This window comes from Eschrichtius robustus, chromosome 21 (genome assembly GCF_028021215.1).
Source record: "Eschrichtius robustus isolate mEscRob2 chromosome 21, mEscRob2.pri, whole genome shotgun sequence".
Lineage (NCBI taxonomy): Eukaryota > Metazoa > Chordata > Mammalia > Artiodactyla > Eschrichtiidae > Eschrichtius > Eschrichtius robustus.
The window spans coordinates 16,009,439-16,081,527 of NC_090844.1; the positions used below are offsets into that span (position 1 = coordinate 16,009,439).

Consider the following 72,089-nt stretch of genomic DNA (forward strand, 5'->3'; position numbering starts at 1 on the left):
TACCTTTCCAAAGAATATCTTGCATTCTATGGGGTGAAAAGAGACAAAATTACTAGCGGGTATTTGAGCCAAGCCTTTTGTGAATTGTGCTCATGAAAAGTATTTTCTCTTATAATAATGAAACTCAATTTCCATGTAATTTCTTCAGCCTCATGGTACTAATTCTCAGATACCAAATTTCGACACTGAATAGGAAAAGTCAGGAAAATGCTTGAAATCATTGTTATATTCCCAAGGGAAATAATCTTCTATACCTCAAATTCACAATGCTCCACATTCAAATTCTGCCCATTTGCTTTCTATCCTAGGGCTGGCAGGAATTGAGCCTGCTGCCCCGCGTCCTCCGCCCGGGCTTCCTGCAGCCACGGAGACAGGCGTAGCCTCGTTGTGGGGCGGGGCGGGGGGGGCGGGCTCTGGGGGTCCCTGCCCTGGGAGGGTCCACCTGTGGGAAGGGTGGGCTTTGTTCCCCGAAGAGGGGCCTGCTGAGCCCTGGGTGGCAGGGCGGGGGTATATCTGGGACACCCTGGGCCCCAGCCAGCCCTGTGGTGACCCACTCAGGCCTTGGGCAGATGCAGGAAGGGGGGGACCCGGGGGCGCACGGGGCGGGGCCACTGACCCGCGCTGGGTGTGGGACTGGGCCTTCGTGTGGCCGCAAGTGCTTCTGTCCCCTGTGGATGTTGGGGCGTGGGTGTTCCTGGGTGGGTGGGAACCCAGGGGCGGCCGGTGGAGGGGCAGGGCGCCCTCGGGGACTCCTGAGAGGCAGCGGGTTCAGGACCTGGGTGTGGCAGGCCCAGTAGGAAGCCCCCTGTGGGGAGGGGCTGGGGGGGCCTGGCAGGTGGCAGGGGTGGGGAGGGGACATCCTTCAGAGGGTGGGAGCCACGGGCATGGTGGGGCACCTAGACCCTGGGGTGTGCCGGCTGCCCTGTTCTTCAGCCCCTGAAACAGAGCTTCCCGGACTCCAGGGCCTTGTGATTGATTGAGGCCCCCGGGGCATTTCTGCGATGGGGCTCGGTCTTGCTGTTTATCTTCTTGGAATTTAAAGTTGAAGAGGTTTAGAAATTGCTCTTTAGTCATTCATTTAAAACAATAATAAACTCATTAGTTATTAAAAACAAACAAACAAACAAGAAAAGAATTGAGCCTGCTAAGCTGGGGATGGTGGCTGGAACCAGGTCAGGAACTGAACATAACTGGGTCACACCTATCTGCACTGTCCGGAACTAGGCATGGCTCTAGAACAGAACCTAAGGGTTTACGTGCAGGGGCTTCTCAGAGTACTCACATGGCAAATGTGGGCCTGGCAGAAGGATATAAACAGTCTTTAAAAGATAAAAATTTACTTACTGAAAAGAGTAATGCATGTTACTGAACAAAATTTAAAATACACAATACTGGGAATTCCCTGGCGGTCCAGTGGTTAGGACTCTGCACTCTCACTGCCAAGGGCCGGGGTTCAGTCCCTGGTTGGGGAACTAAGATCCCACAAGCTGCGCAGCGTGGCCAAATATAAAAAATAAAAACTACAAAGAATCAAAACAGTTTAAACAACAAACAATACTATACAAGTAAGTCTCACCCTTGTTTCCCAAGGTTACTGCTGATTACAATGTTTGTGTTTATTTTGCCAGAGGTTGTCTGAATGTTAATGAGCATATACATCTATACATATTCTCTAAATAACAAAAAGTTTTCTGCATGTTTTTTTCACTTGATATCTTGAAGATAATCTTTTAGTGCGTTTAGAACTGCTCTACGTGTTTTTTTATGGTTGCAGAATATTGTATGGATACATCATAATTTGACTAACCAATTATTTACCTTATTAAAGGACATCTCAATTCATATTTACTACTGATCAGTGAAGCAGCTCTATACATACTATGATTTTATAATGAGTCATAATGCTTTTGGTAGCCTTCATGTATGACTGAAGATCACTGGGTACTGTGTTCTAGAACTGACCCCTAATGAGTACTGTCCACTTCTCATTTCTCAAATACTGTAGTGAAGGTTATTCCCAGAATCTTACCTGGAGCAACGCTGAGGCAGATTGCCCACACTTCTTCTCCAGCTCTGTGGTGATCTTCTGGAGGCTGCAGATCTGTTCAGAGAGCCTGACTTCACTCTCCCTCAGTTTACTCATGTTCTCTCTCCCCAAACAGTTCAGTCTCTGCAGAAGCATCCTTATTACTATTCAACAACTGACAATTTCTCTTATTCGCTAATTCAACCATCTCTTTAAAAACCTGCTTTACTGCCTGCCACCCCAGAAACAGACATAATTAGATAAGGCCAGGATATTCCTCTGTGTCAATCAAGACACCTCAATAGAAACTTGATTCTTTGACACAATATATTTATGTTGATGTGGACAGTATCCACATAGTCTACTTAATCAGTTCACAGCCTGGACCTAAAACAGACCACTTTTGTTGCTGTGCAGTTTTGTTCAGGAAGTTTCCTATTTCCTTCATTAAATTCAAACTATGACTTATTATAATTTAATTAAAAATTAAATTCACTGATGAGAATAAAATAATCAAACCAGAAGGGATACCAGTTTCCCTTCTATCCTTGCAAAGAAGCTCCACCTAGTTAAATACACGAATGTTCCATGTTATTTTTTTCTTAACTCAAGTGATACCATATTATACTCCACTGCTGATCTGACAGCTTGCTTTTTTCTTAATAAATAATATGCTCTTGGAGAGCATTCCTTATCTATACATATAGAGCCATGTTATCTTTTCTAAATGCTGAAGAGCATTCCATTGTATGTCCTGTACAATGTAGTTCATGAGTCCAACATTGATGGATACAGGTTGTATCTACTCTCTTCCTATCAACAAATATTATAGTAATAATAACACCTAATACTTACATTACACAATAATGTACACACATACAAACACTATTTAAAGAGCTTTATGTAGATTATCACACTCAAGCCTCACAACAATATTATGAACTAAGGGCCATTATCCTCATTTTACAGCTAAGGAAACCAAGTCAGAGGTTAAGCAACATGTTTAAGGTCACCTAGAGGCTAGTAAATTGCAGAACCCAGATACGAATCTCATCAATCTGGCTTCAAAGACTACCTCAAAGCCACGGCTCTATACTGAAATAATTTTACCACACTTCCTTACCCACGTGTCTTTTTATATGTATGTAAGTATATTTGCGAGATAAATTATCAGAAATAGAATTGCTGGATGACTATATTCCTTCTTTTAATAGATCCATGGTTGTCAGTGGATGTCTTATTCTGGAATTGACATACTGTTCAGCTCTTCTTTCTCTCATTTCCCAAATATTGTTAGGATGCCATGTTTCACATCTCACCTGTAGTATTTCCTGGAACTTCTCCTTTAGCTTTGTGGCAAACTCCATCAGTTGGTTCTGACTGGCTTCTCTCAAGTTCAGGTTGAATCCGCACCCTTGCGGGCTCTGGAAGTTCACTTTGTTTTCTTCAATCAGCAACCCGAACCTTATCCTATATTCAGACTCAATCATCGCTTTAAAATTCTGCTCTTCTTCCTTCACCATAGATGACAGAATTCAGGTTAAACACCACAGATAAATACCTATGGTTACTTTCCATCCATAATTTTAATATAAAGACAAGGAAATATAAAAGTATAGGGGAAGAAGTAACAGATATATAATACAAAGGACAGAGAGAATTTCAGAGTCAACATCAGCCAAGACATCAACACAATCTTAGAACATAAAATGCAGATGAAGAAATGTTAATTGACTTAGAAAACTGAGGAATCTATACAACCTCAGTGACCAAAAAGGAGACCAGGAAAACTGGAAGGCAGCACCAATGGCTTTTGCTGATGCTTTGGATAGGGGGTGTGAGAAAAGAGGAATCAAAGGGTGACTCTAAGGTTTTTAGACAAAGAATAGAGTTGCCAAAACATAGAAAGGAAAAGTATGGAAGGGATAGACTCCAGAAGTGGGGAGTGTATCGGCAGCTCAGTGTGGGATATGTCGATTTTGATTAGTCGGTTAGCCATCCAAGGAAAGATGCTAGGCAGGAAGTCGGACGTGAAAACCCACCACTGGGAAGTCTGAGCTAAAGACATCCATTGGGAGTAGTCAGCTTAATGACCATATTTAACCTCATGAGACTCTATAGAGTCAAGATTTATCAAGAGCCTGACTATTCTCACCACTTCTACCACCCCTCCCCCGCAGTTCACCATTACCTGTCCCTGACTATTGCAAACAGTCCCCTTCAGGTCCCCCGACCTGTGCTCTCACCCTCCTACAGTCTTATTCTCATTCAGCAGCTAGACTATTCCTATGAAAATGGAAGTTAGATCACATTACTGCTCTGTTCAAAAGTTTCCACTGGCTTCCTTTTTTCATTAAAAAATAATAAATTTTTAAAAAGAGAAGAAAAAAAAAAGAAAATCAACTTCCCTGTCAGATGTGGTCTTCTGATCTCATCACCTATTAGCCTCCACTTCCTTCATAACCCCAACCAAGTATACGCCAGTCTTGAGATCGTTGTACTTGCCCTTCCCTCTGCCTAGAATATTCTTCCCACGACTGCACAGCTCACTTCCTCACCTCCTCGAGTCTTCTCAAAACCAATTTTGGAATGACAAGGTCCTGATCACTTTATTTAAAAGTACATCCCATCACTCTTTCCTGCTTTTTAAATAAAATGTACAGCACTTACAATGTAACATACTACACATTTTACTTGTTTACCTCCACTAGAATGTCAATTGCACAAGGCCAGGATTGTTTGTTTTGTTTTTTTTTTTCTTTTCACTACTGAATCCCCAGCACCTAGCATAGCTCCTGGCAAACAGTGGGACCCCAATATTTGTTAATATATGGTGCTTGGAGCTGAAAAAAATGCCTACCATCCTCAACTGGATGAGAATCTAGTATAACTGGCAGAACAGTTACATATGAAGGGAGGGTCTGAAATTAGAAGTGAAACGTGCATAATGGACCGTGATTCCTCAATTTGAATAGTAATTCTTTATTTATTTATTTACTTTTTATTGAAGTATAGTTGACACAATGTTGTGTTAGTTTCAGGTGTACAGCAAAGTGACTCAGTTACACATATATATTTCTCAGATTCTTTTCCCTATATGTAAAATAGACATATTTATAGATCTAAATATATATATCTATTTTATATATAGTACTTTATATGTTAATCCCAAGCTCCTAATTTATACCCCCGCACCCCAGAATAGTAATTCTTAAATTGCCCTTTAAATGGCTTCAGGATTTACATGGCCACCAAAAGTACATAAGATGCTCATTCTCCTATGGCATTGTTATAAACTGTGCTATCAATCTTTGCCAATAAGGGATGCAAATGCCATCTCACTAGCAAATTTAATATAGTTAATTTGTATTTCTCTTACCATGAGCTTATGGACCAATTCAGTATGTTCAAAAGATATCTGCATTTTCTTTTCTGTGAACTCTCATGTCTTTGATCATTTTTCTGTGGAGTTCCTAGTCTTTTGCTTATTGACTTTTTTTTTGGCTGCACGGCATGTGGGATCTTAGTTCCCCAATCAGGGATAGAACCCATGCCCCCTGCAGTGGGAGCCTGGAGTGTTAACCACTGTACCACCAGGGAAGTCCCCTGCTTATTGACTTTTAAGAGCTTTTTACACGTGAAGAAATTAACACTTTTCCTACCTATGGATTTCAAGTAGTTTTTCCTGCTTTGTCCTTTGTCTTTTGATTGTGTTTATGTTATTTGCTATCCAACATTATGGGTAATTTCCCCCTAAGAATCAAGATAAGCACCGACCTGCATCATCACCATTCTTTCTTGCTCATCAGCCAATATGCTTTTAGCTACTTCAAGTTTCTCCTTCAATGTGTTCAGTATCTCCTGGAATAACTTCTGCAGAGAAATATATCACAGAATTCCAGGTAAAGTAATTGCTTTACAACAGATAGATTCCTAACCTTAGACAACTGAAAGGCCAATAGCCCTGACTACAATGTTTCCCTAGCCTTGAAGTTGAAGGTCTAAATATGGTACTTACCTAGTATTCTTTGATAAACATCAACTAAGGGAATGGTCTTGGAGGATCAGAATATCTGTCCCCCAAATAAATAAGGTAATAAATAAGAGGAGGCAGCCAGAATGACAGAGTGGGCTGGGATCTGCATGAAGCTTACCCTATAATTCTCAGCAGCCTCTTGTACTCCATATACCACGGGATTCTTCTGCTCCTGGGACGTGAAGTATTTGTCACAAAGCGTGATTTGGTCATCATGGCAGAACAGCTGTGGTGGCTCCAGATGTATCTGACAGCGGGCATCTTCCGGGATTTCTTGCTCTAACTGGGAGCAGAGCCTTTTGGACATGGCGGCAGGTGGCCCTAGTTGAAGATTGGGCTGTTTCTGATGTGGAATACACCTCCCCGTGCTCTGAAAAGGAAAAGAGTGGCGGTGTTCTGGCGCAGACACACTCGTTAACCTCAGTCCGCAGTCAAGCGTCAGCAGGTCAGTGCATCCTGGACTCCTCAAATCCAGCAGATCTTTGGCAGCCACGTGCTTGGGAAAGGAGACAAGGAGTTACACGAATGATCAAGTTTCCTAAGAATTTCAAGCAATTGGTTGAAAATTATTTACAAGTGACAACACAGCAAGCCACCTCCCTGCAAGTCATTAAAAAAAAAAAAAAAAAAAAAAAAAAAGGAGGGACTTCCCTGGTGGTCCAGTGGTTAAGACTCCGCGCTTACACTGCAGGGGGCGCGGATCAGGGAACTAAGATCCCACCTGCCATGCGGCATGGCCTAAAAAAAAAGAAAAAAGGAGAAAGAAAAGAAAAAAATGGTGCTCAAAGGCGGCACACTGCTGCAAAGAACATGAGAGGAACTTAGGAGCTTCCGGGACTAAGGGGAGGCAGAGGCAGAGCCTAGCCTCAGGCACTCAGGTCGCAAATTAAAGGAATCACTCACCCAGTGCTTGCACAAGCCAAAAAGAGAGGGCCTCCTTAAACCATAGAAAGGTGAGGCGCCGGGTTACCAAGTTTAAGGAAGGGCTTACTTTCAGATTTCAAGGTGCGCATACATGAGAAGCGCTTCCCTTCAGACTCCCTAAGTGCGCATGCGCCTGAGTGACGTGTAACGCAAGTTTTGCGCCCGAAGCCCAAGGCATGTCTCACTAGAGACTTGGCCATTAAAAGGTGTTCGTTAAAAAAAATAAATAGGGCCCTTGGTGGCACAGTGGTTAAGAATCCGCCTACCAATGCAGGGGACAAGGGTTCAATCCCCGGTCTGGGAAGTTCCCACATGCCGCGGAGAAACGAAGCCCATGCGCCACAACTACTGAGCCTGCACTCTAGAGCCCGTGAGCCACAACTACTGAAGCCCGCGTGCCTAGAGCCCGTGGTCCTCAACAAGAGTAAACCAAGGGAATGAGAAGCCCACACACTGCAACGAAGAGTAGCCCCCGCTCGCCGCAACTAGAGAAAGCACGCACGCAAGCAAGGAAGACCCAACGTAGCCATAAATAAATAAATTTTTAAAAAATAAATAAAAACGACCCCCCCAAATAAATAAAACCTTTTCAAAAATAGTAAAGGGAAATTGCACACATTTATATGTACATATACATATAGATTTTCATATATACATGTATATACATATGTACATATGCACAGATATACATATGTACATACAGATTTTGAGAAAACAGAACAAGGGATCTATATCTCCTACATCCAGACAATTCCAGATAATTCTGATTACCTTTGAGCAACAATTCTACCTTTTCACTAGAAACATTTTAATTACATTCTTAAAATGTATTACCTACTGAATTTGGGAAACTCTTTCCCAATAAAGAATTGCCTTAGCTTCCTTGTTTAATCCCATCTCTAGCCATTGTTGGGTGACACCATAACAGCAAGTATTAATTTATCAAAATTCTCTAATTTACACCTGCCCATTCCATCTCATTAGCCCGTTCTTTTGACAATAGCTCTTGAAAGGAATTGACCTGCCAGAGCGCAGAACTCCCAAACTTCCATTTCTGGATTTATTAACTTCTTCTGCCTCTCACGCTCTCAATTCCACCCAAACTTGACCATCAACCAATCAATCTCTTCACTCTCTTTTAATTTTTAAGATATGCAAAACTTCAAAAAAAAAGTCTGAAGTTGTTACTCTTATATACGTGATGACATTTTTTTAGGGTACATATTAAAGCAGCAGACTTGATTTGCCTTTTCACTGTGTTGACATTTGCACTGATAGTAGATAAAACTGCTGGTGTCTCACCATTAATCAAGGAAGTAGCACCAAACAGTATCATAGTCATTTATTGTATTTTTAAAATCTCTACCTATTTGCATGCTGCTAGTTTAAAAGAAAAAAAAAGCCCGTTTTACTTAAAAACATTCTTATTTCTTGATGCAATAGTAAAGTAGTAAATCTCAACACTGAGTACAGGATTTAGCATTCTGGGTGACAAGATGGAAAATATGTGTAAAGCATTTATGCTGCATATGGAAAAACAATGGTTGTCTCGCAAAAAAGCATTTTCTATGATTGAGTTGCAAGCCATACTAGCGGCGTTTTTTCATAGGTCATTTTTAGTAGAAAGAACAAATGAGACAAACTGTGGTCATTCAGATGTAGTGATTTGGAAAAGACATTTTCTCAAACACTGACAGAAACCCTGTCATTTCAAGGAAACCAAGTGAGTATATTAGTTCCCAATGATAAAACTGGAGCTTTTAAGCAAAACTGAGAGTTTTGGAAAACTTGTATCTACTATTCTGAGCTTGACAGTTTCCCAATACTTAGTCTTTTCTGATGAAATTGGTAGGAATATTAACAACTGGGATTTTTTTGCTATTGCATAATGAAATGTGTCAACATTTGGAAAATCTGCAAATTCGTTGAACCAATTGTTTTCCAAAAGACCAATGCATGATGTTACAAGATTATGCAAGGGTAAAGTGAACTCAAAGTATAAGACAGATCAATGGATTTTAATGTTACAGAGGACAAAATGTTCGTTAATATGATTTCAAAAAAAAGAAAAAAACAATTATCTGAAAAAGGTATTAGAATGATCTCCCCTTTTCCAACTATGTATTAGTGTGAGGACAGATTTTCTTCATAGACTTCAACTAAAATAACATTGCAATAGGACTTCCCTGGTGGCGCAGTGGTTAAGAATCCGCCTGCCAATGCAGGGGACATGGGTTCGAGTCCTGGTCCAGGAAGATCCCACATGCCGCGGAGCAACTAAGCCCGTGCGCCACAACTACTGAGCCTGCTGAGCCTGCGCTCTAGAGCTCGCAAGCCACAACTACTGAGCCTGCGTGCTCCAACTACTGAAGCCTGCATGCCTAGAGCCTGTGCTTTGCAACGAGAAGCCACTGCAATGAGAAGCGCGTGCACCGCAAAGAAGAGTAGCCCCTGCTTGCCTCCACTAGAGAAAAGCCCGTGCACAGCAACAAAGACACAACACAGCCAAAAATAAAATAATAAAATAAATAAATTTAAAAATAAATAAATAAAATAAAAAATATTTATTAAAAAAACCCACTGCAATAGATGGAATGCTGGAGTAGATATAAACCAGAAACTAAAGAGATTTGCAAAATTGTAAAACCATGCCACTTGTCTTGAGAATTATTCAAAAAAGGTTCTTCATAAAGATGTTATATTTATTTTTAATATTTCTTAAAAGTTCTAATTATGAATACAGTAACTATTAATATAAATGCACCTGTAATTTTGGTACATTTTTCCAGATTCCCAACCACAAAGATCATGTAATTTTGCATTTCAAACAACATGAGAAGGTGTCAAACTTCACTTGGTCGGTGAGAAATTGTATCCTTATTTTTAGCTTGCATTTATTTTATTATTAATAAAGCTATTATTTTCATATGCTTAAAAGTAAAAGCCATTTTCATTTCTTTTTCTATGAACCATGTTTAAGCCTTTCAGCTGTTTTTTCCTACCAGGTTTTTGGTCTTTTTTCTTAATTTTAAGATATACACTGAAAAGATTATCCCCTTATTATACAAATTACAAATATTTTCTCTCTATGTATGATTTGGATTTGAATTTACTTCAATTTTTTCTTGCCGGGTCCTTCAAACCCTTGTGGCTTCTCTTGTCTTGCCTCCCTGAACATGTCCTAGACTGAAGAAAAAAAACAAACTGATCAGTTACAAAAATGAAGAAGTTTAGAAAGTCAGTGGTCACTCCTGGCTTTATCTTACTTGAGCTCTCAGCCGTCAACATAGTTGGCCAGGACCCTCCTCTTGGAATGGTTTCTTCTCTTTGCAATCAAGATCATGTAAATGACATCCCTCCTACGTTACTCGTCTGTTTCCCAGCATTCTTTTTTGGCTTGGAATCCTCTTGAACCTCTAAGTTTGGGTGTGCTTCCAGGGTCAGTTCTGGTCCCTTACTTTATTCTAGTTCCAATGTCTCCCTAGGTAATCACATTTACTTCCGAAAGTTTAAGTACCACTCTCCAATTTAAGCTTCTACCCAGACCCAGAACTCCCAACTCATTTGCAGTTAAATGTCTAATAAGCATCCCACCTTAACATATCTGTAACACTCTTCCGATTTCAATATTTGGAAGCCTTCCCTTCCCCCAACTCACCTTAAAATTTCATCATTAAGTTTAAGCCACCATCATTTCATCATCTCAACTAGTTCATATTCAATCCTGTCCCACTCCTGCCTCCAACTCCTCAGCTTAACAACCAGAATATTATGTTAAAACCTAAATCAGGTTTCTAATCATTTCTAACAACTTTCCATGGCATTTAGGATAAAATCCAAATGGCTAACAGACCTAGATGGTCTGGCCTCCTGTCCGCATTTAATCTCACCTATAGCTTTCCTCCAACCATTGTCCATTCCAACTATGACAAATTTATCTGTGCTCTTTCCGCTTCCTCAGCTGGCCATGCTTTTCTCTCAAGATTCTGCCATTCCAGCTCCTTCTTTCCTCCCTATAGTTCTCAGCTCAAACATCACTTCCTCAGAGAGGCCTTTCTATAACTGCCCAACTTGAAATACCTTCCTACCATTCATAATCATTTTCTTTGTATCTATTTTACCTAATAATATTTTTAGACATATTTTAAATCAAACCAGCACAAAGGGAAATCAGTAGCAGAGAATAGAGATTAAATATTTTTACAGAAACCAAGAGAAAGCAAAGTAGGAGAATAATTTGTCTCATGAGTATAATTTTATCTATGTGCCAAATTCATACCTATCCTTGTTTTTCCCAATTTTATTTATTTTTTGCCCTGGCTTTCTCACTTACCCTTTTATACCATTGCATGGTATATATATTTTTAAAGCTTCCATAAATATTAAAATCAAGTTTAGGTATTTAAAGAAAACCATGATTAAGGAAATGATCTTCAGAGAAAAGCTTACCTTTCTTTGTAATCCTGAGTATTTCCTTCAGGGAAAACAGCTAGAAAAATGGAGACTGAAGAGCTTTCGTTTGTTCAGCTACTCCCTCAATCCCTCGCTCTCCCCATCAGGTAGAAAACCTGTGAAGTTTCAAATCCTATCCATATAATAAATCTAGGACAGTGGTCGTCAAACTTCAGGGAGCAGTAGAATCATCTCAGCTTTATTCAAACAGAGTTCTGCGCCCCACCCTTAGAGTCTCTGTTAGGACAGATCTTAGGTGGAGTCTTAATTTACATTTTAATGCGTTCCTAGAAAATACTGAATAGCCAGGGACTTTGTTCAGGAGTTTCAGTCTCTGTGGATGGGTGAATATTTTGTTCTTTGCTATATCTCCAAGGTCTTTTTAAGGGGCTACTATCTGGTAGGCACTCACTATGTAAGTTTTTGTTTGTTTTTCGTTTTTCATGAACATCATGGATACAGTAACAATTTCACAGGAAGAAATTCTTCTCTAAGCCATTACCCTAGAATCTCATAGCGTGCCTTCCTTAGCCATACCATTTTATCTTAAGCTGTTAAATACAATAGTTTCATTAGAAGATGATGCCTGATTTCATTGTTTACAGAATGTTTGCTGAAAGAAGTGATCACTGCATTATTTGTAGATAGAAAAGAGTAGAAATAACTGCCTGATTGAGGAATGTGTCACAGATGGGAGGTCAGGGGACAATCTCAGATAGTTCACGGTTGACCTCAGTGGAAGGAAAATCTGCACAGCTTCCCAAGTTTTATAATTCTGTCTCTGGTAGGTTTTATTTTTTATTTTTTTTTTGCCTCAGTCAATTCCCTGCTGATCAAACATCAGTGCCTGGTTTTTCGTTGTTGTGGTTTTCAAACTGCTGACGGGACGATGAAAAAATTCTTCTGCTTGCTATCTGACCTTCCAAAACCTGGTTCCACCCTGTGGAATCTTAAGTACCTCCTTTCCCTTTATCTCAGACAACACTCCCCACACACACCCTCTTCTCCTTCAAGTAAATCACATTCTTTTCTGTGTCCCTCCCTCCTCAGCCTCCTTCTCTACTCTTTTTCTACTCAGTCTACCTTTTTTCTTTTAAGCTTGGGTGCAGCCAGCTTCTGTGAAGATTTTATCAATTACCTGGTCGTTTATTCTTATCATTCTGAGCTTTCATAATTTATATGATTTCATTCTGGTAGGAAAACATTGTAACCTTTGAATCAAAGGGTTAAACATCAAGCAAAATTCCCATATCTTGGAGTCTTGTAAGGTCCATCTTAGACTCTAAGTAAATAGTAAATTATTCTGGAAGACTATAGACTATGTTTTAACTAAGATAATTCTATAAATAGCACTATGTGACACAGTGTGCTAGGCTCTTTTTATATCTCTATATTTCCCACAATCCTGTGAGGTATGTGGTATCAATACATTTTACTGCTGATAAAGCTCATGATTTTGAGGTTAAGTAGTTGATCCAGAGCACTCAGTACAGAAAATGTGAATCACAGCCAAATTTCATAATACTTCCTTACCTCTATTAAATGTTAACTAAAAATTTTGCCAATTTATAAAAGAAAATGCCTCAAATTTAAATTACAGTTTACCACAAGATACTTTCATAGGCCTCCAGTAACAATGGTATAGTCAATATCTTTGAGTACGTCAATTGTTTGACTTAAAAATCTCCCCTAAGCATTAAATTCTTGTGATAAATTAAGCTTATAAAAATAGTAAACCTGGGGCTTCCCTGGTGGCGCAGTTGTTGAGAATCTGCCTGATAATGCAGGGGACACGGGTTCGAGCCCTGGTCTGGGAAGATCCCACATGCCGCGGAGCAACTAGGCCCGTGAGCCACAACTACTGAGGCTGCGCATCTGGAGCCTGTGCTCCGCAACAAGAGAGGCCACGTTAGTGAGAGGCCCGCGCACCGCGATGAAGAGTGGCCCCCGCTTGCCGCAACTAGAGAAAGCCCTCTCACAGAAACGAAGACCCAACACAGCCAAAAATAAAAATAAATAAAATAAATAAATAAATTAAAAAAAAATAGTAAACCTGGAATTTTAAAATATTACAGTGCTTTGTATATATTTGGGTCCCCACTTAAAATCACAAATCTTAAATCAGTGACTCGATTGTATATTTCAGATTGGAGTTACATGACTATTACCATAAGCTATGTACTCCTAAACATTAGGAATGACACTAAGTAGATTTTTACATGTTCAATACCAAACTATTGAGTCTGGTTGTGATTGGTTAAAAGGTACTGTACTAACCTACTAGGAAATAATTAGCTTCTAGGTTAAGTGAGGTTACATTTGGCTGGAAACTTCCGTTGGGCATGAGCACTGAGGCTGCAGGTATCCAGGGTACCCATCAAGCAAACTGACATCTTATCTTGATTCTAAATACCTTCCTAAGTGATTATTTTGCAGTTCCTTTTCACCCTGCATAGTGTGGTACAGTGACCAGATAGGTCTGCCAGGGTGCTCACTAGGATCTTGTCAGAGACCCTGGTGGGACTCTGAACATTAGTCACTGTGTTAGCGGCCCCATCTTTCTGTTCCTGAAACTGAAAACATGCCTCCCTTCTAAACAACATATACACATTATTTGATAGGTTTTTGCATGAATTTTTTCCTCGATTCAATAGGGTTATCTGTCTTTCATTTAAATCTAGCTTGATCTTGATGGAATGCTGCATTTTTTAATTAGGCATTTCTGCTATGTAGTACGTTTTCTTAAAAATTCAAGACACCTTACATTCTGCCAAATCATGCACTAATAGTGTTTGTATAAGTGTTGGAGCAAAATAAAATGCTCAATCACTATACAATTTTTTTTTTTTTGGCCAAGCGGCATGCAGGATCTTAGTTCCCCGGCCAGGGGTTGAACCTGTGCCCCCTGCAATGGAAGCACGAAGTCTTAACCACAGGACTGCCAGGGAAGTCCCCTATCAGTATACAACTTGAACCAGATGTTTATAACAATATCAACAGCCATTAAAAAAAAATGTAGTACAGTCAAAGACAACAACACAAAAACAGACCTGTTGAACCAGCTTTTTAAAAGAGTCAAAGTTATTTGGTAGAAGTTTAGCAAAGGATTGAGGGTGTGGAGTTAGGGCAGCAAGGGCAAAATGCACAGAGGAACAACAAAATAAGCATCTCAAAGACGGTATCTGGTTCAACTGAGCCAAGAAGACTCTAGGGTGAATGGTCATCATGGTAGTGGAGAGGTTACCACACTGATGGCTTGCTGCATTTGGCTATATTAGTGTACTTCACCTTCAACTGTTCTTACCTGGTGCAAAACTTCAACGTGATGGGAAAAAGTCACGTTTGAATCAATGTGATTTTCTTGTCACAACTCCTTTTATTTGTATCATAGAACATGCTATTTCTAGTCCTACAGTCAATTTCTAATCCTAATAAGACAATTCCCAAGGATGTCTGATATCTAATAAAACCTTGAACTTCCCCTATTTTCTAGGATCATTCCAACCTATATGACTCATTTTACATATTCTTCCTGGGCAGTTATCTGTTCCTTAGTCTTCAGTTACCATCTGTATGCTAAATATTCATCTCTAGTTTAGATCTTTCTGCTGATATTCAGGTACCTCAGAGTCAACAAATCCAGAATGAAGTTTATTAGTCTCATACGCACATACCCTTCTAGCCCCATTCTCTTCCTATGAAAAAGGCAACAACATCCACTCAGTTGTTCAAAGATATCTGTATTATCAGTGTCTATTTTCTCCATACTTCTGTAGTTAAGTCTCAGCTATTGCTATGGTCTAAATATTTGTATCCTCCCCAAATTTATGTTAAAATCCTAACCCCCCAGTGTGATGGTATTAGGAGGTGGGGGCCCTTGGGAGATGATGAGGTCATGAGGGTGAAGCTCTGATGAATGGGATTAGTGCTAGAAGAGATCCCACAGAGCTCCCTAATCCCTTCTGTGTGAAGACACAGTGAGAACCAGAAGAAGGTCCTTATTAGACTGTGACCAGGCTGGCACCTTGATCTTGGACTTCCAGCCTCCAGAACTGTGGGCGGTAAATGTTTATAAGCCACCCAATCTGTGGTATTTTGTTATAGGAGCCCAAACAGACTAAGACACTAGTCTCCTTTACACATCATTAGTAGGTTGACTTCTATCCATCCCCATTGCCACTCCCCTGGTTCAGCTTAGCACTGCAACCAACTATCAAGATCTGTGACAGTTTTAGCTATTTTGAACCCAGCTTACAGCCAGTCATAGAAAAAAAAAAATCTGACTATGCCAGTCTCTTAACACTTTAGTTGATATGAAGTTGATATGAATCTTTGGAGTCAACTAAGATTTCTTTAGATTTATAAGACCCTGCCTATCTTCTCCCAAGTAACTTTAGTTTACTGATGAGTTTGACTTGTTCCTATTTCCAGGTCTCTGTACATAATAGTTGTGTCTTCTGGACCTCCCTGTGCTCCCCACGCCCTATTAGAGTTGAAGAAGGGGCCTTTGGGCACAATCCTTATATATTTCCTAGAAACTGCATCCCAGTTTGTTTTCTTTATACATCCACTATAGCCACTGCACAATAGGTTCTAGATCATGACTGTCCAATTATTGATACTTTTCTGGTTTCTTCATGTGCTAGCTTCTTTGTGGGGATAACTTATTTTTCAGCCTTGTGGTACACTCTAGGTCCTCACATTTGAACAAACTGGTGTTTGTATGCTGTGGTAAAACGTGGAGCTACAACCTACGAGCCTGGACTCACTGAAGACTCCTTGATCTTGTGGTCATCCTTATTCAGCAGACTGCCAGGTATACGTACGTGTTCATTTTTCTCTTCTAAGGAAGGTCCCTCTCATGAGACTCTAATGCCTTGCGTAGAAAATCCAGGATTTCTTGGACCCCATTCTGAAAAGGAAAGATCACTATTAACTCCTCTTGGAGGTTGCTATGCTAGATCTATAAGATAGAAGTTATAACACAAACTTAGGCATGAGTTATAAAGTGAAAATTAATTATTCCCATTCAAAATGGGGTCTTTGGGGCTCCCAAATCTCCATAATTGACAGGTCAGGGATGGAAAAATGATTTAAATATGTATCACTTTGAAGACCCAAGGTATTTAAAGAGGAAAGAATGATTGAGAATGAATCCCTAAAATCTGGAAGACAATTTTGCCTTGAAAATTTTTGCCTTCTTAATGGTAAACACTGTGAGGCTTGTTTTCTCAAGACAGAAAACAGATCTTGTTACTGAGCCTAAGCTCGTACTGCTCGCTGCACGACAGGCCAGTAATTGAGAGATGAGCTGTTGGGGCAAGGAATAACAACCTTATTTGGAAGGCCAGCAGACCGAGAAGATGGTGGGCTCATGCCCCAGAGAACCATCCTGCCTGAGTTAGAATTCAGGTTCCTTTTATACTAAAAGGGGAGGGAGTAACGTCAAACACTTCCTGGTTCCCATCAGCCTTCAGAGGGGATGTGTTAATTTCTTCCTCCCTGAAGTCATTCACAGGTGGGTCTGCTCAGGATGTTTCCCGTGAGCTAAACAAAGGTATCTTAGCTTAATACTCATTATTACCTGGGAAGCAGGGTTCCCAGAGATGGGCCATTATGTATAATTTAAGCTTATAGGCAACATCCCGTTAGTGATTAACTTCTAATAGAATACAAAGGTTCTTTGTTATTACAATCTCACAAAAGGGCATCTGATCTATCTCACAGAACCTCTTCAGTTTTTCTTGGTATATCTCACATATGCTAGTCTTTCAGTCCATCATGTGAAGACTTTGCTATCTCAGCCATCATCCCCAGCTGCAGGTTACACCTTGGATCTCTCACCTTGTAAATTTCTTTACACTTAAGGCAGGTGCTGTTACCAGGGCTTCCCTTCCAATTTCTTAAGAGGCAATCACAGCAAGACTTGTGTCCACGTTCAACTGCAAGTGGTTTGTTCAAATAGTATAAACAGATAGAACAAGTAAGCTCTTCCATGAGATCTGGTACATCTGAAGCAGCCATTGTCCTTTTCAGGGAGGCAGAGAAGGATCAAGAAGAAAAAGAATTTCATTTTAACCTGGTCTTTTGAAAGATCAGAGATTTGTCTTCAGAATCAGCTCACAATCACATTCTTCATCTTCTCAGTCACGTAATGCTACCTTTTTTCCCCACTTTTTTTCACTTTTAAAAATTGAAGTAGAGTTGAGGTACAATATTATATAAGTTATAGGTGTACAATATAATGATTCACAACTTTTAAAGGTTATACTCCATTTATAGTCATTATAAAATATTGGCTTTAGGGCTTCCCTGGTGGCGCAGTGGTTGAGAGTCCGCCTGCCAATGCAGGGGACACAGGTTCGAGCCCTGGTCCGGGAAGATCCCACATGTCATGGAGCAACTAAGCCCGTGCACCACAACTACTGAGCCTGTGCTCTAGAGCCCGCGAGCCACAACTACTGAGCCCATGAGCCCCAACTACCGAAGCCCGCACGCCTAGAGCCTGAGCTCCACAACAAGAGAAGCCACCGCAATGAGAAGCCTGCGCACCACAACAAAGAGTAGCCCCTGCTCGCCGCAACTAGAGAAAGCCCGCGTGCAGCAACGAAGACCCAACTCAGCCAAAAATAAATAAATAAATGTATTTAAAAAAAAAAATTGGCTTTACTTGCCATTCTTACCCCATTAAGAAGTTGTGTGGGACTTTAATTCCTCTACCTTAGACCTCTCTCAGAATGTTATTATCCATCCACATTCCTGCTGGAAACTCTTGTTTCTAAGAGGAGGAGGGAGACAGATGGTTTTGGTAAAGACAGGATGAAAACATGACCAAGGGACCAGCCTGCACTGCGGCGGAACCTAGTCTTACAAAGTAGTTTTGTTCGTTGAATTCCTGGTCCTCCAATTTCATTGCATATTAGAGTCTTCTGAAGAGCTCTAACAATCGTGATGCCTAAATCAGTGGCCTCCAAGCTTTAGAGTACATCAGAGTCACCAGGAGATCTGGTTAAAGCACAGATTGCTGGGCCCCATCCCAGAGGTTTTGATTCAGTAGGTCTGGGGCGGGGCTCAAGAGTTTACACTTCCAAAAAGTTCCAGGTGATGCTGAGACATACTCTTCCCAGTAGGGCACTAAACCAATCTAATCAGAACCTCTGGAGGTAGGCCATAGGCTTCAGGTATTATTTAACTTATCAGGTGAACACATACAACTAAGTTTGAGAACTACAACTCTAAAGACTGAAAGGGTTTAAAAAAGAGGCATTTTGGGGCATCTAGAAGGTGGCATATATGAAACCTCAATGTCCTAGCCTAACTTGTGACCATAAAACGTGCTTTTCATCCCCAGTTGCTCTGCCAGCAGAGTTCAACCTTCTGGGGGTGCTCTTCCCCAAGTATTCCTAAAAGTCCTTTTTGTTTGCTTGTTTGTTTAAACTTCCCTTAGTTTCAATCATGATCAGAACAATATTGCCTGGTCCCTCGTGTCACAGCTCCTTAAAGGCATTTAGCATTTAGTTCTTATACTTGCAGCAATTTTCCCCAAGCACACTCACACAGTACCTGATTATTGGCATGAATTGCTACAATTCATGAATTCCCAGCTATGCCTAAGACCCCCGTTCTTCTCTAGGGTTCTCTCCAACTATAATTGGCACCCTAGCCCAACAGGTATTTTCTTAGACCTTTTGTACCTCAATGTCCAAGAAAGGGCAAGGGTGGTGAAGAAAGTGACAATTTGTTTTTTCTCAAGAGATTCCATGGGCTCTCTTAAGAAGCTGTGTCACAAACTTACCTAGAAGTGCTCTCCTGAGACCTTGACATCGTTGGCTGCAAACAATACATAAACACGGGAGGAGCGCCACCTGCAGTATCTGGCACCAATTACCACTGGATAGTTGGAGGGGGAGACACTTACCCCATCGACCTTCAGGGCTTGACTTGACTGGATCCTTGCATAACCAGCAAACCTGTTTTTGGTCACAGTTGTAAACCCCTTGAGTTTAATGTTTGTGCCTCATTCAGTCCTGTGGAAATGGCAGTATAGCTCTGTGGGTAATAGCATGGACACTGAAGTTAGGCCACCTCTGTGGATCTAGGGCAAGGTTCATAACTAGGGTTTGTTTTCTCATCTGTAAGTGAGGATAGAACTCATATCTATCTTCTAGGGCCGTTGAGAGGATTAAGTAAGTAAATATATAAAAGTGTTGAGAATGGTGCTTGGTACAGTGCCAGAGTTCTCTTTTTGTACTAGCTAGTCTCGTGCTCTTGTTCCTCTAAGATACTGTTTTATGGTGAGAGAATCTTAGGAATAAATTTTAAGATTTCCTTGAGAAAAGCAAAAAGCAGACTTTCCCATTAAAGACGAGGAAGCAACATGTATACACATAAGCATCTGTTTCCTTACCTATAAAATATTTGTATACTGTGGGATAATTATTTTTCTAATTTACTGGGTATAGTACACCACCTGGAACGTGAAGATATTTAATAATTCCTGCAGAATTAAGTGATAGGCATCTCATAAAGGGTGTCATATGATAAAAGCAAGACACAAGTGACCCTTGTACTCAAGGTTTGTTTTTTTTTTAATCTAGCATTATCCTTTACTGATATTAAATACTGTTTACATGGGTAGTAACTCAAAATTATTTGTAATAATCTCAAGTCCCATACTCCCTATTAAAAAGGGGAAAGTTACACTATAACTCCTTTTTCTTAATAGTCCATCCTAAATTTAGACCATGTCTTTTTATTCTTATTTTTCACTATTTGTTTGAACTGCTTTAAAAAAGTTTCCTGGTCAGGCTTCCCAACTCATACATTTTTTTTCTTTTCCTCGGCTTCCCTTTTTATCTCTTTAGAAGATAAAGTACATAAAGCATCCAGCATGAAGCATGGAACAAATACATTTTCAACAATTAACTTTTCTTAATGCAAAGGGATGAACAAATAAAGGGTTTATTCTCCAGAAGAACAAACAAAACACCTCACCTTAAATTCTCATATAAGATGTGTAAATTGTCAGAGCTCTGGAAGGCAACTCTCAACCACCAACCTTGGCAACTCAGCAGGAGCCGCTGGGTTACAACTTTTAACTGAGTATGAATTTATAACACCAGGACCCTCCCTTCTGATCTGCCCTCCAGGTGTTGTCTGTGCTACCTAGAAAGAATAACAAAGGTTACTCTAAGCTGAATTGGGTCTTTTAATATTTCTTGGATAAAAAGAATGTTACAATCTAGATTTTTTATTATTGTAATATTTTGACCCACTGTCAGATCCTGTATTTTATTCTTCAAATATCCTCAGAGTTTTCTCACTTCTAAATAGTAGCTTATTCCTTTGTTTGAAATGTACTTAGGCCTTTAGTTTAAAGGTACAGATCAAATGAATTTTTCCCTGATTTTCCAGCCAGAATGAAATATTTCCTCTATGAAAATGCCAAAGCAGCCAATGAATTTAAATTCTACCACTCTTTTTCTTTTTGGCAGTGCCACGTGGCTTGCAGGATCTTAGTATAATAGGGGTTCAATACCTGTTAGTTAAATAAATAAAAGTTGCATTGAAATCACAAACCATTAAAAAAGTTCTATTATATCATGGGTGAAACTGTTACCAAGTCCAAGCTCGTACTGCTCGTTGCACAACAGGCCAATAAATTGAGAGATGAGTTGTCAGGGCAAGGAATAACAACCTTATTCAGAAAGCCGGAAGACCAAGAAGATGGTGGACTCCTGTCCCAAAGAACCATCCTGCCTGAGTTAGAATTCAGGCTTCTTTTATACTAAAAGAGGAGAAAGTAAAGTCAAACATTTCTGGGTTCCTGTCAGCCTCCTGAGGGGATGTGTTAGTTTCTTCCTCCCTGCAGTCATTCACAGGTGGGCCTGTCAGGATGTTTCCTGTGAGCTAAACAAAGGTATTTTAGCTTAATGCTGTTTACCTGGGAGGCAGGGCTCCCAGAGATGTGCCATTACGTATAATTGAAGCTAATAGGCAACATCCATGTAGTGATTAACTTGTAATAGAATACAAAGGTTCTTCCCTATTACAAAACCAATCCTCTGAGATGATTTTATCCTTCAACCTGAAGGAAACTGCCTCATTAATTGGCTTACTCGAAGCCACACCCTACCCCATTCCCCAATATTTCTCTACTGGAAAAACGCTGAAAATACATTAAATGATTAAAAAAAATAAAGTCTATTTTCATATACAAAGAAGTAAAAGTGATTCCTTCCAATGCTCCAATTTCACCATACCAAAGTCTACCAGTTTGGTGTGTATATTTTCATACTTTTTCGTTCTTTCTTTTTCAATTTTATTTATCTTGCATAACTGAGATTTTATGACTCTTGATTAGCAACTTCCCATCCTACCTGCCCCAGCTCCTAACAACCACCCTTCTTTCAGATTCTGTGCACTTGACTATTTTGGATACTTCATATAAGTAGAATATCCAGTATTTGTCCTTTTGTGACTGGCTTATTTCATTTAGTATAATGTCCTCAAGGCCCACCCATTTTGTCATGCATGGCAGGATTTCCTTCTTTTTAAAGGCTGAATAATTCCATTGTGTGTATATACCACATTTTCTTTTCCTTTTCATCCATCAATGGACATTTAGGTTGTTTCCACATCTAAGCTTTTGTGAATAGTGCTGCAATGAACACTGGAGTGCTAATACCTCTTCAAGATCCTGAGTTCAATTCTTTTAGATAAATACCCAGAAGTGGGTTTGCTGGATCATATGGTAGTTCTATTTTTAGTATTTTGAGGAACCTCCATACTATTTTCCTGCATAGTATGGAAAGTTTTGTGTTCCCACTGACAGTGTACAAGGGTTCCAATGTTTCCACATCATCACCAACATTTTTTTTTTTATATAATGGTCTTCCTGACAACTGTGAAGTGATATCTCATTGTGGTTTTGTTGTGTATTTCCCTGGTAATTAGTGACATTGAGCATCTTTTTATACACATACCTGTTAGTCTTTGGTGTGTCTTTTTTAGAGAAATGTCTATTCAAGTCTTTAGCCCATATTTTAATTGGGTTATTAGTTTTGTGGTATTTTGTTGTTGTTTCTCTGCTGTTGAGTTGTAAGATTTCCTTATATATTTTGGAAATTAACCTCTTATCTGATACATGGTTTGCAAATATTTTCTCATATTCTGTTGGTTGCCTTTTTACTCTGTTAATTGTTCCCTTTGTAGTATAGAAGCTTTTTAGTTTAATGTAGTCCCACTTGTCTATTTTTGCTTTTGTTGTCTGTGCTTTTGGTGTCATATCCATGAAATTCCATATTTTTTCTATGCCTTTGTGTATACAGATACACTAACAACCTCTATAGCATGGCCTCATTTTTGTAGGAAAAAATACATATATAACCTAATTTTTATTGTTTATACTTAAACTATTTGGGGGAGTAAAAATGTATTTCCCCCTTAATATCATTCAATGGATGTCATGTCATGTCAGTGTATATAAATAGATCTGTTATTTTTAAATGGCTATATAGTAATAAGAAGAGCTACTATTTTTAAGTATACTTTTTTGATGACCTCTTCATAATTTAAGGTATTTGACACATGTGTTCCAAACTCTCTTTCCTAGATTGTAATTTTCAAACATTTATTTGGTTATTTTATTACTTTGCTGTATAGAAATATTTAATTTTTAGTTATTTTAGCTTCATTTTTTCCTTAGTGGTGGCTAAACTCCAAAGCATGCTTTAAAAAGCCTTCTCTAAGTCTTCCGTTTTAAATTTCTACTAAGTTACCAATTATCTCCTTTTACAATGTGCTTCATCCTTTGGATGCAATAATTGGCCATATGTTTAACAAATATGCTTCTCACTTGTTAAATAGATGTGGGGTAATCTAGAACAAAAACACATACAAAAATAAAATAAGTAAATAAGGTGAAAAAAGCAATACAAAGGGAAGTAATATGAGTAGAAATTCATGACTAGAATGGGGAAAATACACACACACACACACACACACACACACACATCTGGAATACACATTGGTGTAAACTGTTAGGTAGAGATCCAACTTTTTTTTTTTTTTTTCCCAGATGGCTACCCCTACTAGTCCTAAACCGTTTGTTGGATGGATAATCTATCTTTTCCACACTGATATGAAATGACAGACATATTTTTTAAAACCAGGCTTTCAAGCAAGATATTTTTCAAATTATGTCCCTATCTAATCCACTGCCTTCACCAATGAATAAGCCCTCACTATATATATATATATATATATATACATATATATGTATATATATATATATGTATATGTATATCAATGAATAAGCACTCACTATATATATTTATATATATATATATATATATATATTTTTTTTTTTGCCTGCACCACACGGCTTGTGGGTTCTTCCCCGACCAGGGATTAACCTGGGCCACCAGAATGAAAGCACTGAGTCCTAACCATTGGACCGCCAGGGAACTCCCAGCCCTCACTGTATCTTTAAGGTTCCTCTTTTCTATGTGTTCCAACCCTAATTGCATGTTGGTGACAGTTGTGACTGTGGACCTCTTGGGGTATCCTTACTGTCACCTCCGTAGGAGGAGACAGGCCAGAGAAAAAGCTATTTGAGTTGCTGATCTCAGAAATCACGTCTGGCAGTACAGTACCCGAGGGTTGGTGTAATGTATTCTGGGAAGGTTGGCTCACTCTATAAATGTCCTCATCTGTGAATTAAGCCTAATCAATGTGTTCAGAGAGAAGGTAAAGAAAAAGTCTGCATTCCCAATAGCGAGTGTAGCCAGTGATTTCAGATGCTTGTCACATGATCATGCCATAATGATAGCTCTCTAATTTCCTTCTGAAAGCACTTGAGCCATATTCATTTCATTGACATAACTGGAAATTTTCACCCACTCACAAGACAACAAGTGAGATGCAGTGTACTGTTGACAGAAGAGAATGACAGGAGGTAGGAGACCCAGCTTCCTAGCCCTGGCCTGACTCATAGAGTAAGTATTCAGGGAACCAATTCAATTTATTTGTCTTAGTTTCTTCATCATCTTTAGAAGGTAGTTGGATTATATGATCTCTTAGCTTCCAGTTAGGTAAAAGACTGTGATTCTACAACAATATGGTTCTCCTAGTTGTTCATTTAAAACTTATTTACAGACAAATTGAGCCCTTGCTATGTGCAAAAGAATTCTTCTAGTCAGCAATGAATAAGATATGGTTATTGTGTTGTTTATGAAAGGAGTTCATTTGGAAGAGGAAAGTGGGATGGAAGAGATCAGTGTGACTTGAACTTAGAACATGCCAGTCTCCCCATTCCAAATTGGAATACAAGCTCTGTGATGTACCATAACTCTATGGTAGGGCTTATTCTAATGATTCTGGTCAATGTTAAAGATTCCTGAGTTTGTGTGGGAATAACACACTGAATGTAGGTGGTAATTCATAAATGCTTTTTCCAGAGATGGCAATTCATGTTAGTGTAGTTTTTTGGTTTTGTGTGTGTGTGTGTTGTGTGTGTTTTGCAAGACCCTTACTTGAGACTAACTATATTTTGAAGCCCCCAGTTACTAGCGTAGAAGCAATCTGAACAGTAGAGATTTCATGACCCCAAACTGATGCTACCACTCTTCCTATTTAAGCTAGTATAACTCTTTGCTCTAGTTCTTCCTTTTCCTAGCAAAAATTCTCATCCCACTCATTCACAAAGGATGTATGATTAAAACATTAATGACTTCAGAAAAATGAGTTTTGACTAGGAGGAAGGAAGGTGGAGGAAGAACTATTTCGGGCTAGAAAACTCCTTTTGACAAAAGTTCGAGATAAAGAAACACTCAACATCCTGCTGGTGATGAGTGGGAAAGAAGAATCAGTTGGAACCATGAAAGTTAGAAAGGAATTAATGGAATAACACAGGTAATGGAGAACCATGGAAGGTTGCCAAGCTGGAGAGTGACAGGAGAAAAATAGAAATAAGGTATGAACTTAATGGGAGGACAGAACTGGTTAGACTCTGAGGAAACTTTTAAGATTCCACTTCCTGGCATGCAGTGAGTGGAGGATGGGCCATGGCAAGAAAGGACTCATGAGCATAAGACAGCAAATTTATAGGATTTGGCACTAATCTCAGAGGTCATTGCACACAGTTTGCATACTATATATTTATTTTTTCGTCAGTTTAAAAATAATGTTTACACATTTAATTTCTGTCCAGTAAGAAGTGATAAGAGGTTTAAGAAGGCCTAGTATAAACATTTTCAAAGAATGAAAATAAGTGAGCAAAATTATATTTATCCTGGGCTTCCCTGGTGGCACAGTGGTTAAGAATCTGCCTGCCAATGCAGGGGACACTGGTTCGAGCCCTGGTCTGGGAAGATCCCACATGCCATGGAGCAACTAAGCCCGTGCGCCACAGCTACTGAGCCTGTGCTCTAGAGCCCGCAAGCCACAACTACTGAAGCCCGTGTGCCTAGAGCCCGTGCTCGGCAACAAGAGAAGCCACTGTCAATTAAGACCCAACGCAGCCAAAAATGAAATAAATAAATAAATTTTAAAAAAAATTGTATTTATTCTAAAATAGGATAAATACAATTTTTCCATCCACTCCATAGTGTAATGGCTCCTTGAGGCAACTTCCAACAACAATGATGTTTTTGATGCTTTCTGTGGTGGCAGAGAGGTGAGTATCACGGTCTGCAGGGCAGAGCAATAAATATAACTCTAGTAATCCATTGTACATTGAAAGTCAGGCAATACTTCATTGGAATTATTCTCATTTTGGGGGATGAATAAAATTAAATCAAAGGACACAGTACCTGATAAAGGAGCAAAAAATTTGTAGGCTTTGGTCAAAGAAAGAAAAGGGCCTAATGAGTGAAGAAATATATATTATAGTTTTCTTCCTTCAATTTCTCAACTAGATTCCATTAGTGGAGTTTTCTAAAAGATTTGGAGGAGATTCCAATTCAGATATTATCAGAGATCATCATAATTTAAATCTCTGTACTGGCTTACACCAAATTACCCAAACCTCCAGCATAAAACCAATGTGTTTCAACGGTTTCATGGTGTTATTCATACAGAGTAACCGATTCTTGAAGTGACAACTGTTAGCAGCAAGTATCCTCAGTATCCAGCATGTGGCTTGCTTGTATGATGAGATTCCTTAAAAGTTTGGGGTTGATGATGAACCCAGTGTACAGAGGTTCCACATTAAGTCATAATTGGCTTTGTGTCAACTGGTGAAATCAGTCACAGAGGAGAATAAGAATTTCATGTAACAACAACATAGCAACTGATTACCCACTTGTTACTCAAAACAATAGACTCTCAGGGAGGATTTTCTAATCCCAGAATAAAGGTGTGACCTTCCTCTGATGTCCTTTGAGAAAATGTCTACAGCAGATTTGATGGAGAATCTCAGGGAGGAACTGACCTGTTTCATCTGCTTGGACTATTTCACCAGCCCAGTGACCACCGAGTGTGGGCACAGCTTTTGTCTGGCGTGTCTCCTGAGAAGCTGGGAGGAACATAACACTCCTTTATCTTGTCCTGAGTGCTGGAGGACCTTGGAGATCCCACATTTCCAGCCCAATGAGCGTCTGGGGAGGCTGGCTGGCATCGGCAAGCAGCTCAGATCCCAGGTGCTGCAGAGTGAGGGCAACCAAGGCAGCTATGAGAGAATGCTAGCTGCCACTAAGTTGTTGTCTGATGATGTGCAGGGTGTAAACGATTTCTCAACCCAAGGTCATGGAATAAACAGAATGAATCTCTCGAATGAGGCTGAGGAGCATCATAAAGTAAGATTGGCTGCTTGATATAAATTTCAGAACACAAATCAGGTTCCATCGCTTAATTCCCATTATATTTTCTATGGGTGACATTCATGGGTGCTAATCTCCAGGCACCAGACCACAAATTTGGTGTGAGTCCTGCTTCACCCTTTGATCTAGAGTCTCAGTCATCTTGTTACTGGTCCTCAAGACCCCTTCATGACCTGGTGCTCTGCTCATTTGCCACAGAGTTTGTTTCTATTGCAGGAGAAACTCCAGGAAATCCTAAATATTTTGCGTAAAAAGAAAAACGAAACTCAGGTTATATTAACCCATGAGAAGGAGAGAGTGATATTGTGTAAGGTCAGTATCTGGTTCACTTTTGCATCTTGTATGTGATTCTATGAGGAGGACTAAAGGGACATGTTGTGAAATACCAAGGGGAAAATGACAAAATTTTCCAGTCCCAGTCTTATAACATGCAGTATCCTTGCTTTGGGCTGCCCACCTCTGCTTGTCCATCTGGGAATCTCAAGACTCATCTCAATTCTCCCATCCCCAGGCTGGCTTATTTCTCCCTTCTTGGTGTACCTATACCACATGGTGGCTACCTTTATTTCTGCTCGGATTATAATTATTAAATATACAAGTTATAGACATATAACATAGAATGGAAGTTGACAGAAAAAGGAACATCTCAAATCCTTTGGGGGGAAAAAGGGCAGATAAAAAAGAAATAAACAGAAAGGGTAATTAAAGCAAAATAGTAGTGTGGATTAGTACACCTGAACAAAAGCTTGAGGTTAGTCACAGATCAGAATGAGCTGTCTAGCAAAGCACAGAATTAAATGTTTTATTAAATATTTAAAAAATAAGCGTGTATCTGATTATTCCAATAATCTTTGAGTTCTTACATGGGAGTATTTGTGATGATCATTTCTAGTCCTAGTATGTGATCCATTGCCTACTTCATTGAATAAATGTTTGTTGAATAAATGAATGCATGTTTTTTCCCCTAATTTTTTTTTAAAGAACTAAGCAGTTACCCTATTTATTTATCTATTTATTTATTTTAAAAAGTTTTATTTCTTTGGTTGCACTGGGTCTTAATTGAGGCACGTGTGCTCCTTAGTTGCAGCCAGCGGGCTCCTTAGTTGCAGCTCTCAGGCTCCTTAGTTGTGGCATGCAAACTCTTAGCTGCGGCATGCATGTGAGATCTAGTTCCCTGATGAGGGATCGAAGCTGGGCCCCCTGCATTGGGAGCATGAAGTCTTAACTGCTGTGCCACCAGGGAAGTCCCTCCCCTAATTTTTTACCTTACTTTATTTTGCTTTACTTTTTAAAAATAATGGTACTGATCACCATCTATCATATTTTTACTTGACTGTTTACTTTTCATTGTTCCCAATAGAATGACAGCCTCCTAGGAGTAGAAATTTTGGTTTTCTTTGCTACTATAGCTACAGTACACACATCTTCTAAAATACCAAACTATCCACCCAGCTAGTCAATAGACTGTATGTGTTATGTGTCAGGTTTCAAGAATTGTCACAATGGAACTCTTGAACTTTGTAAGGATTAAAAATCTACATAAGTGTTTCTGTTACTAACTTTATTATATTGTTTGTGTGTGTGTGTACACATGCGTGATGGCAGGAAGAGACAAAGACCTGTAAACAGGTTGTTGTGTCAGAATATGCAAAAATGCACCAGTTCCTGAAGGAGGAGGAGCAGCTGCAGCTCCAGTTACTGGAAATGGAGGAAAGAGAGAACCTGAAGAAACTGAGAGACAATGAGATCAAGCTGACCCAGCAAATACGAAGCCTGAGCAAAACGATTGGACAGATAGAGTCTATGTGTCAGAACTTGATCATAGAGTCATTTGAGGTAAGAATATTGGAGAAATTCATGGAAAAAAACACATGTAGTCCCCTATCATATTTCAAGTCATACAAAATAAACTTTTCCTTATTTACCTGAAAAATTAAGTTCTGGCCCCCCAAAAAGTTTTCCTAAAGAATGAGTGTTCTGTATAGTATAAATAAAGTCTTGAAGAGGAGGAAAAACACAGAGGAATATACATCCGAACCAAGTCAAATGATGACTCCAATTTTTTTTTGTGCCTGCCTTGCTGCAACCTCAGCTTTGCCAAATAAAAAATTTAAGTTGAATGAACATTTACTAGGTGTTGGGCACATTAAATTACATCCTCAAAAAGACCTGATGAAGTTAAATACTATTATGATATTTACAACAGGTGATTGTTATCTACAAAATGGGTTAATAGTAGCAATTATTTAATAATTCAGACCTATGGCAGTTAGATAGTTTGCCTGTCAAATAGCTAGTAGGTGATAGAACCCAGGTATTCTGTGTACTGAGCCCCAAATCCTCACCAACTTTGCTCTACTGCCTTCCTAGGCTACTACTGCATTCTATGGGACCTTCTTTTTTTTTTTTTTTTTTTTAAAGATTTATTTTATTGATTAATTGATTGATTGCTATGTTGGGTCTTCGTTTCTGTGCTAGGGCTTTCTCTAGTTGCGGCAAGTGGGGGCCACTCTTCATCACGGTGCGCGGGCCTCTCACTATCGTGGCCTCTCTTGTTGCGGAGCACAGGCTCCAGACGCGCAAGCTCAGTAGTTGTGGCTCACGGGCTCAGTCGCTCCGCGGCATGTGGGATCCTCCCAGACCAGGGCTCGAACCCGTGTCCCCTGCATTAGCAGGCAGACTCTCAACCACTGCGCCACCAGGGAAGCCCTATGGGACCTTCTTAAACATAAGCTATGTTCCAGCTTCCAGTCTCCAGCTTCGTGTCTCTTTCCTAGACTGGCTCCACAGAATGCTATTTAATTTGGTGCCTTCCCAACAACCCAGTCCAACTGTACACAGGTGTAGTTTCAGCTCTCACTGGGCTACTTTCCTTTCTTATCTCTACCTCCTGGAGGCATTAGATAATGAGGCCAATAGTTTGGCTCCCTTCTCAGCAATAGATTCTCTAAACAAAGTGACAATATGAGAAAAAGAGATCTCTAGTCATTGGGAGAACCATCTCATGTTCAAAAGAACTCACCCCTAGAAGAAGTTTGGGGTTTTTTCTACCATAGGCTCTCCCACTCAAGGTGTTCTAGAGCCACGGGAAGGGGATTCTGTGAAATTTGCAAAGGACTGTATCCAAAACGGATTCAGTCTTTGCTAGTGATCAAAGTGCACAAATACTAACCTTCTTTCTTTTATACCCTTAGGATGTGAGAGGAATACTGGAAAGGTAGGTTTCAATTCTGTGTTCAGTTACTGGGGTGGTGTTGATGCAATAGGTTATCAGAGTGGGGATGAGAGTGTCCATGCTCTTGGGGCAAAAGGAGCTGGATTCTCAAGTTGGAGCAGGTCATGCGGTCTGCGCGGAGGAGACTGAGTGACTGTCTCTGCCCTCCTGTAGGAGTGAGCCACTCTTGCTTCAGTGTCCAGAGGCCATCACCACGGAACTGACTCTGTGCCACATCACTGGAATGAGGGATATGCTAAGAAAATTTAGCAGTAAGTCAGCCTGATTTTTTGAACCTCCAGGGGTTTTCAGAGTTAACGGGGGCCACAGACCATCCCTGCTGGAACAGACAGAAGCACTGGGACTTGACTGATGTTTGATCTGGTTTTGTTTTCTGAGTTCTGCTCCTTCCTTCGTTTTCATTGTTGTTTTGTTCATCCCATTGCCTTGCACATGCACACATACACATACCTCCTCAGGGGTTTCTGCATTTCTACCTTTGTTCTTGTCAGGATAAAAGCTGATTTAAACTCTTAAATCTCAGTGAGGGAACATTCAAAGAATGTTCTTTTAAAATGCTCTAAATATTTAGGCTGGCTAACATCTAGAGAGGTCAGCATTAGTTTTCACCTTTTATCTTGTTGACAATCTGACCTTCAGAAGAAGGCCTAATGGACTTTGGACTCAACAGATACTTGAGAAGTGCCTACTATGTGCTATAGTAGGTACTGTGCTATCAGTCTCTGAGTGTACTTACAATGATGAATAAGACAGACTTGCCTTTGCTTCTGTAGAACTTACAGTGAGATTGAGGAGAATGATATTAAACAGATAATTAGTGATTGGAATCTGATCTATAAATAAAAGTATGAAATGGTATGATGGGGTGCCTAATCTTGTCTGGATAATCAATGAAAGTTCCTCCCAGGAGTCTGGGAGAGGAGGTCTCTCAGTGGTTCAAAATGTGTTTCATCAAGTGGTCACTGGTGGTTGCACTAACTCATACGAGGTTGCACTTAAGCATGACATAATGAAAAATGCTGATTAGGAGCTGCTATTCAAACACTCAGTAACTTTGTAATCTTGGCCCAGTTTCCTAACCTTTATGAACCTCAGTTTTTTCTTTTATAAAAATGGAAAAACGGTAATAATACTTGCCGTAATTAAATGGGATAATGTACAGAAAATGCCTGGCACCTAAGTAGGAGTTCAGTAAGTGATAACTACATTTCTCTCCCACCCCAACTGAAGAACCATAACCAACCTTGGCTAAAGCAAATACACATGACAAAAGATATGACCTGTGTGGATAAATAGCTCCTTGTTCTAAAACTGTCTTATAAACAGAACTACCTCCATTCCATTATCAGAGATCCAATATCACTCTTGACATGACTCTCTTTGGTTTCCTTTTAGAGATTCACTCTCTTGTGTTTTGCAAAACACTAAAAGAAGGGGCTCAGAGATAGTGCCCACCACATTCACCTAAATTAAGTTTTAAAAAATAGGACTAGATACTAAGACCTTAATTTCAATTCCACATACATAAGAGCGTTTTCTAGAATGCAAATGAGGATTCATTCTTTTTCCCTCTTGCAGCAGATATAACTCTAGATCCAGCCACGGCCAACGCCTATCTTGTCTTGTCTGAGGATCTGAAAAGTGTGAGACATGGAGGAATCCGGCAGCAGTTGCCTGACAACCCCGAAAGATTTGACCAATCTGCAACGGTGCTGGGCGCTCAGATCTTCACCTGCGGGAGACACTACTGGGAGGTGGAAGTGGGCAACAAGACTGAGTGGGAGGTGGGCATCTGCAAGGACTCAGTGAGCAGAAAGGGGAATCTCCCCAAGCCTCCGGGGGACCTCTTCTCACTTATAGGCTTAAAAATTGGAGATGATTATAGTCTTTGGGTCTCATCACCTTTGAAAGGCCAACATGTTAGAGTGCCAGTGCATAAGGTTGGTGTTTTCTTAGACTATGAGTCCGGACACATAGCATTCTACAATGTGACAGACGAGTCCCTTATCTACAGTTTCCCTCCAACCTCTTTCCAAGAGGCTCTCAGGCCCATCTTCTCCCCTTGTCTCCCAAATGAAGGGACAAACACAGGCCCTCTTTCCATCTGCTCCCTGAATAAGCATGTCTGAAGGAGGCTCCCTCAGCCTTCTCTGAGAATGAGGTCTAAGACCAACAGGTCACTATTAATTAGGATGATTAATGCGTTGACAGTGTTAACATCAGGTGATCTGAAAGGAAAGCCCACCCCCAACCCCCAAGAGTTTCCATTAACTTGAGCCCCCAATGAACAGCCAAATTGGACAATCAACTTCTAATACCAACGGGAGAAAGCTGATCATATCCTGTGTCTTTAACCAAATTCATTATCTAGACTGCCCCCTGTATGTGCGGATCACTGAAAATGCAGAGACAGAACTAGTTCCTATTGACCAGAATCCCATTGTCATAGGCCAGTTTTATAAATATATGTCATTTTTTTTTCAAGTGTATTTCTTTATTTGACTCTAAAAAGCTTTACTATTTGCATGTGTCTTTGTCCTACGTGCAAAGCTCTGTGTGCCGGGGCAATCCCAACTCCTCCAGGGGGCTGGAGGTATGGGTTCTCCTTTTCACTCATGACTCAGCCTCCTCTGAAAAGTCGATTTTCTTCCCATCCCACGGGGCCTGGAGTATTTGTATTCAGGAAGACTTATGTGTTCAGACACTACAAAGATATGTGTGAATATCATCGTGGCATTCGTGTTACCGTATTCACAAGAGGATGGAAACTTTTGTTGTTTGTTAATATGTTCAAAGATGACAGAGCAAAGTCCCCAGCCAATAAATGTATCAAGGCTGTGGATGCCGAGTGACTTTTTGAGTTTTATATAAGGTTGTTTTCTGAGCTTTTGCTATTTGCTATGAGCAGAAGGCTTTTCATCTCTGCAAGACCAAATCAAGCCTACTCTTTATCCCAGCATGCCAGGGTCTAGGAAGGGGGTAGTGACGGAGCGAGGATGCTTCTTTTGGCTGGTCTCACTCAGGCTCCCCATTCTTAGTGCTCTGTCCTTACAGGTTTTTTTGTTTGTTTTTTTTTTTAATTTCTTCCTTCTTACTCTCATTTTCAGGATGTCACAATCACAGAGGGCACCCCTTCCCCTCCTCTTCCTACTCAGATAAGTTAGTGTCAGTATTTTCAGTCTCTGACAAGAAAACTGATGGATTTAACCCATGCGTGACTGCAAAATTATTAAGAAAAAATTGATCACAGGTTTCAGTTTGTAAATTAGAGAATAAGTGAGGAAAAGTTGATAACTGAACCTCTTAATCAGCATAGAAAATCATAGAAGGAGGTCAGTAACTGGGTTCACTTTAGGGTCTCTGTTCACCCTTCTCATTAATCTAGATCTGCTTTGTCTTTCAACCTTATACATTTTAATCTTGTGCCCTCAAAGGTGGGGAGCAGACATGAACTAGACTTTAAATCCCAGATAATGCCCTTTTGTGTTTTTTGAGTTCCCTACTTGCATTTTCACCCTGACATCACATATACTCAGAGAATTGTGGAGGAGGTGAGCCAATCACATCCTTTTTAGATAATTTGTGGCTGCTTCTCATTTTTCATTTTACTAAATTTTATTTCTTGATTTATCATCTCAAAAAGCTAAGAAGTAAATTATAAATAGCAAACACCAAGCATATTTGAATATACTGTTGTCAATTATAAAAAAATTGAATTTTTAAAAATTTTGATAAATGAATATAAAAGTAATACATTTTAATTTAGTGTACATTACATTTTTTTAAAGTCATGTTCCTTGCTTTTTTTTTTTTTTTCAAATTTTATTTATTTATTTATTTATTTATTTATTTATTTTTGGTTGTGTTGGGTCTTTGTTTCTGTGCGAGGCCTTTCTCCAGTTGCGGCAAGCGGGGGCCACTGTTCATCGCGGTGCGCGGGCCTCTCACTATCGCGGCCTCTCTTGTTGCGGAGCACAGGCTCCAGACGCGCAGGCTCAGTAATTGTGGCTCACGGGCCTAGTTGCTCCGCGGCATGTGGGATCTTCCCAGACCAGGGCTCGAACCCGTGTTCCCTGCATTGGCATGCAGATTCTCAACCAGTGCGCCACCAGGGAAGCCCTGTACATTACATTTAATTGTAGTATAATCCCGGTGATAGCCCTTATATTTATTTATTTATTTATTCTCTTTGTCCCAGAGGGGTTGGTATTGACGAGGAAACCAGCATATTTTTTTCCCTCTGGGAAAGTCATCCTGAGTGGATCTTGGCTGCATGATTATCTACACTGGGACTGCCACTGATTGAGTGTGGGGGGAAGATTAAATCTATAATATTCTTACTCTTCTGGGTTTGCATAAATAACTATGTAAAAGGTGCAAGAAAATTTTCACCCAGGGTTCCTAGATTTAAATTCCAAGCCAAGCAGACGTGGTGGTTAGGATGGGAGCAAGAGTGGCCAGAATGAAAAATTTTAAAAAGTGCTCCCTTGCTTGGCAAATGCATCCCCTTGCACTGTTCAAGGGTGTGGGTCTCACTGCCTCAGACAGAACATTTGACAAGGACATTTCCTTCAACATGAATGGCGTCTCACAAGGAACCTGCTACCATCACTCAAGCTATCCCTTTTATCCCCCCATTAACTCCCCTTCTCTTTCCCAAATCACTCTCTTCCACCCTTTCCTGAATGGACAATTTCCCCAGGAGATAGCAAGTCACTGGTAGCCTCTTGCAGTGAACGTTACCAAATGGAATCCAGAATCATTGCCATTTCCTTCCCAACCTCTCCACAACTGGCTGGAGGAGAGGGGACAGTCTGGTCTTGAGGTTGGAGGACATCACATAGGATTCCACGCAGGACTGCAGTTTGACTACCTTTAAAATTTTTTTCTTTGCCTTAGAGTACCTTAAAAATAAAATATTATACATATCTTGGGGCTTCCCTGGTGGCGCAGTGGTTGAGAATCTGCCTGATAATGCAGGGGACACGGGTTCAAGTCCTGGTCTGGGAAGATCCCACATGCCGCGGAGCAACTAGGCCTGTGAGCCACAACTACTGAGCCTGCGTGTCTGGAGCCTGTGCTCTGCAACAAAAGAGGCCACGATAGTGAGAGGCCCGCGCACCGCGATGAAGAGCGGCCCCCGCTTGCCGGAACTAGAGAGAGCCCTCGCACAGAAACGAAGACAACACAGCCAAAAATAAATAAATAAATAAATAAATAATTTAAAAGAAATTATCTTTATTTAAAAAAAATATTATACATATCTTGCCCTGAAATCTGATTTACCAATAAAACTCCATTCTTCAAATCAGGTCTTTAACGACCCTCCTGCTCTAGTTATCCCTCCCCACCATGACATAATTTTGACCTGTTATTCTCTGAGCTTATTGGTACCTTACCTTACTTTGGATTACTTTACAAGGCCCTCCTATACTAATTTAACTCAATGATGTGCCCAATCATCCTCTCCCTAGTCTTGGATTTCTCCCTGTGCTTATACGTTGGAGGAGTGGGAACAAAATAAAATAGGTCACAGTAGGAAAAAAGAAAAATGTGGAAATGCACAAAAAATAAAAGTTGATGTAATCTCACTACACAGATAACCAATGTTATGTTTTGGTGTATATCTTTCTAATTTTTTTTCTATGTATATTTTAAGCAAAATGAAAATTAATTACCTTAAATTATATATGTTGTGAACTTCCTTCTCATCATTAGATATTTCTTGAAAATACAGCTTTTTTATCTTTAAATATATAGGTATCTTCTAAGAATTAGTACATTTTGTTAAATTACATTTATATATAAAAAATATACATTCAATAAATATTATTTAATGATATCTAATAAATAGTCTAAGTAAAAATTTCCCAATTAGTCTTGTAATGTTCTTTACAGCTGTTTTTCCATCTTCCAGCATCCAGAAATAATATAGGATCGTGTATTAAAAGTAATTGTTTTGGAAAATATAATTCCTAATGGGAGTAATCTTTTATCATATGAGTGTCCATAATTTACTTAATCATTCCCCTACTGTGGGACATTTTAGATTGTTTTCCATTTGTAGCTATTATAAACGACACTGTGATGAACGTACATGTACATAAACCTTTGGGTACATTTCTAATTATTCCCCAAGTATCTCTCTGCAGGTGGGAAAGCTGCCTGTGGATCCTGCGGGCACATATCTGAAGGTCATACATCCCGCCACAAAAGTTTAATGTGTACTACAGGGAGTCCGGGATGTCTTACTCACTGGCATTTCCACACTAAAGTTGCAGACACACAGCTTTAAGACAAGAGAACATGTTTTCTTCTGCCCTATGATATTGCCAGAAGCACTGCATGTATGCCAAAAAAACCCAATCCTGGGAGGAATTGGGGAACAGTGCTTGGGCTTTGAAATCAGGCAGCCCTTGGCTGGAGCACTTAACTTCACCACAAAGTAATGTTTCAACTTCTGCAAGTTGTTTTAACTCTCATAGCCTTACTTTTCCTCTTCTCAAAAATTTGGGAAATACCACTCATTGTGATAATTAGGTGAGAACACCGAGAACCACATAATCCATGGTGCATGATGAATTTTTGTCAGCCTCACCCCTGTCCCTTTAGAGACTCCATTTTGCAATTTGTCAGAAAGGGGACAGAAAAGCCATAGCATGCTTGTGTGGAATATGGAAAACATTGGCACCAAAATCTCTGAAATACTTCCAAAGTAGGTGTTACTATTTAAGGGGGAAAAGTATTAACACAAAATTCAGTTGGAGAAAAAAAAAAACAAACCCCTATGGATCATTTTGTTATCATTCATGGAAGTCCTTTTGCTCTTCACACTTGTGAGCATCTCATTACCCAGTTAAAAAATTACTATAATAAATAGGAGATAAATAAAAATAAAAACTATTATAAAGTGGTAATCTCACTCTCATTCCTCCAAACCTGACAATCTCACACCTTTGCTCTGGGCTCCTAGGACATGGTATGAACATTCCTATCATTAGCTCTGCTAGCACTTGAAGTACTGAACCTAGAGGAATGAGCAATGTAGCCTTATTCAACCACGGCGCCTCATTCAGTGGTACTCAAGGGCTTAGAGGTCCCCTAAAATCTTGATCCTATTAGCCTCTGGCTGGGACTTAGGGTGGTCACCACCAGCTGTGAACCTGATGACATATTTAAGATCATTTAAAAATCAAATTGTAGCTACCTCGGTTTAGGCATCCAAAATGGAGCCAGGTGGCCATGTGGATGTGGTTCACACACTTTCCTGCATCGCTGAGAACTTGAATTTTCTCAACTGTATCAAAGAACACCACCAGCCATTTTTAAAACAAAATCTGCTAGCAGCTGCCAGCTGCAACCTTGTAGTTTCAAAGTCCCCCAATCCCAACTAATCTTTTGGAACCTCAACCAATCCTGCTAAACAAGCACCCTTACTTCTTGCCAACTCCAATCTTAATTCTTGGCAAACAATATGTAACCTTGCAGTTTTTTGCCTTTATAAGCTCCCGCCATTTTGTAGTCAGGTGAAACACAATTCAAGTGCTTCTTGAACATACCCCAAATAAACCTCTTTATTTTAATTGGTCTCCGCTTCTGAAATTTTCGTTAACCTCTTCCTCCTTCTACTGCCTTATAAAAACATGTTAGATGTGTGCCCTGGGTGGGAAAGGTAGGAAAGCACTGCCCCCCTCCCCCCACCGTAGGAGATCATACATATAAGGAGACATATTACTTATCCGGGATGTCCTGTGATAGCTTTCTTATTGACAGCCAGCAGGAGGGAACCAGGTTTTGTGAGGCCTGAAGCTTATACAAATGAGGAGAGTCCTTTTCAAGAAAAAGAATAAAAAATTACAAAGTAAAACATTAGGTCCAGGATCTTAGAGGGTCTCAAACAAATAAGGATCTTGAAACCTAAGTTTTAACTAGTTTCATAGTACATCTGCCTCTGGGTTAGCCAGATGCAAGATGAAGTGCAAAGGCAGTAAAGCCAGATCTCCTGGGTTCAAATCCTGGCTCTACTACTTACTAACTGCACTGCTCATGGCAAGATAATCAATATTCTGGTGCCTTACTACCTACTTAGAACACTACCTACTTTAAGGTATAACTACTCAATCCATGTGAATTACCAACAGTTCCTTACTAAGCTTTGGCATCTGTGTTAGCCGGACTCTTTGCATGTTTGAATACTGCGATCTGTGGTTCTGTTTCTCACAGTTCTGACCATGAACTTATATCTGAGTTCAGAATATGCCTTCTCCTACTCTCATTCCTGCCTTCACGGTCCTGGTTTCCATCCGTGATGGAACCTCTACCTCTAGTTTTGTGATGGCCTCAAAGCATTAATGCTCATCCTTTTGAGTTCCTAATTCTAATCCTCATTCTTTATCCGTTAGGAAGATTTTTTTTTTTTAAGTCTTGAGTATTTTATATATTGCCTTTTATTAGCCTCCTTGATTCTTTTTCTTCCAGTTCATGATTCAAATAGTAAACTCTTATAAATTATAAGTAGCAACATTCAAAACTGATATTTTTTTTCTGGGCTGTGTTTTTAACAGTGATCATGGATCCACAACTTCTTGGTTCAAAAGGAAATTTTTCCTCCACTAATTTAATCAGATTTCATTTTGGTGGGAGACAGCCTCTCTTCACATAGCATCTGAGTCTCCTGCCCTCCATCCAGATGGGAAACAAATGTCCAGGGTGTCGGGCCAAGGCACATTATCCACTAGGTGAGGAGTATGAATGTGTGTGGGGTGTGTGTGTGTGTATGTGGTGTGTTGTGGTAGTGTGTGTGACATGTGATACGTGGTATGTGTTTTGTGTGATGTGCGTGTGGCATGTGGTATGTGTGGTGGAATGTGCATGTGTGTGTATGTGCGTGATGTGTGGTGAGGAGGGTGTGGCGTAGGAAGAGCCCTGGAAGGAGCTTAGTTTGTCTTCAGAGTCTCTTCTTGACCCTTCACATCGTGCCCTCCCTTTCAAGTAGCTCTACCTTCTCTCAATTCTCCTTGTCTTCCAATTATCTAGCTTCTCAGAAATGAAAAGCGGGCTCTGTAAACCTGCTTTGAGAAGAGAATCTCACCGGGGGTCTATTGGACTCTGTTTCTGCCAGGGAGGGAAATGGCCCTGAGGTAAAGGATGAGAGAGAAGAGCTTGGAAAACACACAAAGCAGGACCAGACTAATGTGCAGTGATACTGTCCCAACACACATCATTTTCCTACAGAAGAAGCCAGGAGACCCTCTCAAGGCTAATCTGGAAGGAGTCATGCCACTTTTATATACATTGTAGTTATTTTACAACTAGTCTTTTTGTATTAATGAGCATCTTTCAAAATCAGTTTTAAGCAATATACATATTGAAAACCATGCTATACAATATTCTAGATTTTGTATTTAAAGTCTAAATCTTTTGTTGTTTGTTTGAGCTCTGCGCACCATCTTAGGAAATAATGTCAGATCGCTCCTTTCTTTCTTCCCTTGGCATACACCTAAAGGACTGTTACACTCAGTGAACATTTTATTAGACATTTAAAAAAGTATTTATTAGAAGTATTGTCTAGAAGTGTTAGAAGTATTGTCTCTTTGGTGGTGCTGGAAATGTTCTGTGCCTATCTGATTACACCTCATATTCAGGTTGTGAAAATACATCGAGCTGGAAATTTATATATTCAATTTCTGTATGTAAATTGTACTTCAATAAAAACTTTCGAAAAAGTGGCTGCCTCTTATTGCAGGCTGGGTTCCCAGGAGCAGGAGCAGATGCTGAGTGGGAGTTTGGCAAGTAGGTCCTCTGTGTTTTAGGGAATGCCCTGGAAACAAAGGCCTGCCTCCCTCCCTTCCTGTCTTCCTTCTTGCCTGCCTTCCTTCACTCCCTCCTTTCTTTCTCTGTCTTCTTTCTTTTTATAGTTCCCTCTTTTTTTTTTTTTTTGTAGTAAAACCATGCTTTATATTTTCTAAGTGGTTAAAAGTTTCCATGCATTATCTTATAAAAAGATCCCTTGTAAAAACGATCTTTTTTTTCTTTCCCTTTTTATTTTATTGTGGTACGAACACATGAGATCTACTGTCTTAACAGATTATTTAGTGTTCAGTACGACATTGTTAACCGAAGGCAGCAGTGGCTTCCTTATCTCCATGCATCTTCTCAGACTTGTGTTTCCTGGGGCGTATGGTACGGACTCTTAAATCACCGTCCGCGGGAATTAAAAGGGAATAAAAAGTCCTTCTAGCTTTTGGAAAATAAATTAAAATGACCTGCATTCTCTTTCTTTTTTTTTTTCTTTCGGCCCCGCTCCAGGGCTTGCGGGATCTTGGTTCCCCGACTAGGTATTGAACCCCGGCCCTCCGCAATGACAACGCAGAGTTCTAACCACTGGACCGCCAGGGAATGCCCTGCACTGTTTTTCTTATGACATTCAATAAGCCCCCCTGAAAATGTTCAAACATGGCTACCTGCTCATTCGAATTCCCGTTCTGAAAGAGGCCGGAAGTCGTCCTCTCAGAATCGCGGGGCTGCTGGGTGGGCGGGGCGGGGCGGTGCGGAGGCGGCGGGAATTGCGCGGGCTGACGGGCGGACGGCTTCGCGCGGGGGGCGCGGGAGGCGCGGTAGCTGGTCGCTCTGAGGGGCCCCTGGGGCTCTCGGCGGGAACTATGGCGGGCGTCTCGCGCAGGCCCGCGAGCGGCTTCACAGATGGCACGACTTTCAGCACCGGGAGCGCATCGCCAGGCACCACCAGATGAGGTAGGAAGTGAGGCGAGGAGCCCGCGACGGCTGCGGGGCCTCAGCGTCCTGCTCCCCCAACCGCCCCCGCGCCCCCCGCCGAGTCCCCTCCTCCCGGGGCAGCCCGGGCGGGTCTCCATCCCTGGAGGCCTGGCGCCTCTGTAAGCTCCTTCCCGGATCCCCCCGAGCCTCGAGGGTCCAGCGCCGTCTGGGCTCCGGAGTGGCGGCGACGCTGGTCTCGCTGTCCGACCTCGGGAATCTCAGTTTCTAACTGCGCCTCGGTTTCCTCACCTGGCAGGAAAATTAATCTAGCTTTTCGGTTTCGGTGAAGAGTTAGTGAGCCAATAATTCGCGTAAAGGACGTGGCATAAGATCTAGCACCTAAGTCTGCCCAATACGTAGTAGCCCAATATGTTGGGCTATTTTGGGGATGTGGACCCCAAAGTCCAGACTTTGCCTCCCTGAAATGAATCTTATGACGCCCCTACCCATGTGAGGGCTATTTCTACATTCGTTTATTTGTTCAACGAATATTTATTGAGCTTCTACCCATCATGCATTGGAGTAGGCACTGAGGATGTAGCGAAAGCAGCCCTGGCCGTGTTATACCTTCAATTAAAAAAAAAAAAAGTTTATTGACCAACAAACAAAAATTCATTTTCTGTCAGAGAGTAACGACAGATACAGATGCATATATACTCTCTCTATGCCAGGTTCCAAGCTAAGAATACCATTTCGAGTTCTGTTTAAGGCCTGATTAACAACCTCCTTTGGTATCGTGTGGCTTTGTCTGTAGAACAGTACGCGCATTATACATACAAAGGAAAGGGTGATAAAACACGAAGCCGATGAAATTTTTGTACCTTTGCATTGTTGGAACAATGGTGAACTCTTAGGTTATTCCATCCTACTCTTTGCAACGGGATTTCTGCCTATACATCAGTAGTGAGAAGTGCCGTGACTCAGGTGCTGCACATTATTAGTTAATGTGGTTTAAAGTGCTTTATAGCACATGCTTCATAAGTTAATTTAGAGCGAAGATAGATGCAGTGGACTTTGGTTATGAATGTCACCTTTTATGGCCTAAATTTGGCTGCCCTTCAGCCTCATCTTCTGTACACACATGCATATGTACAGCTGATACACATATAGCTGAAAAGAGCAAGCTTCCCCCTCTGATAAAGAATCCCAACAAGCAGGGGATTGCTTTTGACTCCATCATTGATACTTAAATTGTTTTCTGCTGTCATTAGCAGGACAATTCCTTTGAGAAAAGAAACGTGTTGAAATATAATGATAATAGTAATAATAATGATGAAAACAAATGCTTATAGCACTTATTCTTTGCACGGGACTATTCTAAGTACTTAAATACATTTACTCATTTTATTCTCACAACAATCCAGAGATATAGTTACCATTATTATGTCCAGTTTCCAGGTGGGAAAATGAAGCACAGAGAGGTTGATTAACTTTGACCATGTTCACAGAGCCAACAAGGAGTAGAAGTAGAATTTGAACCCCAGTGGTCTGGCTCGAAATCTGTAATTTTTTACTATTATAGTTGCAGAATAAAATATATCCTTCACATACTAAATGTACAACAACGTTCTTATTAACTAACTCTTCAGGAGATGAGCAAATAATTTGATATTTTTTTCTTATTAGCTCCGATAGGGAAGAGGCTAAGAATAAGTCTTTAAAAAGAGCAAGCTGTGGAAGACACATGATCTACTCAGTCATCTCAGCTAGAAATCAGATTCTGTTTTATGCACCTCTTCTCAGCTCTACCACCTATATCTTTCATTATGGACAATATCTTGGCTCTGTGTTTGGGTTCAGATCCTTTCCCTGGAAACTTGGCCCTCTGGGGACTGTACCCTGGCTTTCCACCCCGATGGCTGATCATCGCACTTTAGTAGCTTAGGTAATCGAGCTGCTTTGTAAACTTCTTCAGTGTGTTTATGAAATCGAGGCAAAGAGAACACTTGTGACTTAAAGTATTTTCTATGCGTATGTATTTTCTCTATAAGATTATATTCTGTTGGATAATGTATCCCAGGTGGAAAATAATTTCTCACATTTATTAAACATCTATTGTAGGTTAAGTATTGTGTATAATATTTACACTACTATGAACAGGTTAAAGAAGTTGCCCAATGCCACACGTTTGTCAAGTGGAAGAACTAGATATCCACCCAGGTCTACTGACTCCAGGGCCTATTTTTTAACTACTGGGCTGTATTATTCTTTAATAGAAATTAGGAGAAGGATCCAGTTTGTTTGATAAAGCATTTGAGTTTGAGGGAGATTGTGGCACATAATGGGGAAAGAACAGTGAATCCCTTGGCTTTTAGAGATAGAAAATCAGTTCTTTTGACAGGTTTGGGCTGCAGGAAGGATTTTTACAGTGATTGTCATATACATAATAACTGAAGTTGTAAGATGACATCGCTTTATTCTAGTAAAGACTGGAGATCAAGAAGAACATAGGACCAAGTATTGAGCTTTAGAAGAAATCCTCAGTTTAGCTTAAAGAAGCAGCAGACCAGGAGGGTAGAAGAATATCAAATAAAGGTCTGTTGAAACAATATTTGAATTAAGAGAGATGTCATTGAAATACTGGGAACTGCTGTACTATTTTAATGCACCAAATTCATTCATAAAGAATTTCTAAGAGAAAAAAAATTACAGGTGGGAAGGAATAAGGTACTATAATAGACTCAATTTTTTTTTCCTTCCCATGTTTGAGTTTCCTCCTTCTCTTTCTCCATTCTGCATTTAGTTGACCAAGTAAGTAGAAAAAAACTTTACTTTTTTGGGGCACAAAATGTGAGATCTTAAAATGATAGCAAAATGTAGTCATAAAACAGAGGATCATTATAATAAAATCTCATGTTCTTGGTTGTTAAGTAACTAGAGGATACCACTAGTATTTCAAACCAAGTAGTAATACTTTGGATCCTCAAACAAACAATAGTTTTCTCAGTATGGCTGAGGGTTTGCTGACTGGCAGATGTAGAGGTCCGTCAGTATGTTCCTGAAAATCTGGTATGATTGGATAGAGTGTCAACATCTTGGTTAGAATCTTTATCTTTAGACTATTAATAAAAAGGTGGTGGATCAAGGACAAACTGATTAGGAATTCAGGCATCATAAAAAATCAGTCAATAAAAAGAATAATCCCCAGAGTTTATAAGAATGCATTTTGTTTATGCTTATCCTTTTAGTGCCCTTTAAAAAGGTCTTTTTAGAAAGAGACTCATTTCTACTGAGCTTTTTCTACTCAGCTCTACACAGGGACAGCCTTGAGGGCTGCTACTTCTGTACTTTATCTGAGAGAAAAAACAAAGTGTTTGAGAAAGTTGGTAGTTAAGAAACTTACTATTAAATGACTGGAAACAAAGGAAAGGAAAACAATTTAGTCAATTTGGGCCTATGCTGACCAGCTAATTGTTTTGCATGCTAATTAAGATTCAATAAGAGGAAAAAAAAATCAAGAGATGAAAGGGCATCTTATTTAAACTAAGAAACCTACTCAAAAATTTGTGGACACATTTTTAATAGAAACAATGAAACCAACATGCTACATTCAAGTTGGTGATCTCATAGGCTTAGGCTGTTGTAGCAGTTAAAGTGCTATAACAAAGATACCCACCAAATACCATGGTTTAAATAGAGAACACCTTTTTCTCATGTAACAGTGCTTGGTGATTAAGTGGTCTCTGCTCCACAGTCATGCAGGAACCGAGGCTAGCAAAGTGTGTCTGCCCCCCCCCCAGCATATGGCTTCCAAGTCAGTTTCAGTCATGACCATTTCAAGCTAGTAGGAGCAAGGGGGGTTAGGAAAAGTTGAAGTCCAGAGCAAGAGATGTGGCCTTTAACCACGTGATACAGCAGCATCACATATCTCTTCATCTCAGATTCCTCTAGTCATCTGCTCACACATATCTGCAAGGGGTGTTGGGAATTATGTGTAGCCACGTGTCCAGAAAGAACACATCTGGGGTCACCTAGCAGTTTCTTCAGCAGCTGTACTAAAACCTAGCTTTATGTTTCCTGGTTGACAGGAATACTTTGAAAATCATACAGGTTTTCAATTCCTTATTACCCTTAGGCTAAATATGTTTTGGAAGTCAAGATTTTTGGTTTGTAGAAAAGTAGTGTTATACGTACTCCATGTTGTGTAACATCCCAGTGGGATTTGAGGCAGTACCTTTTAAGCAGATAAATTAATATTTGATTATAGTATTATTAATGTAGTAGTGAAATGTAAGATTATTCATAATGAGTGAGATAAATAAAGGCTAAAACTATTCTCCTGGTAGTACAGGGCAGGTTTGCCTCCAAATAAGATTTCCCATCCTCCACCAGAGTGGTACGTTTCCTATGACTGATGAGCCTACGTTGACACATTATTGTTACCCAAAGCTCATAGTTTACGTTAGGGCTCACTCTTGTTGTTGTACATTCTATGGGTTTTGACAAATGTGTGATGACAAGTATCTACCATTGTAGTGTCATACAGAATAGTTTCACTGCCCTAAGAATTCTCTGTGCTCTGATTACTCATCTCTCCTTTCCTAAACCCTGGCAACCACTAACCTTTTTACTGTCTCCATAGTTTTGCCTTTTCTGGAATGTCATATAGTTGGAATCATACAGTGTGTAGCTAGAATGTTTTGGACCAAGAATTTGGTGGAAGTTTCCTTCCTGCTATGATAGACTGCCTCCTTACCTACATTTTCTCTTGTGTCCCTGTGAGACATCTTTACACTCTCTTCTCCGTTTTGCCTTTAATGTAGGGGAATGATTCTTACTTCTCACCATCTGTCCAGTAATACCCAAAGATGCCTGACAAGTGGAAACAACTTATGTTTAATAGTTTGATAAGCTACTGTCCTTTGGTATCTCTCCCTCAGGAGGATCTGATCAGAACACTCATACACAAATACATTCAATTTTGCTATAATGCTTGTTTTGAAAATGCAAATTTGTTCCAACACAATGGGTGTATCAGAGAATAATTCAAGCATAACAGGAATCTCATGTTTGCTTATGCATGATTTCATCCACAAGAAACACTAGGCGAACATAGAAAACTGCATTCAGCTGAACCTAGCCACCCAGGAAAGCACAAAGCGCGTGCGCGTACACACCCATCTTAAACATCTGCCAGCTACCTCGATTCACTGCATGTTACAAGCTGCGCCATTAACCTTTGGCGTTAAATCCATGTGATTTCCCTCCTTTCCTCTCCCTTCTGATGACCCTCTTTTCACCACCTCACAATAACCCACAAGTTGCCATCTTTCTGATGCCTGTGTCCACGAGAACACTCCAAGTCTTTTCAAGGTAAAGTGTCGTATTTATTGCAACCCATTTATGTATTTCCTAACCATTTAACAAGTGTAGAACTGTGCTTCTGTATTTATTAGGGTCCTGTTTTCTTAATGTGTCACTGAAAAAGTTTTAAAGTTTTAAAGTGCCCATACACCCATAAGCCCTGTGGTTTTTATCACCACAATAATGTGGTGATTTTTAAGAACATGTATGTAGTATTCTAGCACAACTGACCATACGTGACAGGATGTTAAAATGGAACTCCTTTTCTTCAGGCTTCCACAGAGGATCAAGATCATCTATGTGACAATCTCCTCATTTTTCCTTATGTTAAAAAAAAGAGTTGGAAAAAAATAGCTTTTTCATTTACTGTTGCTTTAAGTGGGCCAGTGTTAAAGTTGATGCAGCTGGATGTTTATTGGGAAACTGGAGGCTTTGTTTGGAGAGAGTAACTTGCGCACTTGGGACCCTGGATCCCGCTTTTATGGGAGAAGGATAGAGCTTCCTTTCCCCTCATCTCATGCCTGGTAAGAGGGATTTCAGGCACTGAGATGACTGTGCATCTACAAAGCTTGTGATTGCACATGGGGTGGTGTCAGCCTCATGCCTGAAAAAAGCCTACGGCCTGGCTGAAGTGGCCTGAACTACACTGATCGGCACTCACTTTTGTATACCCTGCAACAGCTGCTTGAAATAACCATTTAATGGGGTGTCACTGGCCATGAGAAGAAATGGAGATGATAGCCAGGGGAATTGTGGGCAAGATGTAAGGACTAAGCAGAGGTCGGACGGGAGAAATGATACTACTCTCTTGGCCTTGAAGATGAAGGAAAGGGCTACAATCCAAGGACTGTATATGGCTTCTAGAGGTGGGAAAAGACAAAGAAACAGATTTTCCCCTAGATCTTCCAGAAGGAATGCAGGCTCGCCTACACCTTGATTTTAACCTAGGAAAAGTGATTTCAGACTTTTGTTTCTCTGCAACTGTGAGATAATAAACTTGTGTTATTTTAAGCCACTGAATTTGTGGTTATTGGTTACAGCAGAGATAGAAAACAAATACACATTAAGGGTATAGGAGGCGGGGAAGGAGGAGGTGAAGGAAAGACCTTCACTTCTTAACTGAAAGTAAGGATTACAATCATGTTTTTCCACTGAGTGCCAATTTATCTCCAGGGGCTAAGGCAGACCTCACTAGGGACCAGGGCAGAGGCACCTTGAAGTGCTAAGACCGTCTGGTAGAGCCACAGCCAATGGCACAGGTGACTCAGTCCAGACAGGCACACCATACTGACTCTGTTGTTGACATATTCTGGTTGCTATTGACAAAATATCTTTCTTTTTTGTGAATAAGATGATGTGTTTACAAGCAAAGTTGAAAGCATAAAAGATTTTCAGTAAACTCCTTAGGGCTCATTAGAATTGGGATCAATTTTATGGATTGGGTAGATCCTTCTATGATTCGAAGGTGAATTCCAAGCAGCCCATTGTGCCGGGAATAATTTGCGTGTAAAAAGATGTTAGAATTGTCCAAGCTGAGTGGAAGGACGGGCTTGGAGAGCTCAGTGGGCTCCTGCATCTCTGTGCTCTGAGTCAGTAAGTGAAAAGTTAGAAACGATTGTCTTCTCCTCTGTCTCCTCCTTTTTCTTCTCTATTCCCTTCTTTTTCCCAGCTGACTCTGCATTTAGATTTCACTGATTTAACAAATATGGTTTATCTTCTTTTGCACGCTGATCGGTTTTACTCCCTACCTCTTCACCTTTCTTTACTTTTTAACTTTTTATGAGACACAGTATGGAAACCTGGGAGAGTTAGACTGGATTCCAAGTCCTTCACTTTTTAGCTGTGTGACTAGGTCCAGGGTCTGGCACATACTGACTATAAAACAAATGTTGCTTTTTGTCTGGTTCTTCTTTCATAATACATATCATAGTGATGGGCACACATTAGAAGAACAGAATACAGTCTCAGAAAATTCTGCTATTGGTTCAAGCCAAGAAGATACATGGATATCAATTAGTCCCACATGTGAGATATCAGTGATGTCTGTGGTCTGGATGATCCAAGAGAGAATTGGCTCCAGAAAAATCTAATGTAACTCTATTCAAATAGGGAAAGGGAAATAATATTACTGTATCCCAGCTATGTCCCAGGTACTGATTAAAGTGCAGAGTACTTACAGATATTTCACTTCCTTATGATTTTTTTTTTTTTTTTTGCTGCATTGGGTCTTTGTTGCTGCGCACGGACTTTCTCTAGTTGCAGCGAGCGGGGGCTACTCTTCATTGCGGTGTGTGGGCTTCTCGTTGTGGTGCCTTCTCGTTGCGGAGCATGGGCTCTAGGCACGCAGGTTTCAGTAGTTGTGGCTTGCAGGCTCTACAGTGCAGGCTCAGTAGTTGTGGCGCACGGGCTTAGTTGCTCTGCGGCATGTGGGATCTTCCTGGACCAGGGCTTGAACCCATGTCGCCTGCATTGGCAGGCGGATTATTAACCACTGCGCCACCAGGGAAGTCCAACTTACGATGTTTAAATTATACCATGATGTAAACTTAATTGTCAGCACAATCTTAGCACCTGGTGTAATTTAGGCTCTTAATAAAGGTTAGAAATTTGGAGTCAGCATAGGGTTTGAATCTTTTCTTGGCTTCTTAGAAAGTTTTTGACCTCAAAATTTTTTTTAGCCTTTTCAAGTTTTGTTTATTCAACTGACCTTTTATTGAGTACCTCTTTTGAGTCCACCACTGAGCTGTCCTGAAGGAATAACAGATAAAGGGCAGAGTCCCTACCTGCAGAGAAAACCAGCAGCCTTTAGTTTCCCCAAGTGTCAAAATTTGGATAATAGTACCCATCTTGCAGCATGTTGTGAGGATTAAATGAGATAAATTTTTATGAGAGTGCCTCACATTTAGAAGAAACTCAATAAATGTTAATTTCTTTCTTTCCCTAGTGGCAGCTTAGTGGGAAGGAAATTTTTCAGCTGGGAAATCTTTATTTGTGCTTCTCAAATAATACTAATGTTGCCTTGGGGGTGTCTGGCTTTGAATAACAGCTATGGAAACAATATTAGAATGAATGTAACTCCATAGATTGCTGAAAATTACAGTGAGATTTTGGTCAATCTCCAATATTATAAGAATGACTCTACTATATATGATTTTATTATGTGGTCAGATGTACTGGAAGAGAACCGTTTGTCCATTGACAGGGACAGATGGGAAATAGGTAAGATTTTAAAATTGAATTAACAGAAGTAGACAGTAGTGCTGTTGGATTTCTAAGAGAGTCTGTTACGGCCGAAGTAGTATCTACTGTAATGTAAGGTATGCCAAAAAAAGAGTTAACTATTCCATAGTACAGTAATATTGTGATTGTTGATTCACAGAGGGCACGGTCAGTGTTCTACTAACAGGAAGAATAGTCTTATATGAAACTAGACTGCTCCTCCAAGAAAATAGAAGTGTGTATATATTAATCCCATCCTCAGACTATCAAGCCATGAAAAGACATGGAGGAATCTTAAAAGCTGATTACTAAGTGAAAGAATCCAACCTGAAAAGACTACATACTGTGTGATTCCAACTACATGACATTCTGGAAAAGTCAAAACTATGAAGATAGTAAAAAGATCAGGGTTGCCCAGGGTTAGGAGGAAGGAAGGAAGGGAGCACAGGCAATGTTTAGGGCAGTGAAGCTATGCTGTATGATACTGTAATGATGGATACATGTCATCATACATTTGCCAAACCTTATACAATGTACAACTTGAACAATGAGCCCTAACGTAAACTGTGTACTTTAGTTCATATTAATGTATCATATTGGCTCATTGATTGTAATATACATACCACACTAGTGCTAGATGTTAATATTAGGGGAAACTGTGGTTGGTGGTGGAGATGGTGAGGGGTATATGGGAATTCTCTGTACTTTCTGCTCAATTTTTCTGTAAACCTAAAACAGCTCTAAAAATAAAGCCAACAACAACAATAGTAGTAATCATGAAAGCAACCAGTTAAAAAGACAGATTACCTACAAAGGAACAGTTAGACTCTTAGCTTCAACAGTGACATTGGGGATGGTCAACAGTAGAATTATATTTTCAAAGTGTTTAGGGAATATAACTAAATATAAAATTGTGTATATTGTAAAACTCTAAAAAGCAAGCTTCAAAACATTTTTTCAAACATAAAAAAATTGAGTGCTTACTACAAAAAAGAAAAATCTCACTAAAGTGTTGCCTGAAGGACACAAGGAGAAAAGAAAGAATCCTGGAATGAATATGTGAGATTCAAGAAAGAATGAAAAGTAAAAAAAATTTAAAATGTGGATAAATTGCAACAGATATTGATTGAATAAAACAATAATAAAAATGTCTAATATGTAAGGTTAAAAAGATAGAGAAAGCTAAAATATAGGGCAAAAATAGCTTTTCAACCAGGAGGAAGCTGATGGGGTTAAAGGTTTTTAAGATTCTTTCATTGTTAAAGATTTTAGAGCATGGGGCTGGGCTACTGCTATGCTTAACTTGTGGAGTTGTGCAACAGGGTAGCCCTAAGGTGGAGTGAGGCATAAAGGTTTTATATTAAAAGGTTCAGTAGTAACCATGAAAAGGATAAAATGCATATCTTCTAAATCAGTAGAGGGAAAAAATATAGAATGAGAAAAGACTCAGTTATTTCAAAAGAAGGTAAGAAGAGTGAAAGAAGACAGAAAAAATAAACAGAAAATAAAAATATGATGGTATAAATGAGTAAAAATATAGTAATGCAAATAATTAATGTAAATTAATTGAACTCTTACAAAAAAGAATCAAGTTGTCACACTTGATAATAAAACAAATCCAACTCCATTACAAGACAGACTTAAACATAAGGATAATAAAAAGATGAAAACAAAGAAACAGAAAAGATATATTGTGTAAATACTAACCAAGAGAAATTTGTATAGTTATAATAATAGCAACTAAATGTATTTTATGGAAAAAGCATTAGAAGAGGAAAAATCGAATTATAGATTCGATTTACCAGGAGGATATAATAATTCTAAATGTGTACATAACTAATGGAATAGCTTGAAAATATATAAAACAAAAATTGATGTAACTACAAGGAGATATTGACAAATCCATCTTCACAGTGAGAAACTTTAGCACTTTTACTCGGTAACTGAGAGATTAAGCAGGAAAATAAGTATCAGTAAAAGCATAGAAACTGAAGAAAGAAATTCCTATATTTATATAATGGATATGCATCAACTTCTATAATAATAATGAAGTATACTGACTTTTTTTCTCCCAAAAAATTATTTGTATATATTGGCACATATTTGGCCATAAAGCAGATATCAACACGTTAAAAAAATAGTATCACAGAGACCACATTTTTGACTAGGGTGAAGTTAAGTTAGAAGTTAGTAACAAAACATTAAGAAAAAATTCCATGCATTTGGATTATTTTTTACAAAGTAATTCTAAGTAATTAATGCATCTATGTACAATCATATTGCAAATTAGAAAATACTTAGAACCAAAAGAAAAAAAACAGCATACCTTGAAATCTGAAGGCTTGAGCCAAAGTGGTGCTTAGAGGAAAATTTATAATTTTAAATCCACATGTTAGAAAAGAAGATTTGACAATCAACAGGATCAGAATCCAACTTTAAACTTGCCCCAGGATTACCATGCATTTGATGCAGATGTCTGCCTAGACTTCCTGGCCTGCCCTTGGGGAGTTTCTCTATTCAGAAGCAGCCAGGAAGTGTTTAGCAAAGGTGCCCTCTCCTTCTGGTCACTCCTAACTCTCCTTTAGTTCTTGTTTTCTCACATGTGAGAATTTATGTTCCTGCCACCACCCAGATCTCTCCCCATCTTATGCATTCAGTTGTTTTCAATGGAAAGTTGAAAAAATTAGGTAAGCCTTGATAACTTCATGGGAATAGTTTTGTTGGTTCTCTTTTTGCTTCCCTTCTGTCCTTTGGATTTTGCATTTGTATATCCAACAGACATTGTTGTATTTAATTATATTGAAGGAAATGAATTTCATGATGTAACTGTGATGTTATTGTCACTTCAGTGGATTCTTTGCCTGAATAAAATCACCAATAAACAAATTACTTGGGTAATGGGAACATCGCATTCTGGGGAGATTTAACTAACGTATTCCAAGACTCTAGTGGTGCCCTTAGGAGGGCCTAGTCTTGGATTAAGAGGCTCTTCAGATTGACCAGAATGGAGTCATCAGGCATTGACTATGGGTGATCTCCCAGTGGACTGAAGTGTAGATGAGACATTCCACTTCATAGAGTTCTTCCAGTACCGGGAGGTTCATAGAGCAACCTTTCCCAAACTGAATACCAGATTCCCACCCGATTAAGAAATCTGAATGCCACTAAAGAAAGCTTAGAGAAGAAAAATCAATAAATTTTCCTCTGGTCACTTGCAGCTTCTTATACCAAAGGAAGAGTCACATGCTGGAGTGCATTCTTCATATTCCTGAGAAATATTTGAAATAACAAAAAAATTAACAAACCTGCGACAAAATTGATTAGAAAGAAATGTCATAGATAAAGATAGAACAGCGATTTTAAAAAGGGAAAAGGATAAAATAAATAGCTTAATTCAAATAAATTTTAAGACACTAAATGAACTAAAAAATATATAACTTATAAAGCTGACTTAAGAGGAAATAAGAAATTTGAGTTATTATCATTAATGACATTTAATTAGCAAAGAAAAATTTCCCACACAAAGAAACATAAAGACCAGAATCCTAATTTCTGTCTCATATAAAATCATTCAGTGAATAGAAAGAAGGAATGCTCCCCAATAAATTCTAAGCACCAAAATCTAAAAAAGCCAATCGTGTTCATGACCATTTATGTAAATATTCTAAACACAATATTATCAAAAAACCCAGCAGAGTATAAAAAAAGTTCATTCATCACGACCATTTGGGGTTTATTCCAATAATGCAATGGTACTTTATTATTTATTTATTTTATAAATTTATTTATTTATTTAGTTTTGGCTCTGTTGGGTCTTCATTGCTGTGCGTGAGCTTTCTCTAGTTGTGGCTCGTGGGCTCTAGAGTGCAGGCTCAGGAGTTTTGGCGCACGGGCTTAGTTGCTCTGCGGCATGTGGGATCTTCCCGGACCAGGGCTTGAACCCATGTCCCCTGCATTGGCAGACACATTCTTAACCACTGCGCCATTAGGGAAGTCCCAATGCAGTGTTACTTTAATACTAGGAAATTTATTAATGCAATTTCTTTTTTTTATATTTATTTTATTTATTTATTTTTGGCTGCATTGGATCTTTGTTGCTGCGCGCGAGCCTTCTCTGGTTGCAGCGAGCGGGGGCTACTCTTCTTTGCGGTGCGTGGGCCTCTCGTTGTGGTTGCTTCTCTTGTTGCAGAGCACTGGCTCTAGGTGCGTGGGCTTCAGTAGTTGTGGCTCACGGCCTCTAGAGTGCAGGCTCAGTAGTTGTGGTACACGGGCTTAGTTGCTCCGCGGCATGTGGGATCCTCCCGGACCAGGGCTCGAACCTGTGTCCCTTGCATTGGCAGGCAGACTCCTAACCACTGAGCCACCAGGGAAGCCCCGTGCAATTCCTTACATTAAAAAATTAAAGAAGAAAAAACACAAGAGCATTTCAGTAGAAACAGAAAAAAAAGCATTTGGTAAAATTCATAATTATTCATGCTAAAACTCTTATCAAATTAGAAGTAGAAGGGAACTTCTTTAATCTGATAAAAATCTATATATTTAAGACTTAAAGCAAGCATCATTCTCCATGGGGAAATGCTATAGAATGAGTATTTGTAAATCATGAGAAGGCACAATTTCCTGCTAGTATTGTTTCTAATTCACACTGTAATAGAAGTCCAAGCCATCATAGGAATAATGACTGTAATGGAAGAAATAAAACTTGTCAGTATTCACAAATGATGCAATTGTCCAAATAGAAACTCCTCTCCACACACACACACACACACACACACACACACACACACACACAGAAGTACCTGTGAATTCACAGAATGGGATAGTTCAAGATAGATATGATAGATATGGATATTGATATTAAAATCAATTGCCTTTCTATGCATTAGCAATAAAGATTTTGACAATATAATTTTAAATATTTATGAGACCAACAAATGTACGTGTGTGTGTGATTCTTGTCAAAATTATATTAGCAAAACAATTTCAACTCAAAATCCAACAGAATTTATAAGGAAATGGGAAAAATTATTTTAAAAATTTACATGGACATGCAAAGAGCCAAGAGTGGAGAAAAATTCTTCAAGAGGAATGAAGTGGGAAGGTATGCTTTGTCAGGAATCAAGATGCATTATAATGTATAGAAAATAAGACAGTGATCTTGGTACAGGAATAGACCAACAGAAAACAGAAATTTGATAGTCTAGAAACAGCACAGTGAAAGTATGGATATTTGATGAATGATGAGGTGGCACTGAGCATCAGTGGAGAAAATGTGTACTAGTCCACAAACAACTCTCTATCCATCTGTCTATGTATGTACCTATCTCTGTGTGTATGAACTTTGTATACACTAATAATTTAAATGTGAAAGTAAAACTTAAAAACTTGGAAGAAAATATAAAATAATTCCATTATGGCCTTCAGGCAGGAAAAGATTTCTTAAATAATATATACAAAGTACAAAGTGTAAAAGAAAAGTTTGATAAATTTGACTCTATTAAAGTTATGAACTTCTTTTCATCAAAGGTATAATGAAGAAAAAAATGCAGTTCACATACCGAGAGAAGATTTTTTTGTCATACATAAAATTGAAAAAGGAGTACTATTGAAAATAAATGAAATATTATTATAAATCAGTAAACCAATAAAAATAAGCAAAATGTGAAAAAAATTTCACAGTAGAGGAAATAACAGAAAAGTGGACAAAAGATACAAACTAGTGTTTCACAGAAGAAATATAAACATTCAATAAATATATAACGGTATACTTATTATGTTAGTTGTATATTTTAATATATAAAAAATGCTCAAATTTATAATAACCAGTGAAAAGCATATTGATATTCAATGAAATACCATGATATGCTCAATACATTGGTAAATATTCAAAGTATGACAATAGCAAATTTTGACAAGATATAGGACAATGGGGACACTATGAAACTATAGAGTTTAAATTTGTACAACAATTTGGTTTATCTTATGAGTTGAATATGAGCACATTCAATCCTAGCATATGCACTAGAGAAATGTTTGCCCATTTGTACAAGGAATCATGTGTAAGTAACATTGTTAATAATAGTAAAAACAAAAACAGAAACCTGCAAGCGACCCAGACATTCGTTGGTGAAAAAATGGATGATGAAATTGTCCAATGTCCATGAATTGGACATTACCTTGCAGTGAAAATGAATAAATTCAAACTACATACGTTAGAAAGGTTGAATCCTAGAAAGCTAATACATAAATAAAAGAAGCAAGTCATAAAAATTATGCAGTGTGATTCTATAATATAAAATTCAATAAATATGTTAATGGAACTATAAAGAAAAGCAGGGGGCAGGGGGATAGAATGGACAGAAGGAGACAGGGTGCCTCAAAGTTATGGGTGATGTTTTATTTCTTAAGTTGGTTGATGGGGTCAGAGGTGTTTGTTTCTCTGTTTTGTTTCATAAAATCTGTATATATAGTAATCTGTATCTGTGACAAATATTCTTTTCTGTGTCACAAATATTTCATAAAAAAACAAAACATAATCTCCTACTCGCTCTAGTCTTGCTGTCCCGTAATTTCACCTCCTTGCCTTTCTTTTAAACATAATGTGTGAATATTGTTCCTTCATAGTATGTATAGAGCTGCCTGAAAATGGTTAATTTTTTTTTACAAGGAAACTAACTAAGCAAAATGCTGTTGCATTCAAACATTGGAGAATATGCAGCTATTATAAAGAATGATAAATATCTATATATACTGATATAGAAAATTCTCCGGTGTCCATTGTAATGTGAGAAATATACAAAGCAGAGGTATAATCCACTCCCATTTGTATGGAAAAATATGTTTATCATGCAAAGGATATTCCAGAAACTGCTACAGTGCTTGTCTCCAAGTCGCGGGAGTAGGTGGCTAGGAAACAGAAAAGAGATGGAAATCAATTTTCCACTATATGCAATTTGGATTTTTTGAATTATGTACTGTGTGTAGATGTAATATCTACTAAAAAGGAAATAAAGACTTCTATTTTTAGCTTTGGGGTAAAAAAGGCAAAGAAGAAGAAGCAGAGACATTGAGGCAAGAATGTGAAGTAGTTTAGGAAAGGGTGGGGTTGAGAAGTCAGGGAGTAGACCTTCATTATCTGAAATGACCTGTGACTGAAGAATAAACTAGTCCTGTATGGACACTAAGCTGAAAGTGAAGACTGATAACTGAGCCAAATAATTCAGAGGTTATTCAAAATTTTCCTGTTTAGAGGTGAAATGTGTGAGATATTACTTGTTCTCTACGAATCTCATTTTCACCTAATGCCTACATTGATGAAGACTCTTGTGACTTTCTAGAATAGTGTACAGTTTACAATGGTCTGAAACCCTGGCTGTGCACCAGATTCTCCCATGAGGTATTAAAAATATAGAACTGTGTGGTCCCTCCCTGGAATTAAGAATCAGAATTTCCAATGCTGAGGTCCAAGAAACTGCTGGATTGCAGTTTTTAAAGGAGGAGTAGGCAGGGAGAGAAGACTGGCTTGGTACCAGGAAAATTCAGTGAAGGAAGTGAGACACCTTTTCTAAAACTGGATCCTTTTTTCCCCACCATCCTTCAGCGAGGTACTATGAGCAGTCTCAGAAAAGCTCTATGTGCTTCTTGCCAGAACATTATTCGGGAAAAAAATTAATAAAAGCTACCATTTATTGAACACATATTTTATTCCACCTCTGTGCTAGGTGTTGTAGATCTATTTACTTAAACCTCACAACAACTCAAGGAGGAAGCTACATCTGTTTTATAGATAAGCATCTAAAGTGAGAAGAGTAAGATAACTGCCCAAAGCCAGGAGAGCAGTAGATCCACATCTTAATTACTCTGGTCCTCTGCCTTTAAGTCTCAGAACACTGTGGGCTCAAAATAAATCTAAGGCTCTGGGAAGCTGCTGGGGGTGAATTTGGAGGGTCAGGGCCACGTAGCCAGGAAACTTTCTGGCTGTGCACCTCATCCTTGGGGACGCTCTCTGCCAAAGGCTGAAGTCTTGAATTTCAGTTCATAAGTGTACTGGACTCCAGATCTGTGTTTACTTCTGCAGAATACCTCTGTTTTTGTATCCATGGCTTTACCTTACAGTGATCTGCTAGCTGAGAGATGAGGAAATTTATTTTGTAGAGAAGCAAGTGATCATAGGTTAAGAGGTCTGAGTTACCACCCCGCCGCCCAGCCCCTCATCCACAACTAGGAAAATTCTAGGATTAGTCAGTCTGAAAAATTGGGGCTACATATACTCACCATCTGTAAAATCCCTGTTCTTCTTGGTAACCTCTCAAGATGTTAGCGCTTCTGGTCCCCAGTCCTCCTCTGTTTTCTTATCCCGATAAGCTCTGCTCATCTCTCCTATCACAGCTTTTCTACTGTTTCCAAAAATTGTCATTATGACCCCAGACCATCCATTCCTTGGTCCTCAGATCTTTGAAATTTTCTCAGAATACTTTTTCTACCTCTTTATTTTAACTAAACCTTGGATTTCCACTGAGTACAGCATTTTGCCTACAATACTTCAGGTAGAGGTAGCTCATTCTCCTACAAACTAAAAACTTCAGAATGGCCACCACCATACAATTGTTCCAACACCTTTGTATGAAATGTACTTTTTGAGGCTCACGACCTCCAGCTAGACATTCTCTAACTCAACTCGCTGCTGTCATCACTGTGCTTCTTGTCATCCTATATTATTCATTGGAGATTTAAAAACCAGGGTCACTTTTTTCTCCTCCTTGTATCCTGCTGCGCCATCCAAAATGACTTCAGTGTTCATGTGGTTGACACATTCATCACCCTGATTTCTAAGTTCCCTAACCTCCTTATCATGAGAGACCATGGTTTTCCTTTCATGTTAGCCATTATTTCCCACTGGACTTTGTCATAAAGAATTGTTGTATCATGAAATCTTAAATTTAAATAACCCTCTTCATGATATATCACTTCAAAGATTTGTTTTATATCTCTCACTCCATCATCCCAAATCCCAGCATCCCCAAATCCCAAATCCCAATTTAGATGTTTGCCTTTTCCACATGTTCAAATGAGAGAATCAGAGTTACTTTAAATAATTCCACAACTTTAGAGATTGGAGCCACTCTAAATTCATGGTATCCAACCTAAATAATCAGGAGTTTCTGCTTGTTTTTGTCAATCACCTTTACCTTAGTCTCTTCATGAGATACTTCAGACATTTTCCACTTTCCTCAAACCCTGACTCCCAGTTCCTGCCCCATTTCACTTCTGTAGCAAACCTTGCAGAAAGAGAGGATTTCCCATAATGTTCTGTCTGTATCCAGGTCCAACCTCTCCTTTTTCTCTGAAATAGCGTATAAGGCTATATTTTCAATCTAATTCTATTTTTCTAATCTATATTCTGGATCCCATCTCCTTCCACTAACTTAGGAACCATGGTCCTGTTACCCCTCCCTGTTACATTTTCAACCTTATAATCTGCTTCTCATTAGCAATTAAACATGTGTTTCTTTTCCAACTTTAACTAAAACTAAACCAAACCAAAAACAAAACTTCTCTTCCTTGATTTTTGTACCTCCTTCATGTGCTATCTAATCTATTTCAAAATGAACATTGTCACCATTGCACGATTAAAACTGCTTTCCCCAAGAACAAAAACATACATGTTCCTGAGTGAAACCCCCAAAACTTTGCTTTTACTTTATTTATTTATTTATTGACATATAAGCAACATAAAAGTTTATTTATTTATTTTTAACATCTTTATTGGAGTATAATTGCTTTACAGTGGTGTGTTAGTTTTTGCTTTATAACAAAGTGAATCAGCTATACATACACATATATCCCCATATCTCCTCCCTCTTGTGTCTCCCTCCCACCCTCCCAATCCCACCCCTCTAGGTGGTCACAGAGCACCGAGTTGATCTCCTTGTGCTATGTGGCTGCTTCCCACTAGCTATTTAGTTTACATTTGGTAGTATATATAAGTCCATGCCACTCTCTCACTTCGTCCCAGCTTACCCTTCCCTCTCCCTGTGTCCTCAAGTCCATTCTCTACATCTGCGTCTTGATACCTGTCCTGCCCCAAGGTTCTTCAGAACCATTTTTTTTTTTAGATTCCATATATATGTGTTAGCATACGGTATTTGTTTTTCTCTTTCTGACTTACTTCACTCTGTATACAGACTCTAGGTCCATCCACCTCACTACAAATAACTCAATTTCGGTTTTTTTATGGCTGAGTAATAGTCCATTGTATATATGTGCCACATCTTCTTTATCCATTCATCTGTCGATGGACACGTAGGTTGCTTCCATGTCCTGGCTATGGTAAATAGAGCTGCAATGAACATTGTGGTACATGACTCTTTTTGAATGATGGTTTTCTCAGGGTATATGCCCAGTAGTGGGATTGCTGGGTCATATGGTAGTTCTATTTTTAGTTTTTTGAGGAACCTCCATACTGTTCTCCATAGTGGCTGTAATCAGTTTACATTCCCACCAACAGTGCAAGAGGGTTCCCTTTTCTCCACACCCTCTCCAGCATTTATTGTTTCTAGATTTCTTGATGATGGCCATTCTGACCAGTGTGAGGTGATACCTCATTGTAGTTTTGATTTGCGTTTCTCTAATGATTGGTGATGTTTAGCATCCTTTAATGTGTTTGTTTGCAATCTGTATATCTTTGGAGAAATGTGTATTTAGGTCTTCTGCCCATTTTTGGATTGGGTTGTTTGTTTTTTTGATATTGAGCTGAATGAGCTGCTTGTAAATTTTGGACATTAATCCTGTGTCAGTTGCTTCATTTGCAAATATTTTCTCCCATTCTGAGGGTTGTCTTTTTGTCTTGTTCATGGTTTCCTTTGCTGTGCAAAAGCTTTTGAGTTTCATTAGGTCCCATTTGTTTATTTTTGTTTTTATTTCCATTTCTCTAGGAGGTGGGTCAAAAAGGATCTTGCTGTGATTTATGTCATAGAGTGTTCTTCCTATGTTTTCCTCTAAGAGTTTGATAGTGTCTGGTCTTACATTTAGGTCTTTAATCCATTTTGAGTTTATTTTTGTGTATGGTGTTAGGGAGTGTTCTCATTTCATTCTTTTACATGTAGCTGTCTAGTTTTCCCAGCACCACTTATTGAAGAGGCTGTCCTTTCTCCCTTGTATATTCTTGCCTCCTTTATCAAAGATAAGGTGACCATATGTGCGTGGGTTTATCTCTGGGCTTTCTATCCTGTTCCATTGATCTATATTTCTGTTTTTGTGCCAGTACCATACTGTCTTGATTACTGTAGCTTTGTAATATAGTCTGAAGTCCAGGAGCCTGATTCCTCCAGCTCCGTTTTTCTTTCCCAAGATTGCTTTGGCTATTCAGGGTCTTTTGTCTTTCCATACAAATTGTGAAATTTTTTGTTCTAGTTCTGTGAAAAATGCCATTGGTAGTTTGATAGGGATTGCATTGAATCTGTAGATTGGTTTGGGTAGTATAGTCATTTTCACAATGTTGATTCTTCCAATCCAAGAACATGGTATATCTCTCCATCTGTTGGTATCGTCTTTAATTTCTTTCATCAGTGTCTTATAGTTTTCTGCTTACTGGTCTTCTGTCTCCTTAGGTAGGTTTATTCCTAGGTTTATTATTCTTTTTGTTCCAGTGGTAAATGGGAGTGTTTCCTTAATTTCTCTTTCAGATTTTTCATCATTAGTGTATAGGAATACAAGAGATTTCTGTGCATCAATTTTGTATCCTGCTACTTTACCAAATTCATTGATTAGCTCTAGTCGTTTTCTGGTAGCATCTTTAGGATTCTCTATGTATAGTATTATGTCATCTGCAAACAGTGACAGCTTTACTTCTTCTTTTCCGATTTGGATTACTTTTATTTCTTTTTCTTCTCTGATTGCTGTGGCTAAAACTTCCAAAACTATGTTGAATAATAGTGGTGAGAGTGGACATCCTTGTCTTGTTCCTGATCTTAGAGGAGATGGTATCAGTTTTTCACCATTGAGAATGATGTTGGCTGTGAGTTTGTCATATATGGCCTTTATTACGTTGAGATAAGTTTCCTCTCTGCCTACTTTCTGGAGGGTTTTTATCATAAATGGGTGTTGAATTTTGTCAAAAGCTTTTTCTGCATCTTTTGAGATGATCATATGGTTTTTCTCCTTCAATTTAATATGGTTATTAAACCATATGTTAATATGGTTTATCACATTTACTGATTTGCATATATTGAAGAATCCTTGCATTCCTGGGATAAATCCCACTTGATCATGGTGTATGATCCTTTTAATGTGCTGTTGGATTCTGTTAGCTAGTATTTTGTTGAGGATTTTTGCGTCTATGTTCATCAGTGATATTGGCCTGTAGTTTTCTTTTTTTTGTGACATCTTTGTCTGGTTTTGGTATCAGGGTGATGGTGGCCTCGTAGAATGAGTTTGGGAGTATTCCTCCCTCTGCTATATTTTGGAAGAGTTTGAGAAGGATAGGTGTTAGCTCTTCTCTAAGTGTTTGATAGAATTCGCCTGTGAAGCCATCTGGTCCTGGGCTTTTGTTTGTTGGAAGATTTTTAATCACAGTCTCAATTTCAGTGCTTGTGGTTGGTCTGTTTATATTTTCTGTTTCTTCCTCATTCAGTCTTGGAAGATTGTGCTTTTCTATGAATTTGTCCATTTCTTCCAGGTTGCCCATTTTATTGGCATATAGTTGCTTACAGTAATCTCTTATGATCCTTTATATTTCTGCAGTGTCAGTTGCTACTTCTCCTTTTTCATTTCTAATTCTATTGATTTGAGTCTTCTTCCTTTTTTTTTGATGAGTCTGGCTAATGGTTTATCAATTTTGTTTATCTTCTCAAAGAACCAGCTTTTAGTTTTATTGATCTTTACTATCGTTTTCTTCATTTCTTTTTCATTTATCTCTGAACTGATCTTTATGATTTGTTTCCTTCTGCTAACTTTGGTGTTTTTTTGTTCTTCTTTCTCTAATTGCTTTAGGTGTGAGGTTAGGTTGTTTATTTGAGATGTTTCTTGTTTCTTGAGGTAGGAGTGTATTGCTATAAACTTTCGTCTTAGAACTGCTTTTGCTGCATCCCCTAGGTTTTAGGTCGTCGTGTTTTCATTGTCATTTGTTTCTAGGTATTTTTTGATTTCCTCTTTGATTTCTTCAGTGATCTCTTGGTTATTAAGTAGTGTGTTGTTTTGCCTCCACGTTTTTGTAGTTTTTACAGATTTTTTCCTGTAATTGATTCTAGTCTCATAGGGTTGTGGTTGGAAAAGATACTTGGTATGATTTCAGTTTTCTTAAATTTACCAAGGCTTGATTTGTGACCCAAGATATGATCTGTCCTGGAGAATGTTCCCAGAGCACTTGAGAAGAAAGTGTATTCTGTTGTTTTTGGATGGAATGTCCTATAAATATCAATTAAGTCTATCTTGTTTAATGTATCATTTAAAGCTTGTGTTTCCTTATTTATTTTCATTTTGGATGATCTGTCCATTGGTGAAAGTGGGGTGTTAAAGTCCCCTACTATGATTGTGTTACTGTCGATTTCCCCTTTTATGGCTGTTAGCATTTGCCTTATGTATTGAGGTGCTCCTATGTTGGGTGCATAAATATTTACAATTGTCATATCTTCCTCTTGGATAGATTCTTTGATCATTATGTAGTGTCCTTTTTTGACTCTTGTAATAGTCTTTGTTTTAAAGTCTATTTTGCCTGATATGAGAATTGCTACCCCAGCCTTCTTTTGATTTCCATTTGCATGGAATATCTTTTTCCATCCCCTCACTTTCAGTCTGTATGTGTCCCTAGGTCTGAAGTGGGTCTCTTGTAGACTGCTTTTACTTTAAAAGCTGATATTTTTTTCCAATTCCTAGAGAACACTTGCTGTCTTTTTTTCACACTCCCAGGCCATTCTTTCCAGTCTTCTTTCTAGGAATCTTCCTCTGACTCTTCTTTAAAAGCTATTCTAGGTTTTTTTTTTTAGTCACTCATCTTTCCCATTTACTGATTTAATGCTATGATATCATGTTCATGATCCCTGAATTTATTATCTCCAACTTAGCCCTCTCTCTTGAAATACAAACGTATGTATATCTAACAGTCCACTGGACTTCCCTTACAGGATCCTCCAACTAAATGTTTCAAAACGTAAACTTTTAGTCTTTCCTACTACCCCTTTTAAACTTCTTTTTCCTTTTCTATTTCCAGTATTAAAAAATGACATCCCCAGCAGTCAGGTTTCCAAAGCCAGCAATCCTTTCTCTCTCGCATTATATTCAGTTCATTCCCAAGTTTGGGAAGTTCAGTCTCTGAAGTTGCTCTTTAAATTATTCCCTTCCTGTTTATCTGCATGGCCACTTCTCTGATCTAACCACAGTCATTTCTTTACTGGAACATTACACGTTTCTTAATTGGTATTCTCTTTTCTAACCTCATCAATTCATTCTTTAGATTTTTGAAAAATTAAATTTTTTAGATGAATTTCTTTTCTAATACTTTTCCATCGCTCCCCAAATAGGTCACGTATACTTTATGCTCTATCAACCCTAATCTTTGGAAAATAGACCTCATTTCCTTATTGCAGACACACACACACACACACACACCCACACACACATACACACACACAGTCTCATACTCATTTCAGGCTTCATCCATATTGAACTACCCACTGTTTTGTGTTCTCCTTTGATATCAGAGATTTTGCTCAGGTACCTTTTTTTTTTTTAAGAAAACTTCCCCATTTATCTCATTGCCTCTTCTCTTGCCTCCCATACACTGTTTTTTTTTTTTTATATATAAATTTTTTTACTTATTTATTTTTGGCTGCATTGGGTCCTCGTTGCTGCACTCAGGCTTTCTCTAGTTGTGGTGAGCGGGGCCCACTCCTCGTTGTGGTGCGCGGGCTTCTCACTGCAGTGGCATCTCTTGCTGCAGAACAGAGGCTCTAGGCATGGGGGCTTCAGTAGTTGTGGCTCACGGGCTCCAGAGCACAGGGTCAGCAGTCGTGGCACACAGGCTTATTTGCTCTGTGACACGTGGGATCCTCCCGGACCAGGGCTCAAATCTGTGTCCCCTGCATTGGCAGGCGGACTCTTAACCACTGCGCCACCAGGGAAGCCTCCATACACTGTTTTGAACTGACTGTTGTCACCTCCTGTTCGTCCATTAGTCTCACCTCAGGCACTTCTTTGCCTGAAACCCTTCCAGAATCTGTACCAGTGATTCAACTTCAAATAGAATCCATCCTTTCTCATAATCTCAACTCATGCAATCACTGTGGCCATTCCAAGAAATACTCTGGGGTAGAGTGGTGCAATGAGAAATGAGTTTAATTTGGGATGTGAGGTGTTTGAGATGCCCTTTTTTAAATGAAAAAATTTATAGTAGATAGTTGGGGATAAAGGTCTGAAGCTTGAGGAAGAGGTCCAAGATTGAGATACAGATTTCAGAATTTTCAGAATATAGATGATAACTGAGGCCATGGGCGGGGGGGTGAGATTTCCAGAGAGTGTGTGTAGCATGAGAAGGTAAGAGAAGAGAAGAGACGAGAGGAAGAGAGAGCAGTGACTGGGACGGAACACTGAGTGTGATGAAAGTTGGTTGGTTAGTCCTGGTTCTTTTGATAATCAGCATCTTAATTTCCTTTTGGAGAATTACCTCTTTCTCCATTGTGTTCATTCTTGGTATGTTGAAAATCAATTGCTCTGCTCTGCTCTAGTTACAAGATGAGATTAAAATCTTCTAGGTCATTACATCTTGAGTAGAATGGCACAAGGACAGGAAAATTAAAAAAAAAAAAGTTGGAGAGTATTTATTTTAGATCATGCAGTTTGGTGAGACTCTCATTTAGTCCTTGTAGCTTAGATCCCTAAGACTGCCTTGGCATCCCATCCTTTTTATAAATAAATCTAGTTATTAAGCCTTCACTTTGAGCCAGGAAGTTATAGATATGCTTCGAACAAATTCTGTTCCTGTTTAACGTGGCCAGAGCCAGTTTTTTTTTTTTTTTCCTTTTCTTTTTCTTTTTCTTCTTGCCATCCAAGAACTCAGTTACACTAAGGAAAAGAACATTCATGGGATGTGCATTTTTATTTAGGGTAATGAGAAGAAATTCCAAATGAGATAGAACAACATCTAAGAGTATCATTCAAGATGTTTCAAAAGCCAAGGAATTGTGTGAAACAGAGAAATGAGTATTTCAAATTGAAAGTCATTGTTAATATTAGGCAATTTAACTATTTTATTGCTTTTATTAATTGAGGGGATAAATGAAAAAAACATGAATAAATAAATTTTTAAAGAGCTGTTGCTCTATCAATTTTATGATTTTAATTGTTCACCAGTTTTGACTTTAAATTATTATTATTTTTTTATAACATCTTTATGGGAGTATAATTGCTTTACAATGGTGTGTTAGTTTCTGCTTTATAACAAAGTGAATCAGCTATACATATACGTATATCCCCGTATCTCCTCCCTCTTGCGTCTCCCTCCCACCCTCCCTATCCCACCCCTCTAGGTGGTCACAAAGCACTGAGCTGATCTCCCTGTGCTATGTGGCTGCTTCCCACTAGCTATCTATTTTACATTTGGTAGTGTATATATGTCCATGCCGCTCTCTCACTTCGTCCCAGCTTACACTTCCCCCTCCCCATGTCCTCAAGTCCATTCTCTACGTCTGTGTCTTTATTCCTGTCCTGCCCCTAGGTTCTTCAGAACCTTTTTTTTTTTTTTTTGATTCCATATTTATGAGTTAGCATACAGTATTTGTTTTTCTCTCTCTGACTTACTTCACTCTGTATGACAGACTCTAGGTCCATCCACCTCACTACAAATAACTCAATTTCATTTCTTTTTATGGCTAATATTCCATTGTATATATGTGCCACATCTTCTTTATCCATTCATCAGTCGATGGACACTTAGGTTGCTTCCATGTCCTGGCTATTGTAAATAGTGCTGCAGTGAACATTGTGGTACATGACTCTTTTTGGATGATGGTTTTCTCAGGCTATATGCCCAGTAGTGGGATTGCTGGGTCATATGGTAGTTCTATTTTTAGTTTTTTAAGGAACCTTCATACTGTTCTCCATAGTGGCTGTAATCAATTTACATTCCCACCAACAGTGTAAGAGGGTTCCCTTTTCTCCACACCCTCTCTGGCATTTATTGTTTGTAGATTTTTTGATGATGGCCATTCTGACTGGTGTGAGGTAGTACCTCATTGTAGTTTTGATTTGCATTTCTCTAATGATCAGTGATGTTGAGCATTCTTCTTATAGGCTACTTTATTTTGTTTCTGTTTTTATAACTTTTTCTTTGAATGCAGAACTATTGTATATTCACTTTTCCTAGACTATCAGTCAAAGTGTTTAAGGTGAACATATGTCCATGTATAAAGCTTTATTTTCTCATAGTTTTAGTATTTTAGTTATTGCTACTTTAAAGATATTCTTCTGTTTTGGTTTTGAATTTCTCTGACTCAGAAGATCTTTAAGAGTAATTATTAAAGATATTAAAGTATTTATATTTCTAATATTTTTTTTATTATGGTTAAATAATGTGGCATTATTTCTGGTGTTTTTGGAAATCACTGAAGTCATGATGTTGGTGTGATACAAAATACATTTTCAAATAAATGTTCTACAGACACTTGTTTTCAGCTTACAGAGCTTGGCATATACAAATATAAGCAAAATTTTTTTTCATTAAATATTCAGTCAGTTGTATCCATTATTTCTGATTTCCTTGATCTGTTATGGAGCTGGGTGAGTGGATGAAAAATCTCTCATTATGATGACATTTCCATTGGTTCTTGCAGTTTTAGTTTAATTTGTAAAATTAAAATATAAAGATTTATGAGAGTTATATTCTCCACTGTGAATTATATTTGTATAATTACAAAGTGCTCTTCTCTTTCCTTTTTTGCTTGCCTTGAATCCAGTGTAGCCTGATATTAATAGCTGAGTTCGTGTTTGTTTTTGTGCTTAACAGTCTGCTCTATGTCATCGTCTAGTCATTTACATGCAATCATACTCTGTCACCTCCTCTTAGATAGCTTATCTTTGGATACAGTTTTTTTTTTTTTTTTTTTTAACAATATGAACCAGTTTTTTCTTTTCTTTTTTTTTTTGGCCGAGCCGAGGGGCATGCGGGATCTTAGTTCCCTGACCAGGGATCCAACCTGGGGCCTGGAAGTGAGAGCACCGGGTCCTAACCACAGGACCAGCAGGGAAGTCCCGAGTTTTTTCTTTTCTTTTAATAGGTGAATTTATCCATTTACCCTTATAGTTATGTTTGAGTTTAAGTTTGCTATATTAGTTTTTGACTTTTAGCAGCTTCTTTCTTGAAATGCCCAGTTCCCTGATTTCCATGGCATCATTGAAGTTGTTCTTTAATCCTCCCCACCATCATTGATTATAATCATAACCACTGTTTTAAAGACTAAACAACGTGGTAGTCTTTCTCTTTCTATGTATGTATGTATTCATATATACAATATACTTATTGATATACTTGAATACATTATATTTACATGTGCATGTATATATGTTTTGTGTGTTTGTGTGTGCATGTGTGTGTCAGTGTGTATGTGTATTTTATCTTTACAGTTACCCAATATGGCGTATATATTTTTTACTGTGGCACTGTATTGATACAGTTTTAGAGATGAAAAATCTAAGTTTCAGCAAGATTAAGCAACCTCCCCCAGTGAATTGGCAAATTGGTAGTCCTGGAATTATAACTCATTGCACAGTGCTACTTTTGTAGTCTCTTAGCACTGTTGTGCTACTCTGATTTTTCTTTCTTGATTTGTTGTCTGTTCTACCTTTATCTTGTATTGATTGATTGATTCATTCATTCAACAAATATATCTTAAGCAACTAACTATAGTATTGTGGGCTCTGGGGACAGGCAGTGAACAAAATGGACAAAAATGTCTACCCTCATGAATCGTAACTAAAATGTTCATCCTTTTTTTCAAACTTTTTATTTTATATTGGAGTATAGCTGATTAACAATGTTGTGATAGTTTCAGGTGCACAGCAAAGGGACTCAGCCATACGTATACATGTATCCATAAAATGTTCATCTTGAGTGTGCTCATTATGCTGGAGCAAGGAGTAAAATGGTGAAAGGCAATGCTAACTCTTTGTTTTTATTTGACCGTGCAGCATGCGGGATCTTAGTTTCCTGACCAGGGATCGAACCTGTGCCCCCTACAGTGGGAGCGTGGATTCCTAACCACTGGACCACTAGGGAATTCCCAATGCTAACTTTAAGGAGAATCTGCCTTCCTAGAGTTATTTTTAGGATACCTTCTTGTTGCAAGTGGGGCTTCCTTCTCCTACTCAGGGATTTGTTTCTCCATATTTTTCACAAGAGAACATAAATTCAATCCCTATATTAGATGATATTAAAGCACATATTTTTCCTATGGACATTTATGATGCAATAATAATAATTAATAATAGTTATCTTTGCTTATATACCAGCTTCTAGAATGTATACAGTCAACTTTAATCTCCCCCTAGCAAGCATGTATAACCTCATTCCTCCATTCTAGCGTCCATACATCCTGGTTTGCCAACTACAGTTCTAATTTCACCTCTTGTTTGAGCATAATCATTGGTAATTTTTGCACTTTTTTTTTTTAAGTAAGAAAGCTTCTTAATTACTCACTTTAAAAAATCTCAAAGGTGTACGGCTACTTAGAAAAAGCAAAGTACAGAACAACATATGTGGTATGCAGACATTTGTCTAAAAATGGAAGAAAGGAAAAATATACACATATATATTTTCTTGATAAACATGTAAACTATCTCTGGCAGGATACACAAAGAAGTGATAACAACTGGTTGCTGAGTCTGGGAGGTAGACTTTTTGATGTGCATACTTTTCATACTTGTGGATTGTGTGATGGTATTACCTATGCAAAAAATAAATATAACTTCAAATTAAAAGAAACAAAAGTAATGGTTGGTGAATTGAACACAAATGGAATTCTATAGAAATAATAAATGATAAAAGTCCAGTGATGCATATTTGCGAAAGATTGTATATATTCGCTGAGAAAGTCATGCTCTTGAAGGCTTTCTGATCCTTCAGGAATTTGATTTTGAACGTTTTCATCCTTTGCCTAGACGATTGCATCCTTGCACCTTTTAATAATAAATTTTATTTTCAGAACAGTTTTAGATTTACAGAAAAATTGAGAAGACAGTACAGAGAGTTCTCATATTCTCCACATCCAGTTTCCCCTATTATTAATACCTTATATTAGTATGGTACCTTTGTGCAATCAGTGAGCCAATTTTGATACATTATTATTAACTAAAGTCCAGATTTGATTCAGATTTCCCTACTTTTATCTATTGCCCTTTTTCTGTTTCAAGATCTCATCCAAGAACGCACATTAAATTTAGTTGTCCTGTCTCCTTAGGGTCTTCTTGGCTGGGAGAGTTTGTCAGACTTTCCTTGATTTTTATGACCTTGACAGTTTTGAGGAGTATACTCAATTATTCTGCAGTATGTCCCAGTATTGGAATTTATCTAGTGTTTTCCTCATGACGGGACAGGGATGATGGGTTTTGGGGAGGAAGAGAACAGAGGTGACCAGCCGTTTTCATCATACCATATCAAGGGTACATGCTATCAGTATGATTTACCATTGTAGATCTTAACTGTAATCACTTGACTGAGGAAGTGTTGATTAGGTTTCTCCACTGAAAGTTACTTTTTCCCCACTCTTTTCCACACTGTGCTCTTTGGAAGGAAGTCACTACATGCAACTCACACTTACGGAGTTGTGACTTATGCCCCCACATCAAGGGTGAAGTATCTTCTTAAATTACTTGGAATTCTTCTGCAAGAGAGATTTGTCTCTTCTCTCCCGTTTATTTATTTATCCAGTCATCTGTTTATATTGGTGTAGACTCACACCTTGTGCTTTAAAAACTGTCTTCTGTTTAGCTGATGAATGATATGTTTATTGTCTTTGCCTATGAATCACAACCCCAGCGCACGTTATGATTGTTTTGCATGGGCCTCATTTTTGTCACTTATTTTACATTTCAGTTGTCTTGCTCTGTGGCACATTCTGTACTGCCCATGTGTAATTCTAGACTACTGTAGGGAATAAATAATTTCATGTGCCATGCAAAAGTACAGAGGAAAAACAAACACACAGAAATATGTTTTTGGTGGACTGCAGACACATCAGCAACAGGCTTGTGTCTCTGTGTATCAAAAAGGATTCATGGAATAGCATAAATCTGAACCATACACGCAGATTTATTTAAGAATCCATGTACTTGCAACTTTGCTATCAGTCATCTCACCATTGAAAGGACAGCATAAGTTACTCTGGGAAGCTTCAGGGAAGATTTATGTTTTCTACTCAGGTAGTCCATTCTTCCATCCTTTCAGGCAGTCTCACTGACATCACCCCAGACAAACAATCATCCTTGCTTACAACTTATCTCCTAAGCAAAACCCATTCCAGGAGCACAAAGCCAAACTTAGGGCAGAGATTCAATGCATGTGTGTAGTTCTATTCACTACACCTAGTCAGTCACCCACCCTGGATAAGACCTATATGTGCTTCCCAATTCCTAGAACCTTAATATATAGGTCTTCTCTGAATATTAACTGGCTTAGAGCTAAAAAAAAAAAAAATAGTAAGTTTTATGTAGAAAGTTATCTCATTGACTTCTCTGGTCTTTTTCTCTTCTTCTCTGCAAATAAAGTTGCTATTAAACATTTGTGTATAACTTTTTGTATGGACATATGCTTTTATTTTCCTTGGATAAATACTTAAGATTGACTGAGTCATATGGTAGATACAGACTTTTAACTTTAAAAGGAATTGGCAAGCTGTTTCCTAAAGTTCTGTACAGTTTTACATTCACAGCATCAGCATGTGAGAGTTCCAGTCCCTCCGCACACTTGGCAGCCCTTGATAAGTCCGTTGTTTTAATTTCAGACATTCTAGTGTATCTATAGCCTTATCTCTTTGTGGTTTTACTAAATGGCTTTCACTGGTGATGAGTAATATAATCTAGGATAACTCTCTCGGTTTCCTTTTTTAAAAGCTCTTCTTATATTCAAGAATATTTTGTTTAACCATAATGCTTCAGAACATTTTGAAAAAAACCAAACTTTAGAAATCCTTGCCAAATTTTATTTAGAATTAATTTAGTTTGTAAGTTAGCATAAAATAATTTTTAATTTGTTCATTTGTTTAACAAACATTCATTAAGTGTCTATTATATGCTGAACTCTGTGTTAGGGAGCTA

At 38.8% G+C, this 72,089-nt stretch overlaps 2 protein-coding genes across 2 annotated transcripts in view; one reads left to right on the plus strand and one right to left on the minus strand.

Annotated features, from left to right (window-relative positions):
* Window positions 1–6,369, minus strand: part of TRIML2 (tripartite motif family like 2) — a 10,861-nt gene extending 4,492 nt beyond the window's left edge. The window contains exons 1-5 of the mRNA XM_068532205.1: window positions 6,181–6,369; window positions 5,804–5,899; window positions 3,346–3,540; window positions 2,030–2,170; window positions 4–26 (exon numbers count right to left, since the gene is read on the minus strand). Of these exons, the coding sequence (XP_068388306.1) occupies window positions 4–26; window positions 2,030–2,170; window positions 3,346–3,540; window positions 5,804–5,899; window positions 6,181–6,369 (644 nt within the window). The remainder of the gene's footprint in view (window positions 1–3; window positions 27–2,029; window positions 2,171–3,345; window positions 3,541–5,803; window positions 5,900–6,180) is intronic.
* A 20,458-nt stretch (window positions 6,370–26,827) lies between these two features.
* On the plus strand, window positions 26,828–32,623 carry TRIML1 (tripartite motif family like 1). Its single transcript, XM_068532265.1, has 6 exons — window positions 26,828–27,235; window positions 27,476–27,571; window positions 28,865–29,095; window positions 30,454–30,476; window positions 30,648–30,745; window positions 32,073–32,623. The coding sequence occupies exons 1-6, from the start codon at window positions 26,828–26,830 to the stop codon at window positions 32,621–32,623; spliced, it is 1,407 nt and encodes a 468-aa protein (XP_068388366.1).
* The last annotated feature ends 39,466 nt before the right edge of the window (window positions 32,624–72,089 follow it).

What these genes read in the sequence shown, in the direction of transcription:
- TRIML1 (XM_068532265.1), top strand. Translation starts at nt 26,828, where the DNA reads ATGTCTACAGCAGATTTGATGGAGAATCTCAGGGAGGAACTGACCTGT. An exon ending in AGAGAGTGATATTGTGTAAG is followed by an intron (nt 27,572 to 28,864) that starts GTCAGTATCTGG and finishes GCGTGATGGCAG; the next exon opens with GAAGAGACAAAGACCTGTAA. An exon ending in TATGCTAAGAAAATTTAGCA is followed by an intron (nt 30,746 to 32,072) that starts GTAAGTCAGCCT and finishes TCCCTCTTGCAG; the next exon opens with CAGATATAACTCTAGATCCA.